We start from the raw sequence: 70,792 nt of genomic DNA on the forward strand, positions 1-70,792 counted from the left end.
AAATAAATATCAGGGACACTTCAGTACAGTATAGTGTCTGACTTATAATATATACATATTATAAAATATTATACTTCTCAGACCCCTGGTGTCCCTAGAACCCACTTTGAGAACCAGTGCTTTAAGGGTTCTTTGGAAGGTTGCGATGAAAGTATTCTTTTTGGAACTTTTCTTGAAGATGAAACCATTTATTGTGTGATTTTGTGTGCACAGAGGTGCATGAGTGCATGAGCTAAATATGTTTATTTTCTGAGAGTGTATTTAAGAACGACACCAAAATGATACCCATTAATGAAATACATTTTATTTACATTTTTAAAATATTGTTCTATTGCTCTAATTATGGTAAGTTGCCACAGTAAATTATTATTATTATATTTGTAAATCCATTAGTAACAAGGAAAACCTTCCCAATATTGTATTATAGTTGTTAAGGTGAAGCTGGAAGCATTTCACTTAAAACTCTTGGCGCACACAAAGGGATAGGTGTAACGACACGATATGTCGTTCCAGTTCTTACTGTCTGCAAACAAAGAAGAAATTTAGATATATATTATACATGGCATGACAACTGAATTAAAAATGAATCAACAAACAAAATTTATAAAGAACAGATTTGAATTTTCTACTCACAGCCATAGTTCATATGCACACAGCACTCGCCGAATAGAAAATTGGGTTCAGGTGGATTCCACTTGGTGAAAGTCAATTTGGTGCCATCAGACCAAAAAAACCTATTTGTCTGAAAGAATGAACAGTGGAAATCACAAGGTCTAATATTCTATTACAGTTTTGAGTTTCTTCATTTGACCATGCGTAAGTCAATAAATCAAGCACTACACAGTTATATGATTCCCTGCTCACATATTTGACTGAGCTCAGGAAGTGTTTTATTCTTAGCGAACCTTCTGACAGCCACTGAGGCCGATCCATGTTGGATTCTCCTGGTAATCATGAGCACGGATAAGAGCCTTAACCCGCTGATATTCTTTTTCACTATGTATTGAGACCAAGTGCGCATCGAGATCCAGACAGTGTTTCTAGAAAAAGAAAAAGAGCTGTAGCATCACTGCATGTTCAATAATGCAGTTATTATGCACAATTGTGCATACAAATGTTTCGTAAACAAGTTTTCATAAATAGTTTAAATTGTATATACTAAAACAGGAGGGTTTTCCATAACCCAGTGGTAGCAATGGTATTATTCCTAGAAATATCAGTTGTCAATTTTAAGTTCAGAAAATTACAACAAAATAATAGTAATAATAATAATAATAATAATAATAATAATAATAATAATAATAATAATAATAATAATAATAATAATAATAAAAGAATCATGCTCCAATAAATATTACTGAACTCATCTTAATAATGTGCCTAATTTTTACATAGATTATTTAAAAAATTGAGCTGAGGGAGTCCACTTTTTATGGCATTTTTATTCAAAACTACTGACATGAACTAGCACTGAATGCAGGATGTTGAAAATATAAAAATTTATATGTGAATGTGTATATAATACCCATTCCATCACTGATATGCTAATAAATAAGCCTTTCATTACATTTCTCACTCTTCTATAAAGACAAATGTGAATGCAGATGAAATTAATTGAATTGAACCTCAGCAGAAGCCCAGTCCATATAGGTGGCCTGATACTTGTAGCAACGTCTCTCGTATCTCACCCAGCCATTTGGACAGCATGTGGAACATTCTTCGGCTTCTGACTCATTGATATGGAAGAAAAAAAAAGTCAATAAATTGTTTGAAATGGAGCTGCTGAGCTGATGGTGGTTTTATTTATAATTGGATGTGACAGGTTTGGGAGATCTATTAGATAACCATTAAATACTTTACTTGTGGCAAACAACATTGACAGAGACAGTTGAATTACACTATTTTGGTTACTAGAAACCAAGCATGGAGATGTTAATCTTTTCTTCAATCTTGGAATGGCGCGTAAAGATATACTGGAGTCACTGGTGTTGTCAAAACGATATACTATTAGCCTGTGTCAGATTAATCATATTCTTAAATATGTTTTCATTCATTCCCAGCAAATAATTAACTGCAGGCACCATAATCAACATAACAACAGCACCAACATAATTTGTATCCATGAGATACCTTTATGTATTAAAGGTTGGGCAAAATATATTCATTCATGGCCTCGATATATTAATTTGTGACCACATTAAACTGACACGTGGCCTTGATATGTTAAATCATGGCCTGCATTAGGTTAGAAATTTGAAAGATTCCCACCATTGTTCACAAAGCGCCACCCCAAAGAATCTACAGTGGCCCATAGACAAGGGTGTCTATACACATTTGCTAAGGCTATTACTTAACCCATTGTTGTTGTTGTTTTTTTGTTTTTATGTCAAGGTTATTTGTACAAGGAATTTGTAAGGAATAAAAAATTGACTATTGCACCTTTTAATATCTTAAATTGTGGCATCAATAAAAATATCTGTGGTCACACCTTATTAAATGGTAAATGGCGCACTTATATAGCGCTTTTATCCAAAGCGCTTTACACTGTGTCTCATTCACCCATTCTCTCTCTCACACACCAATGGTAGCAGAGCTGCGCTGCAAGGCGCTAACTTACCATCAGGAGCAACTTGGGGTTCAGTGTCTTGCCAAAGGAAAATAAAATATTGTGTAACACACTACATCTGAACTGAGTAAATGATTATTGAAGATGATAGGACAAGGACATGGTGATATTTGGGTTCACAGATGGCATGCCAAGTTGGAAATGTTTGGACTTGTAAATGATTTAACATGTTCAAGGTTACTGCTGCGGTATATTCAGACTGCATAGATCAGGGGTGTCCAATCTTATCTGGAAAGTGCCAGTGTGGGTGCAGGTTTTCATTCCAACCAAGCAGGAGGCACACCTGATTCCACCTGTTTAATCAGTTGATCTTGGCTTCCAGTAAACTCAGGTGTGGCTCCTGCTTGGTCGGAATGAAAACCTGCACCCACACCGGCCCTTTCCGGATAAGACGTACACGTACACTTTTCCATCAAAATTACAGTATTTCCCCAAAAACAGTTTGCTATTTGTAAGAATATATAAAGAATAGATATGTTGGTCAGAATTAGACAAAAAAGTATTTGGACACTCATTAGTGGCACTGATAGATACAGTGTTTTAGGATTAAGTTTGACATCCTTTGTTCTGCAGAAGGTATTGACAAGAGGAATGGAATCAGTCAGTTTCTGTAACAGTTGTGGGGGAAGTTTCCTCCACGTTTCAACCAAAAAAACAGTTCATCCACCCTAGAACATCAACAGTTGACAAGTTCTTCTCCATTGTATCACATAGATGCTCTATAGCACTGGTCACTAACCCTCTTCCTTGAGATCTACCATCCTGCAGGTTTCATTTAAAACCAAAATCTAACACACCTGTTTTAGTTGATTAATGATTAGATGGTCAGGTGGGCACAATTATGGCTGGAGTTAAAGTCCTCATGAAGGTACAGTGAGGGAAAAAAGTATTTGATCCCCTGCTGATTTTGTACGTTTGCCCACTGACAAAGAAATGATCATTCTATAATTTTAATGGTAGATTTATTTGAACAGTGAGAGACAGAATAACAACAAAAAAAATCCAGAAAAACACATGTCAAAAATGTTATGAATTGATTTGCATTTTAATGAGGGAAATAAGTATTTGACCCCTCTGCAAAACATGACTTAGTACTTGGTGGCAAAACCCTTGTTGGCAATCACAGAGGTCAGACATTTCTTATAGTTGGGCACCAGGTTTGCACACATCTCAGGAGGGATTTTGTCCCACTCCTCTTTGCAGATCTTCTCCAAGTCATTAAGGTTTCGAGGCTGACGTTTGGCAACTCGAACCTTCAGCTCCTTCCACAGATTTTCTATGGGATTTAGGTCTGGAGACTGGCTAGGCCACTCCAGGACCTTAATGTGCTTCTTCTTGAGCCACTCCTTTGTTGCCTTGGCCGTGTGTTTTGGGTCATCGTCATGCTGGAATACCCATCCACGACCCATTTTCAATGCCCTGGCTGAGGGAAGGAGGTTCTCACCCAAAATTTGACTGTACATGGCCCTGTCCATCGTCCCTTTGATGCGGTGAAGTTGTCCTGTCCCCTTAGCAGAAAAACACCCCCAAAGCATAATGTTTCCACCTCCATGTTTGACGGTGAGGATGGTGTTCTTGGGGTCATAGGCAGCATTCCTCCTCCTCCAAACATGGCGAGTTGAGTTGATGCCAAAGAGCTCCATTTTGGTCTCATCTGACCACAACACTTTCACCCAGTTGTCCTCTGAATCATTCAGATGTTCATTGGCAAACTTCAGATAGACATGTATATGTGCTTTCTTGAGCAGGGGGACCTTGCGTGTGCTGCAGGATATCAGTCCTTCACGGCGTAGTGTGTTACCAATTGTTTTCTTGGTGACTATGGTCCCAGCTGCATTGAGATCATTGACAAGATCCTCCTGTTTAGTTCTCGGCTGATTCCTCACTGTTCTAATGATCAGTGCAACTCCACGAGGTGAGATCTCGCATGGAGCCCCAGGCCGAGGGAGATTGACAGTTCTTTTGTGCTTCTTCCATTTGCGAATAATCGCATCAACTGTTGTCACCTTCTCACCAAGCTGCTTGGCAATGGTCTTGTAGCCCATTCCAGACTTGTGTAGGTCTACAATCTTGTCCCTGACATCCTTGGAGAGCTCTTTGGTCTTGGCCATGGTGGAGAGTTTGGAATCTGATTGATTGATTGCTTCTGTGGACAGGTGTCTTTTATACAGGTAACAAGCTGAGTTTAGGAGCACTCCCTTTAACAGTGTGCTCCTAATCTCAGCTCGTCACCTGTATAAAAGACACCTGGGAGCCAGAAATCTTTCTGATTGATACTTATACCAAATACTTATTTCCCTCATTAAAATGCAAATCAATTTATAACATTTTTGACATGCGTTTTTCTGGATTTTTTTTGTTGTTATTCTGTCTCTCACTGTTCAAATAAATCTACCATTAAAATTATAGACTGATAATTTCTTTGTCAGTGGGCAAACGTACAAAATCAGCAGGGGATCAAATACTTCTTTCCCTCACTGTAGATCTCCAGGAACTGGGGTTGGTGACCACTGCTCTGTGGGTTTAGGTCAGGGCTCTGGGAAGTATTCTTTCAAAAGGTGACTGGTGTTTTGGATCATTACCCTGCTGAAATATCCACTTCTGTACTTTGAATAATTTTAAAATTGCATCCAAAATGTCTCTGTACACTTCTGAGTTCATGATGCCATTCACTAGCAACACTGCAGTAAAAACAACCTCAGCCACCTCCAGGTTTATTAGTACAATTTGTACAGTTTGGCTGGAATTTCTCTCTTGACTTTCTATACACAAACCCTCCACCATACAAGTTCAATTTGAATTAATCTGGAAATAAGACAGTTCTCCAGAACCTGCTGTCTTTCTCACCATGTTCTTTTGCAAATGTTACCTTTTTTTCTTATTCTTGAGGCTGATGAATGGTTTCCACAGCATTACTTTCCCTCTGTACCCATGCTCGTTGATCCTGTTTTTAATAGTTTGTGTTCTTATTGTTTCTGGCAATTCTCATTGACGCCTGAAGCAATCTGTTTCTCACCTGTTTTTCTTTCTTCTTCTTGATTTTATTCACAATTATCCTGTGGAATCACCACAAGGTGTAGTTCATCACATTCACCATGGATTAACTGTGACAACCAGGATAGGCTTAAGTGTCCGAATACTTTTTAGTCTAATCATGAGCAGTATACAGTGCTGCTAGAAAGTTTGTGAACCCTTTACAATTGTCTGTATTCTGCATAACCTTGACCTGATATGTGATTGGATCTAGAACTAGATAAGGAGAACCAAATTAAACAAATGATGCAAAAACATTATAGTTTCTACATTGATTTATTGAGCAAAATTATCCAACATTGAATATCTTTGTCAGAAAAAGTATGTGAACCTTTAGTTAATTTAAAGGGGTTATTGAAGTAAACTGTTTCAGTCAAGACAATGGCAATCAAGCCTGAATTTAGCAGCTCACTGTTTAGTTCAGCACCACTGTTACTCTGGCAAGATGTGGTCATGTAGCAAAAATCACTCCACAATCACTCCAAATAATATTACAGGAAGTCACAAAAAACCTCAGGGTAACATTGAAGGACCTACAGGCCACTGTTGCAATGAGTAATGTCAAAATTCATGAGTCGACCATCTCAACCGTGAAGTATGGGGGTGGCAGTATCATGGTTTGGGGCTGCTTTGCTGCCTCGGTTCCTCAAGGCTCACTGTTAACTACAAATTCTGCAAATTCTTGGAGAATGTCATGGTATCTTTCTCTGAAATGAAGCTTAACTGTATCGGGGTCATGCTGCAAGTCACATGCTGTGGAAGGACCTAAAAAGAGCAGTTTGTGCAAGGAAGCCCACCAACATCACTGAGTTGAAGCAGTTGTATAAGGAGGAATGGGCCAACATTTCTCCAACCCATTGTGCAGGACTGATCACCAGTTAACAGAAACGTTTGGTCGAAAGGTTTTTTCTATATACAGTGATTTTTATTATGGGTGTAAAATTATTGCATATCATCTTCTATTGTTTGATGTGAGGCTAAACTAGACGGAATCACAAACACTTGTGAAACACACATGTCTACTGCATTTAGGCAGCCTTTCTCACCTGATTCCATCTGGGTTAAAGGGAAGATATAAACTATGTGCTTCAGCCATGACTCCTTTAGAATCACACCAGTGAAAGACTGAAAGGCTAATGTTTAATTAGCCACGTTTAGTTTAAATGTAAAGCACAGCTTTTGTTTTGGTATACACTGCTCAATACAGTCTGAACGGATCTCACAAAAACTGTCATTGTTAAGTTTCAGTTCTTTTACTTTTATAATGTTGAATGTTTTAATCAATATCACATGGAAAACTAAGATTCATAATCAGGCGATGCTTAATCTTCCTGCAAACAAAAACTGTGTATTAAGTTTTGTGTATCATTACACTCCTATTTCCATGTGCTAGTTATTGTTTATAATTGTACAAGGTCTTCTTGAGCTGTTTACTAGTGTGAGATTTATCCCAAAAAACATTCCCAAAGAGTTAAAAATGTTCTTTTGTTGTTTGAAGTATCATGCATTATCATTCACAAATGATTTTTTAAAAAAGTTTCTGTAACTGCAGATATAAAACTAAGGAGATGTTTCCTGTGATATGGGCAACTGAAATAAACTGTGCTTGGTAAGATGACTAAGACTAACTGAAATGAGATTCATAAATGGCAACAAGTGAAGGGACGGGTGAAGTAGTGCTGTCGTTTGGTCACAGCTGTTATAAGATTATGACATAGTGGCTTAAGACCAATTACATGAAAATGTCTCTTTTCCATATAAACTTTGCTTATACTTACAATGACATTTATATAGCACTTTTCTAGATACTCAAAGGGTTTTACATTGTATGGGGGTGGGGGGTGGGGGGAATATCCTGAACTACCACTAATGTGTAGCATCCACCTGGATAATGCACCAGAACACCCACCACACACCAGCTATTAGTGGAGAGGAGAGCATGATGTAGCCAATTCAGGGATGAGGATTATTAGAAGAGCATGATAGAGAAGGGCCAATGTGGGAATTTCACCAGGACAAGGGTATACCCCTACTCTTTTACCATATGTGTCCTGGGATTTTTAATGACCACAGAGAGTCAGGAGCTCGGATGGTTCAACATCTCATCCAAAAGACAGAGCTGTTATTACAGTATAGTATCCTGATCACTACTGGGGCATTAGGTCCCACACAGACCAGAGAGTGAGCACCCCCTGCTGGCCTCACTAACACCACTTCCAGCAGCAACCCTAATTTTCCCCAGCAGGTCTCCCACCCAGGTATTGGGCAAACTCAAGCCTGCTTAGCTTCAGTGGGAAACCAGGTAATAACTGCAGGGAGATATGGCTCTGGTGCAATGGTGTAATGGTGTAATGGTGTAATGGTGCAATGGTGCAATGGTGCAATGGTGCAATGGTGCAATGGTGCAATGGTGCAATGGTGCAATGGTACAATGGTGCAGTGGTGCAATGGTGCTGTTCTTAATGGAAAGGGGCGTGGATGAGATGGCTTTTTACTGCTTATCCAAATTGATCAGTTACAGAGAATGCATATGCTGATTTTAAAATACTTAGTTTCGACTTCTTTTTGATGTCATTCATTAATTTTGTTGCATCTGCCTTTCCCCCCTGACAAACATCAATTTTACCTGTAGTTTGTTATTATTCATACCATTCTGTATAAAAACAAATGCAGAATGCACACTTTTTTCAGAACAGTTGGGAGGAATGATTCATTGCTTCAAAAAGCTAGCCCAAGATTTTCTTCTCAAGGAACAGTTAATTAGTTTTCTGTCATTTATTATTTCATTTATTGTCATTTATTTATTATTGCCATTATTTATTGTTAGCCATCTTGACATTTTTTTGGCAGACCTGTAACTAGCAGATCAGTGCATCTCATAAGCAAAGCACGTCTCAAAGTAGTTTAGACCTCAAATTTAATGCAGCCCTTTAAATCCTAAATAAATATCAGGGACACTTCAGTACAGTATCTGACTATATACATATTATTAAATATTATACTTCTCAGGCCCCTGGTGTCCCTAGAACCCATGTTGAGAACCAGTGCCTTAAGGGTTCCTTGGAAGGTTGCGATGAATGTATTCTTTTTGGAGCTTTTCCTGAAGAGGAAACCATTTATTGTGTGATCCTACGTGCAGGATCAGTGCATGAGCTAGATGTATTTATTGTTCTGAGAGTGCATTAAGAACGACACCAAAATGCTACCCATTAATGAAATTATTTTATTTTAATTTTTTTTTTGTATTTTTTTTACTGCTCTAATTATGGTAAGTTGTCAGAAAATTATATTTTGGATATCCATTTGTGACAAGGAAAGCCTTTCTGACATTGTATTATAGCTGGGAGCATTTCAGTAAATACTCTTGGCACACACAAAGGCATTGTTCGAATAACACTGCATGTCATTCCAGTTCTTAGCAGCTGCAGACAAAGAAGAAATATATATGTATATTATACAAGGCATGACAACTGAATTAAAAATGAATCACCATACCAAAGTTATAAAAGATATATTCTAAACACAGTTACATAAGGAAGCTTCTACTCACAACCCCAGTTTGTATGTGCACAGCACTCTCCACGATCAAAATTGGGTTCATTTGGACTCCAACTGGTGTAAGTCAATTTGGTGCCATCAGACCAAAAAAAGTAATGTTTCTGAAAGGATGAACAGTGGAAAGAACATCAAATTCAGAGTTTCTTCATTTGACCATGTGTAAGTCAAGAAATCAAGCACTACACAGTTATATGATTCCCTGCTCACATATTTGAATGATATCAGGGAGTGTTTGATTCATAGCGAACCTTCTGACAGGCATTGAGGCCGATCCATGTTGGATTCTCCTGGGGGTCATGATAACGGATAACGGATTTAACCAGTTGATGTTCTTTTTCGCTGTGTATTGAGACCAAGTGTGCACCGAGATCCAGACAGCGTTTCTAGAAAAAGAAACAGTTGTAGCATCACTGCATGTTCATTAATGCAAGTTATTATGCACAATTATACATATTGTAAGGAAGCCTCCTTGGTTCTTTATAAATGAGTTTTCATGAATAATTGTAATTGTATATGCTAAAACAGGAGGTTTTTTTTTATATTTTATTTTGGTGGATCATTGCCAATCCATAGCCTACCAGTAGCAATGGTATTATTCCTAGAAATAATATCAGTTGCCAATTTTAAGTTCACGAAATTACAAAAAAAAAAAAAAAAAAAAAAAAAAAAAGAATCATGCTCCATAAATAGTATTGAACACATCTTAATAATGGGCCTAATTTTTACATAGACTGTTTAAAAAATTGTGCTGAGGGAGTTCACTTTTTTATGTCATTTGTTCTAGTTATATTCAAAACTACTGACATGAACTAGCATTGAAACCAGGATATAAAAGATGTGTATTATGTGTATATAATACCCATTCCACCACTGATGTGCTAATAAATAAGCATTTCATAACATTTCTCACTCTTCTGTAAAGACAAATGTGAACACAGGTTTAATGAAATGAATTGAACCTCGGCAGAAGCCTAGTCCGTTCTGGCCTGATACAAGAAGCAACGTCTCTCATATGTCACCCAGCCATTTGGACAGCATGTGGAACATTTGCTGTCTACGCGACGTTCTTTGGATTCTGACTCATTAGCATTAAAGAAAGAAAAAAAAAAAACTTGTCAATAAATTGTTTGAAATGAAGCTACTGAGCTGATGGTGGCTATATTTTAACAAGATGTGACAAGCGTGGGAGATCTATTAGATAACCATTAAATACTTTACTTGTAGCAAGCTTAGAACAGAGAAACCAATTGAATTACACCATTTTAGTCACTGGAAACCAAACATGGAGATGTTAATCTTTTCTTCAATCTTGGAATGGAGCATAAAGACATACTGGATTTACTGGTGTTGTCAAAACGATATACTGTTAGCTTGTGTCAGATTAATCATATTCTTAAATATGTTTTCATTCATTCCCACCAAATAATTAACTGCAGGCCACATAACATAACAACAACATCAACATAATTTGTATCCATGAGATACTTTTATGTATTAAAGGTTGGCCAAAATATATTCGTTCATGGCCTTAATTTGTGGCCACACTGAATTAACTCGTGGCCTTGATGTGTTAAATCTTGGCCTGCATTAGGTTAGAAATTTGAATGAGTCCCACTCATGTTTACAAAGCTCCACCCCAAGAATCTACAGTGGCCCGTAGACTAGAGTGTCTATAAAATGACTGACATCCAAACACAAGCAGGTATTCCAGACAGGAACTTGTTTTTACAAACAGTGACTTTATACACGTTTGCTAAGGCCATTACTTAACGCATTGGGGTTTTATTTATTTATTTATTTACTTCAAGGTTATTTGTACAAGGAATTTGTAAGGAATAAAAAATTAACTATTGCACCTTTAATACGTTAACTTGTGGCCGTATTATATTAACTTGTGGCATCAGTAATAAAAAAATATGTGGTCACACCTTATTAAAAAATAACCACAATGTTACTTCACTGGCTTTGTATGTTTATAACTTCTGTAATAGGAAATATTTTTTTTTATTTTTATTTTTTTTTAAATCGGTAAAGATGGTACTAATCAGGGATTCTTAATAGCATGCTGAACTGTGCAGGTATTTTGATTACCTTTCACGAACTGATCAAAATCAGCCGCTAGAAACCAGAAAAAGACAGAGAAATGTCAATGCTGGTGGTCAGACATGACTAATCTACTGATGATTTTCAAGCTTTAATTTTAATTTTACCTGTCTCAGGATTCACCACATCAGCTAAAAATAAAATGGGTAAAGTCATCATTTTGGTAAATAACTTTTTCTACATTTCTTATACGTACAGATGACAAATTCTGATCTTCAAAGGCATTCATTTGATTAAAATCCCAGCATAGGAAACAAGTCATATTTTCACCAATAATATGATATTTTGTTAAACAAGCAAAAAGAAAAGCAAACAGCTGTATTATAACTATACTATCACCTACATTTTCTGCAGTGCCCATACTCTTACAAGTGAATCATTTTAGTTGTTTACATATCCTGATTAACAGGGAAGAATCTTACCAAAGACTGTTGCTGCTGTGGCGAGAATAAGAAGCAACATCACTTCAGTCTGACGAGCCATAGTTCTGGATTTTTCTGCACTGCAGGTAAAGCATGTTTGTTTTAATGTAATAATAAAAAAAAAGTATATGTCGCACCTCACCAAAATTCCACTTACATTTAATCAGGAGTGTCTTCTTGCTTGGTGTAACACGCTGAGGCAAGCGGCGATGCTTATATAGTGATGCTGATAGAAACGTCATGTTTCCAGAGAAAAATAACATCATTTTTTCATCATGATTACCATTTGAACTTGAATTTATGATTATTGCATATATAAAGATGATAGGACAAGGACATGGTGATATTTCGGCTGACAGATGGCATGCTGACTTGGAAATGTTTGGACTTGTACATGATTGAACACCTTCAAGGTTACATTCAGACTAATTAAAGATGAAGAATATAATATGAGGCAAAGCTACAACCATACAGTGCAACCAAAAGTATTTGGACACTTAAATATTTTGACACATACAAGTGCATGAATCTCACTGCATTAGAAAACAGCATGTCAAGTGCCAAAGATACCACATGTACACTTTTCCAGCAAAATTACAGTATTTCCCCCAAAACAGGTTGTTATTTGTAAGAATATAAAAATAATAGATATGTTGGTCAGAATTAGACAAAAAAGTAGTTGGACACTCAGTAGTGGCACAGATAGATACAGTGTTTTAGGATCCTTTGTTCTGCAGAAGGTCTTGACAATAGGAATGGAATCAATCAGTTTCTGTAACAGTTGTGGTGGAAGTTTCCTCCACGTTTCAACCAAAAAAACTTTCAGTTCATCCACCCGAGAACAGCTTGTCAACAACAATTGACAAGTTCTTCTCCGTTGCATCACATAGATGCTCTATAGCACTGGTCACTAACCCTCTTCCTTGAGATACACCTTCATGTAGGTTTCATTTAAAACTAAAATATAACACACCTGTTTTATTTGATTAATGATTAGATGGTCAGGTGGGCACAATTATGGCTGGAGCTAAAGTCCTCAAGAAGGCAGATCTCCAGGAACTGGGAACCACTGCTCTATGGGTTTAGGTCAGGGCTCTGGGAAGTATTCTTTCAAAAGGTGACTGGTGTTTTGGATCATTACCCTGCTGAAATATCCACTTCTGTAGTTTGAATAATTTCAAATTTGCATCCAAAATGTCTCTGTACACATCTGAGTTCATGATGCCATTCACTAGCAACACTGCAGTAAAAACAACCTCAGCCACCTCCAGGTTTATTAGTACAATTTGTGCCGTTTGGCTGAAATTCTTGTCCTGGCTTCCAAACAAACCCTCTACCATCAGAGCCATCCAAGTTCAGTTTGAATTAATCTGAAAATAAGACAGTTCATCAGAACCTGCTGTCTTTCTCTCCATGTTCTTTTGCAAATGTCACCTTTTTTCTTATTCTTGAGGCTGATGAATGGTTTCCACAGCATTAGTTCCCTCTGTACCCATGCTCATTGATCCTGTTTTGAATAGTTTGCGTTCTTATTGTTTCTGGCAATTCTCATTGATGTCTGAAGCAATCTGTTTCACAACTGTTTTTTTTTTTATCTTCTTTTCTTGATTTTACTCACAATTATCCTGTGGAATAACCACATGGTGTAGTTCATCACATTTACCATGGATTAACTGTGACAACAAGAACAGTCTTAAGTGTCCAAATATTTTTTGTTTAATTATAAGCGGTATATGAGTTATTTATTTTATTTTTTTTTATTTTAAACGTTTTTTTTTTTTTTTTTTTTTTTTTTGGAAAATTTTTTTCTTGAAAAAAAAGTGCTTGTGGTAACTTTCTTTAAAATAAATGGCACTTGGTTGAAATGCTGTTTTCTAATGCAGTGAAATACATACCTTTTATGAGTGTGACTTAAGTGTTTATTCTTTTGGGGGCCACTGTAGATACTTTTCTAATCTTCCTAGATGTTATTTATTTATTTATTTATTTATTTATTTATTTATTTATTTATTTATTTGTTTGTTTGTTTGAAAACTACTGTAGTCATTAGTCTGCATGACTTATTAGTCAAAAAATAAAAGTCTGTCATGCCACATTGCAATTATGGGCAGCATGTTGATGCAGTGGATAGCATTGCCAGCCTCAACGTTCCAGGGTTCCTGGGTGGATCCTGAGTTGGGGTTACTGTCAGTGAGAAGTTTCTGTGCATGTTCTCTCCATGTCCATGTGGATATTCCTGCCCCGCCTCGATCGTTTCCAGGATAGGCTCCGCATCCACCATAAATCATGGGATGAGAGACTGCACCCAAATTTACTCTTCTTATTGAACTTGTTTGACTAATTTAACAAACCGTAAAAATTCCTTTTATGATTATATCTTTATTCAAGAAACTGCAGTCTCATTAAGCCATAGCAAAGATAACATGAAGCGCTGTTTATGTTGCGTTTTATCAGATTCATCATGAAACTGTTTACTGTATTGTAATGATTAACTATTATAACGAGGGAAACCCGTGTCATCTGAGCTTACAAAGCCTATAATTCAATCAGTTATAGACCCAACTAAATGTAGCCATTCAATGAGAAACATATCATCTATCTTTAACTTCACTTTCAGATTCGCTACTGATTAATGTAAAAAAAAATATTGAACATGAATGTGAATGAAACTTTAGTGTAAAGCATCATAGAAACAGATATACAGTCCCCTCCTAAACTATTGGAACGGCAAGGACAATTCATTTTTTTATGCTATACACCAAAGATATTTAGGTTTGAGATCAAAAGATGGATATGAGCTGAGAGTTTAGGATTGCAGCTTTCGTTTCCTGGTATTTACATCTGCATGCATTAAACAACATAAGACAGAACTTTTTGAATCAGACCACACAATTTTAAGGTGAGCAAAAGTATAGGAACAGATAAGTCTTAAAGTAAATTAAAGTATATAACACTTAATATTTGGTTGCATATTCCATACTTGCAATAACTGCATCAAGCCTGTGACTCAGTGACATCATCAAACTGTTGGGTTCTTCTTTTGTGATGCTTTTCCAGGCTTTTGCTGCAGCTTCTTTCAGTTGTTTGTTTCAGAGGGTTTCTCCCTTCAGTCTCCCCTTCAGGAGGTGAAATGCTGCTCAATTGGGTCTATTGATTGACTTGGACAGTCTAAAACCTTTCACTTTTCCCCCCTGATAACGTCCTTTGTTGAGATGGTAGTGTGTTTTGGATCATTGTCTTGCTGCGTGACAAAGTTCCACCTGATTGTTTGGATGCATTTCTCTCTTATCTGGCAGACAAAGTATGTTCGTGTAAACTTCTGAATTCATTCTGCTGGTACCAACATGAGTTACATCATTCTCACTGATGTCGGAAACAATCTGTTTCTCACCTGTTTTTTTTTCTTTCTTGATTTTATTCACAATTATCCTGTGGAATCACCACAAGGTGTAGTTCATCACATTCACTATGGATTAACTGTGACAACCAGGATAGGCTTAAGTGTCCGAATACTTTTTAGCCTAATCATGAGCAGTATACAGTGCTGCTAGAAAGTTTGTGAACCCTTTACAATTTTCTGTATTCTGCATAACCTTGACTTGATATGTGATTGGACCTAGAACTAGATAAGGAGAACCAAATTAAACAAATGATGCAAAAACATTATAGTTTCTACATTGATTTATTTAGCAAAATTAACCAACATTGAATATCTTTGTCAGAAAAAGTATGTGAACCTTTAGTTAATTTAAAGGGGTTATTGAAGTCAACTGTTTCAGTCAAGTCAATGGCAATCAAGCCTAAGTTTAGCAGCTCACTGTTTAGTTCAGCACCACTGTTACTCTGTCAAGAAGTGGTCATGTAGCAAAAATCACTCCAAAATCACTCCAAATAATATTATAGGAAGTCACAAAAAGCCTCAGGGTAACATTGAAGGACCTACAGGCCACTGTTGCATATAAAACTAGGCAGATGTTTCCTGTGATATGGGCAACTGAAACAAACTGTGCTTGGTAAAATGACTAAGACTAACTGAAATGAGATTCATAGATTGCAACAAGTGAAGGGACGGGTGAAATAGTGCTGTCCGTTGGACACTGCTGTTATAAGATTATGACTTAATGGCTTATAATTAGCCAAAGCCCAATTACATGAAAATGTCTCCTTACCATATAAACTGTGCTTATAGTTACAGTTACATTTATATAGCACTTTAATAGACACTCAAAGCGTTTTACATTGGGGGGGGGCGGATCTCCTCAACCACCACTAACATGTAGCATCCACCTGGATGATGCGACGCCAGCCATAAGTCACCAGAACGCCCACCACACACCAGCGGAGAGGAGAGAGTGATGTAGACAATTCAGAGATGGGGATTATTAGGGGGCCATGATAGAGAAGGGCCAATGGGGGAATTTTACCAGGACAAGGGTATACCCCTATTCTTTTACCATAAGTGTCTTAATGACACTTATGTGTTTTAATGACCACAGAGAGTCAGGACCTTGGTTTAAGGTCTTACCCAAAAGACAATGCTGTTTTTACAGTATAGTGTCCCCATCACTATACTGGGGCATTATTCCACACACAGACCACAAGGTGAACACCCTCTGCTGGCCTCACTAATACTACTTCCAGCAGCAAGTTTTCTTAGTTTTTCCCAGCAGGTCTCCCATCCAGGTATTGGCCTAGCTCAACCCTGTTTAGTTTTAGTTGGAAAGCCAGCAATAACTGCAGGGAGATAAGGTCTGGCGTAATGGTGCTGTTCTAAATGGATAGGAATGTGGATGAGCTGGCTTTTTACTGCTTATCCAAATTGATCAGTTACCGAGAATGCATATTCTGACTTATTTTTGATGTCATTCATTAATTCTGTTGCATCTAGGCTTCCTCCCACCACCCCCACCCGACAAACAGCAATTTTATCTGTAGTTTGTTATTTTTCACATGCTTCTGTATATATATATATATATATATATATATATATATATATATATATATATATATATATATATATATATATATATATATATAAATGCAAAATGCACACTTTTTTCAGACCAGTAGGGAGTAATGCTTAATTGCTTCAGAAGGCTAGCCCAAGATTCTCTTCTCAAGGAACAGTTAATTAGTTTTCTGTCATTTATTGTTAGCCATGTTAGCATTTTTTTGCCAGACCTGTAACTAGCAGATCAGTGCATCTCATAAGCATAGCACATCTCGAAGTAGATTCGACCTCAAATTTAATGCAGCCTTTAAATGCTAAATAAATATCAGGGACACTTCAGTACAATATAGTATCTGACTATATACATATTATTAAATAGCATACTTCTCAGACCCCTGGTGTCCCTAGAACCCACTTTTTGAACCAGTGCCTTAAGGGTTCTTTGGAAGGTTGTGATGAATGTATTCTTTTTGGAGCTTTTCCTGAAGATGAAACCATTTATTGTGTGATCCTACGTGCAGGATCAGTGCATGAGCTAGATGTATTTATTTTTCTGAGAGTGTATTTAAAATGACACCAAAATGTTACCAATTAATGAAATTTTATTAGATTTTTTTTAAAGAATTTTTTTCTTGCTTTATTTATGGTAATTTGCCACAGTAATATATATATATTTTTTGTAAATCCATTAGTGACAAGGAAAATCTTTCCAATTTTGTATTATAGTTGGTAAGGTGAAGCTGGGAGCATTTCAGTTAATAATCTTGGCACACACAAAGGGATAGCTGTAATGACACGGAATGTCGTTCCAGTTCTTACTGTCTGCAGACAAAGAGGAAATATGAATATATATTATACATGGCATGACAATTGAATTAAAAATGAATCACCAAACCAAAAATATAAAGCATAGATTCCAAACACAGTTACATAAGGAAGTTTCTACTCACCACTCCAGTCAATATGCACACAGCACTCTCCACGATCAAAATTGGGTTCATTTGGATTCCACTTGGTGAAAGTCAATTTGGTGCCATCAGACCAAAAAAAGTTATTTCTCTGAAAGGATGAACAGTGAAAATCACAAGGTCTAATATTCTATTACAGTTTTGAGTTTCTTCATTTGACCATGTGTAAATCAATAAATCAAGCACTACACAGTTATATGATTCCCTGCTCACATATTTGACTGAGCTCAGGAAGTGTTTTATAGTTAGCGAACCTTCTGACAGCTAATGAGACCGATCCATGTTGGATTCTCCCGGGGGTCATGAGTACGGATAAGAGCCTTAACCCACTGATGTTCATTTTCGCTATGTATTGAGACCAAGTGCGCGTTGAGATCCAGACAGTGTTTCTAGAAAAAGAAAAAGAGCTGTAGCATCACTGCATGTTCATTAATGCAGTTATTATGCACAATTTTGCATACAAATGTTTCGTAAACAATTTTTTTTGTTTAAATTGTATATGCTAAAATAGGAGGGTTTTAAAAAAAAATTATTTTGGTGGATCATTGCCAATCCATAACCCAGTGGTAGCAATGGTATTATTCCTAGAAATATCAGTTGTCAATTTTAAGTTCAGAAAATTATAACAAAATAATAATAATTTTTTATTTTTTTTTTAAAATCATGCTCCAAAAAATATTACTGAAATATTACTGTGCCTATTTTTTCATAGATTATTTAAAAAATTGAGCTGAGGGAGTCCACTTTTTATGGCATTTTTATTCAAAACTACTGACATGAACTAGCATTGAATCCAGGATGTTGAAAATATAAAAATTTATATGTGAATGTGTATATAATTCCCATTCCATCACTGATATGCTAATAAATAAGCCTTTCATTACATTTCTCACTCTTCTAAAGACAAATGTGAATGCAGATGAAATTAACTGAATTGAACCTCAGCAGAAGCCCAGTCCATATAGGTGGCCTGATACTTGTAGCAACGTCTCTCGTATCTCACCCAGCCATTTGGACAGCATGTGGAACATTCTTCGGCTTCTGGGTCATTGCTATTGAAGAAAAACAAGTAAATACATTGTTTTAAATGGAGCTGCTGAGCTGATGGTGGTTATATTTATCATCAGATGTGACAAGCTTGGGAGATCTATTAGGTAACCTATTAAATACTTTACTTGTAGGAAGTTTAGAACAGAGAAACAAATTGAATTACACCATTTCAGTCACGGGTAACCAAGCATGGAGATATTAATCTTTTCTTCAATCTTGGAATGGAGCATAAAGACATACTGGATTTACTGGTGTTGTCAAAACGATATACTATTAGCCTGTGTCAGATTAATCATATTATTAAATATGTTTTCATTCATTCCTACCAAATAATTAACTGCAGGCACCATAATCAACATAACAACAACATCAACATAATTTGTATCCATGAGATACCTTTATGTATTAAAGGTTGGCTAAAATATATTAATTCATGTCCTTGATATATTAATTTGTGGCCACATTGAATTAACTCGTGGCCTTGATATGTTAAATCATGGCCTGCATTAGGTTAGAAATTTGAAAGATTCCCACCGATGTTCACAAAGCTCCACACCAAGAATCTACAGTGGCCCGTAAACAAGGGTGTCTATACACTTTTGCTAAGGCCATGACTTAACCCATTGTTGTTGTTGTTGTTGTTGTTGTTGTTGTTGTTGTTGTTGGTGTTTTGTTTGTTTTAACTTCAAGGTTATTAGTACAAGAAATTTGTAAGGAATGAAAAATGGACTATTGCACCTTTAATATATTAACTTGTGGCATCAATAAACCTTATTAAATGGTAAATGGCGCACTTATATAGCGCTTTTATCCAAAGCGCTTTACACTATGTCTCATTCACCCATTCACACACACACACTCACACACCAATGGTAGCAGAGCTGCCATGCAAGGCGCTAACTTGCTATCGGGACCAACTTGGGGTTCAGTGTCTTGCCCAAGGGCATTTTGGCATGTGGAGTCATGTGGGCTGGGAATTGAACAGCCAACCCTACGATTAGTGGACAACCCGCTCTACCACCTGAGGCCCAGCCTCCCGTTATTAAAAATAACCACAATGTTACTTCAGTGGCTTTGTATGTTTATAACTTCTGTAATAGGAAATAATCATTTTAAAAAATCGGTAAAGATGGTACTAATCAGGGATTCTTAATAGCATGCTAATCTGTGCAGGTATTTTGATTACCTTTCACGATCTGATCAAAATCATCCGCTAGAAACCAGAAAAAGACAGAGAAATGTCAGTGCTGGTGGTCAGACATGACTAATCTACTGATGACTTTCAAGCTTTAATTTTAATTTTACCTGTCTCAGGATTCACCACATCAGCTAAAAAGAAAATGGGTAAAGTCATCATTTTGTTAAATAATTTTCTCTACATTTCTTATACGTACAATTTACAAATTCTGATCTTCAAAAAGCATTCATTTGGCTATAATCCCAGCAAGTCATATTTTCATTAATAATATGATATTGTGTTCAACAAGCAAAAAGGAAACCAAACTGCTGTAGTGCCCATACTCCTAGACGTGTATAATTTTACTTGTTTACGTATCCTGCTGAACAGAGAAGACTCTTACCCAAAGCTTTTGGTGCTGTAGCGAGAATCAGAAGTAACATCACTTGAGTCTGACGAGCCATAGTTCTGGATTTTTATGCACTACAAGAAGAGCATGGTTTGTTTTAATGTAATAAAAATTGTGTAACACACTACATCTGAACTGAGTAAATGATTATTGAAGATGATAGGACAAGGACATGGTGATATTTGGGTTCACAGATGGCATGCCGAGTTGGAAATGTTTGGACTTGTAAATGATTTAACATGTTCAAGGTTACTGCTGCGGTATATTCAGACTGCATAGATCAGGGGTGTCCAATCTTTTCTGGAAAGGGCCGGTGTGGGTGCAGGTTTTCATTCCAACCAAGCAGGAGGCTCACCTGAATCTGTTGAAAGCCAAGATCAACTGATTAAGCAGGTGGAATCAGGTGTGGCTCCTGCTTGGTTGGAATTAAAACCTGCACTCACACCGGCCATTTGAAGATAAGATTGGACACCACTGGCAAAGATGATATATACAATATGAGGCAAACCAATAACCATACCCTGCCCCGAAAATTATCTGGACACTTAAATCTTTTTACATAGACACTTAAATATTTGGACACATACAAATGCATGAATTTGACTGCATTAGAAAACAGCATGTCAAGTGCCAACTATTTTAAAGAATGATAACACATGTACGCTTTTCAAGGAAAATTACAGTATTTAAAAGATAATAAAAAGAATATATAAAGAATAGATACATTGGTCATAATTAGACAAAAAAAGTATTTGGACACCAATAGTGGCACTGATAGATACAGTGTTTTAGGATTAAGTTTGCCATCCTTTGTTTCACAGAAGGTCTTGACAACAGGAATGGAATCAATCAGTCTTTGTAACAGTTGTGGTGGAAGTTTCCTCCACGTTTCAACCAAAAAAACCTTTCAGTTCATCCACCTGAGAACATCAACAATTGACAAGTTTTTCTCCATTGAATTTCAGTCAACAACACTGAAGATCATCTCTTAAGTCCCAGGGTTCTTTAGAAGTTAGAAAAAAACATTTAAAGATGATGTTTTAAAAGAAACGGGTGTTTCGTCCATAATGGTAAAAAAGAAAAATGGTTGTACTCCAGTGTGAAATAAATGGGTGGAGACACACTGAGTACATATCTGTTGCACAGTCTATAAGGATCCCCACCATTAAAATTCACATGAAGAGTGAAAAATGTACACACCCTCCGCGACTACATTACGTGAGGTTTAAACATTTTTATTTTGTGATGGCAGCAAGAACAAATTAAAACAAACAAATTCTCTAAAATATTTTCCATATTAAATGCATTATATTAGAAAAGATAGTACAGTCTTTGTTGATAAGTTACAAACTCATACTTTATAATAATTTGTTTAGGAGCATCTGAATCTGGCAAATAACTGATATTGCATTTAGGCATACAGTAAAAGTTAATAAACAAATTAGGAAGAAATGACTTGTACACTACTGCTGCGGATATTAAGTCAAACCGTTTTGTTCAAACTTCAGCGTGATCCATAGAGTAGCAGGAACTTATGGCACCTTATGAATGCCATGTGAAGGATTAAGCTGACTAGTCACTTACAGTTGCAAAGACATATCGTTGTGCAGGCTCTCATTCATATTTATTTACATTTACATTTATTCATTTAGCAGACGTGTTTATCCAAACTGACTTGCAAATGAGAAAATACAAGCAAAGCGATATATCGAGCAGAGAACAATACAAGTAGTGATATCATACAAGATCTGTTAATTGAATTCCAGAAGAAGCAAAGTGTGCAGAGTAGAGGTGTAAGTGCCAGAGTAAATATTATTTATTTATTTATTTATTTTAAAACATCTATTTAAGGGGTTGGTTAGGTGTTCACGGAAGAGGTGGGTCTTTAGCTGTTTTTGAAGATGGTGAGAGATTCTGCGGTCCAGATTGAGGTTGGAAGTTCATTCCACCACTGAGGAACAGTGAGTTTGAATGTTCTTGAAAGGGACCTTGAGCCACACTGAGTAGGTACTAATAAGTGTCGGTTGTTGATTGATTGCAGATTGCGTGAGGGAACGTAAGCCTTCAGAAGAGAGTTGAAGTGGGAGGGTACTGTTCCAGACAAGGTCTTGTACATGAGCATGAAGGCCTTGAATTTGATGCGGGCGGCTACAGGAAGTCAGTGGAAGGAGATGAAGAGGGGTGTGACATGGGTTCTCTTGGGTTGGTTGAAGATGAGGCATGCTGGTGCATTCTGAATCATTTGAAGGGGTTTGATGGAGCTGGCTGGGAGGCCTGAAAGCAGTGAGTTGCAGTAGTCCAGTTTTGAGATAACAAGAGCCTGGACTAGGATCTGTGTAGCCTGTTCAGTGAGGTAGGGTCTGATTTTCTTGATTTTGTACAGGATGAACCTACAGGACCGTGCAGTTGTTGAAATGTGGTCTGTAAAGGTCAAGCTGTCATCGAGAATCACCCCAAGGTTCTTGGCCTTCCTGGTTGGCTTGAGTGTGGTGGAGCCGAGCTGTACAGTGAGGTTGTGGTTGATTGAGGGACAGGCTGGGATGACGAGAAGCTCCGATTTTGCCAAGTTGAGCTTAAGGTGGTGTTCCCTCATCCAGACCGAGATGTCCAACAGGCAAGCAGAGATACGTGCAGAGACGGATTGATCGTCAGCCTGGAAGCACCAGAATTGCCCATTGGCCCCTCTTCTCCCGTGTCAACGTATAAGAAAAGGCAAAAAATACTGTAAATCTGTAAGGGATTATTAACCTGAAAGATTGGGTCATTCCGGAACTAGCAGTATTATAAAAAAAAAAAGTTTAGAAAAAGTTGCAAAGTTTGACATCTGCTCTATATTTCCAAAAAGCTCTATTTTGGTTACATCTGTCCATAGGACCCGATCCCATTTGAAGTTCCAGTAGTGTCTGGCAATCTGAAGACGCTCGAGTTTGTTTTTGGATGATAGTAGAAGCTTTTTTCTTGAAACAGCTTGAGGTGATGTAGGTGACTGGAACTTCTTAATTTTGCGCTGATCGTAGAAATAGGCACCAATGAGGTCACACAGAGAGGTTTTTAGCGTGTGTGTGTGTGTGTGTTTGTGTGTATGTGTGTGGAATGCACATGACCATACTATGTATGAATACAGCCTATGTGTAAGAACGTGTGTGTGTTTGTGTGTGTCTTATATTTAGTTGGATGTGTGTGTGTGTGTGTGTGTGTGTGTGTGTGTGTGTGTGTGTGTCAAGGTTATAATCGTAATAACGATTATAAACGAAATAACGAAAACTAGGTGTGAAAAAACATTGTCATTAACTGAAATCGAAATAAAAATGAGGCATTACAAAAAAAAAAGACTAACTAAAACTGTATTGTCTGTTTGCAAAAGTAACTAAAGTAAAATACAATTATAGAGTAAATGTCCTTAGTTTTTGTTTTTGTCAATGTCTTTCATAGATCAAATATCTTTCAGAGTTGACATTTCCGACTGGGAACCCGGAAATTACGACATTCCATGTCAAATTGAACACAGCATTGTCCATGCTCCGCACCTGGCATCATGGCGGTACTGAAAGTCGGAAGAAAGCGGCAGAGTCCTATTTGGGATTACTTTAAATATCAGTTGCAATACTCAGTTCATCCAATTCTTTCTGTGTCACTGTCTCCTGAATGTCATGTTCAGTGTGTGCCCTTTCACTATCGATGCCACTTAACATATCTGCAATTTTGTCTTTCAGTAGTAATAACTCTGACATCCCGTTGTCTTCTAGCTCTGCCACTTCCTCTCTTTCAAGGTGCTTCAGAATGTGAGTCACCAAAGAGATGCGTGATATGCGTGATTTTGCTTTAACATCTGCTCTTTGTATGCCTGATATGTTCAAAAAGTCACAGATTCCCAGCAAATTGTCTCTTTTCAGGGTGTGCAACACTCCTCCTACCTCTTCCTGTAGCTCTTCCAGGGCTGACATGTTGACAGTGCAGGGGCCTTTTCAACCAGTGGGTCTCTACTGTCCCCGATGATCCGTAACTGGCCTCAGGACCGTGTACTCGACCACCAACTTCCAGCTCTCCTTAAAACAGCAACACGTGCCTCACCGCAGCCTGCCTGGGTGTAGTATGGGGGATTTAGCTGGTGCAGAATTCAATGTACAGGCTATGGACACTGGACATCTGAGCAGCAATCCCAGCGGTGCCTCCAAAATGTTGTCCCCCTATCTATATAGAGGAGAAATAAGTCACAAGCATGATGGTTGGTGTTACTCCCACAAGAGCTTTACTCGAATGAATTGTCAAAATACAACAATACACATAACAAACAGTTGTACAAAACAGTAAACCTAAAGTGCCTTAAGACATTATTTAAATAAAAGTACACATAAAAATACGCCTTTCATGTCCACATGTTCAAATTACGGCTAGCCACAAGCTAGCGCTGTTCTGGTTTTCAGTACAAGGTGAGGACCTACACGTGCACACATGCACACACGACAAAATTTACTTATATCTACTCAAAATTATCAGAAACAAAATATATGCATGTCTCAATATGTGAGCAAGTTAACATGGATAAAACAGTGGAGTTAAACATGCACAACATACCTATATAGAGGAGAAATAAGTCACAAGCATGAAAGTTGGTGTTATTCCACGAGCGCTTTACTCGAATGGAAAAATACCACATTTCCTCCAGGTACGTGGGTGGAGATTAAAGCAATCGATCCCAGAGTGCAGGACTCAGACCATCCTAATAGATGACTGATCAGCGTTATACTTACTTGAATTATCAATGTATTAACACATTAAAATGGAACAACTGTGAAAAATAAACACTCTTTTAACTCTCTTTTTTAAAATTTGATTATTTAAATTGTTACACATAACTTTGACCTGAAATGTGATTGGATCTTAATCTGAGTCCTAAAACTAGATAAGGAGAACCAAATTAAACAAATGATGCAAAAACATTATAGTTTCTACATTGATTTATTGAGCAAAATTATCCAACATTGAATATCTTTGTCAGAAAAAGTATGTGAACCTTTAGTTAATTTAAAGGGGTTATTGAAGTCAACTGTCTCAGTCAAGACAATGGCAATCAAGCCTGAATTTAGCAGCTCACTGTTTAGTTCAGCACCACTGTTACTCTGTCAAGAAGTGGTCATGTAGCAAAAATCACTCCACAATCACTCCAAATAATATTACAGGAAGTCACAAAAAACCTCAGGGTAACATTGAAGGACCTACAGGCCACTGTTGCAATGAGTAATGTCAAAATTCATGAGTCGACCATCTCAACCGTGAAGTATGGGGGTGGCAGTAGCATGGTTTTGGGTTGCTTTGCTGCCTCGGTTCCTCAAGGCTCGCTGTTAACTATAAATTCTGCAAATTCTACAGGAGAATGTGGTGTAGATGCCATGTGTTGTGGAAGGACCTAAAAAGAGCAGTTTGTGCAAGGAAGCCCACCAACATCACTGAGTTGAAGCAGTTGTATAAGGAGGAATGGGCCAACACTTCCCCAACCCATTGTGCAGGACTGATCACCAGTTAAGAGAAACATTTGTTCAAAGGGTTTTTTCTATATACAGTGATTTTTATTACGGGTGTAAAATTATTGTATATCATATTCTATTATTTGATGTGAGACTAAATTAGACGAAATCACAAACACTTGTGAAACACACATGTCTACTGCATTTAGGCAGCCTTTCTCACCTGATTCCATCTGGGTTAAACAGAAGATATAAACTATGTGCTTCAGCCATGCCTCCTTTAGAATCACACCAGTGAAAGACTGAAAGGCTAATGTTTAATTAGCCACGTTTAGTTTAAATGTAAAGCACAGCTTTTGTTTTGGTATACACTGCTCAATACAGTCTGAACAGATCTCACAAAAACTGTCATTGTTAAGTTTCAGTTCTTTTACTTTTATAATGTTGAATGTTTTAATCAATATCACATGGAAAACTAAGATTCATATTCGGGCGATGCTTAATCTTCCTGCAAACAAAAATTGCATATTAACTTTTGTGTATCATTACACTCCTATTTCCATGTGCTAGTAATTGTTTATAATTGTACAAGGTCTTCTTGAGCTGTTTACTAGTGTGAGATTTATCCTAAAAAACATTCCCAAAAAGTTAAAAATGTTCTTTTGTTGGTTGAAGTATCATGCATTATCATTCACAAATGATTTTTTAAAAAGTTTCTGTAACTGCAGATATAAAACTAGGGAGATGTTTCCTGTGATATGGGCAACTGAAACAAACTGTGCTTGGTAAAATGACTAAGACTAACTGAAATGAGATTCATAGATGACAAGTGAAGGGACATGTGAAGTAGTACTGCAGTTTTGGACACCCCTGTTATATGATTATGACATGATGGCTTATATAGCTTAAGCCCAATTACATGAAAATGTCTCTTTACCATATAAACTGTGCTTATAGTTACAGTTATATAGCACTTTTCTAGACACAGGAGATCGGATGGATTAACATCTCATCCAAGAGACAATGTTGTTTTTACAGTGTCCCCATCACTATACTGGGGTATTAGGCCCCACACACACCACTGGGTGAGCACCCCCTGCTGGCCTCACTAATACCACTTCCCACAGCAACCTTAGTTTTCCCCAGAAAATCCCCCATCCAGGTACTGGCCAAGCTCAACTGTACTTTGCTTCAGTGGGAAACCAGGCAATAACTGCAGGGAGATGTGGCTCTGGCATAATGATACTGTTCTTAATGGATAGGGCCCTTGGAAGACCTGGCTTTTAACTGCTTCTCCAAATTGATCAGTTAATCAGAATGCATATATGCTGATTTTAAAATACTTATTTTAGACTTATTTTTGATTTCATTCATTAATTCTGTCGCATCTACTTTCCCCCCCCCCGCCCCCCCCGACAAACAGCAGTTTTATCTGTAGTTTGTTATTATTCACACCATTTTCTATAAAAACAAATGCAAAATGCACACTTTTTTCAGAACAGTTGGGAAGAATGCTTCACTGCTTCGGAAAGCTATCCCAAGATTTTCTTCTCAAGGAACAGTTAATTAGTTTTCTGTCATTTATTGTTAGCCATTTTAATATTTTTTGCCAGACCTGTAACTAGCAGATCAGTGCATCTCATAAGCAAAGCACATCTTGAAGTAGTTTAGACCTCAAATTTAAGGCAGCCCTTTAAATCCTAAATAAATATCAGGGACACTTCAGTACAGTATAGTGTCTGACTTATAATATATACATATTATAAAATATTATACTTCTCAGACCCCTGGTGTCCCTAGAACCCACTTTGAGAACCAGTGCTTTAAGGGTTCTTTGGAAGGTTGCGATGAAAGTATTCTTTTTGGAACTTTTCTTGAAGATGAAACCATTTATTGTGTGATTTTGTGTGCACAGAGGTGCATGAGTGCATGAGCTAAATGTGTTTATTTTCTGAGAGTGTATTTAAGAACGACACCAAAATGATACCCATTAATGAAATACATTTTATTTACATTTTTAAAATATTGTTCTATTGCTCTAATTATGGTAAGTTGCCACAGTAAATTATTATTATTATATTTGTAAATCCATTAGTAACAAGGAAAACCTTTCCAATATTGTATTATAGTTGGTAAGGTGAAGCTGGAAGCATTTCACTTAAAACTCTTGGCGCACACAAAGGGATAGGTGTAACGACACGATATGTCGTTCCAGTTCTTACTGTCTGCAAACAAAGAAGAAATTTAGATATATATTATACATGGCATGACAACTGAATTAAAAATTAATCAACAAACAAAATTTATAAAGAACAGATTTGAATTTTCTACTCACAGCCATAGTTCATATGCACACAGCACTCGCCGAATAGAAAATTGGGTTCATTTGGATTCCACTTGGTGAAAGTCAATTTGGTGCCATCAGACCAAAAAAACCTATTTGTCTGAAAGAATGAACAGTGGAAATCACAAGGTCTAATATTCTATTACAGTTTTGAGTTTCTTCATTTGACCATGCGAAAGTCAATAAATCAAGCACTACACAGTTATATGATTCCCTGCTCACATATTTGACTGAGCTCAGGAAGTGTTTTATTCTTAGCGAACCTTCTGACAGCCACTGAGGCCGATCCATGTTGGATTCTCCTGGTAATCATGAGCACGGATAAGAGCCTTAACCCGCTGATATTCTTTTTCACTATGTATTGAGACCAAGTGCGCATCGAGATCCAGACAGTGTTTCTAGAAAAAGAAAAAGAGCTGTAGCATCACTGCATGTTCAATAATGCAGTTATTATGCACAATTGTGCATACAAATGTTTCGTAAACAAGTTTTCATAAATAGTTTAAATTGTATATACTAAAACAGGAGGGTTTTCCATAACCCAGTGGTAGCAATGGTATTATTCCTAGAAATATCAGTTGTCAATTTTAAGTTCAGAAAATTACAACAAAATAATAGTAATAATAATAATAATAATAATAATAATAAAAGAATCATGCTCCAAAAAATATTACTGAACTCATCTTAATAATGTGCCTAATTTTTACATAGATTATTTAAAAAATTGAGCTGAGGGAGTCCACTTTTTATGGCATTTTTATTCAAAACTACTGACATGAACTAGCACTGAATGCAGGATGTTGAAAATATAAAAATTTATATGTGAATGTGTATATAATACCCATTCCATCACTGATATGCTAATAAATAAGCCTTTCATTACATTTCTCACTCTTCTATAAAGACAAATGTGAATGCAGATGAAATTAATTGAATTGAACCTCAGCAGAAGCCCAGTCCATATAGGTGGCCTGATACTTGTAGCAACGTCTCTCGTATCTCACCCAGCCATTTGGACAGCATGTGGAACATTCTTCGGCTTCTGACTCATTGATATGGAAGAAAAAAAAAGTCAATAAATTGTTTGAAATGGAGCTGCTGAGCTGATGGTGGTTTTATTTATAATTGGATGTGACAGGTTTGGGAGATCTATTAGATAACCATTAAATACTTTACTTGTGGCAAACAACAGAGACATTGACAGAGACAGTTGAATTACACTATTTTGGTTACTAGAAACCAAGCATGGAGATGTTAATCTTTTCTTCAATCTTGGAATGGCGCGTAAAGACATACTGGAGTCACTGGTGTTGTCAAAACGATATACTATTAGCCTGTGTCAGATTAATCATATTCTTAAATATGTTTTCATTCATTCCCAGCAAATAATTAACTGCAGGCACCATAATCAACATAACAACAGCATCAACATAATTTGTATCCATGAGATACCTTTATGTATTAAAGGTTGGGCAAAATATATTCATTCATGGCCTCGATATATTAATTTGTGACCACATTAAACTGACACGTGGCCTTGATATGTTAAATCATGGCCTGCATTAGGTTAGAAATTTGAAAGATTCCCACCATTGTTCACAAAGCGCCACCCCAAAGAATCTACAGTGGCCCATAGACAAGGGTGTCTATACACATTTGCTACACATTTGCTAAGGCTATTACTTAACCCATTGTTGTTGTTGTTTTTTTGTTTTTACGTCAAGGTTATTTGTACAAGGAATTTGTAAGGAATAAAAAATTGACTATTGCACCTTTTAATATCTTAAATTGTGGCATCAATAAAAATATCTGTGGTCACACCTTATTAAATGGTAAATGGCGCACTTATATAGCGCTTTTATCCAAAGCGCTTTACACTGTGTCTCATTCACCCATTCTCTCTCTCACACACCAATGGTAGCAGAGCTGCGCTGCAAGGCGCTAACTTACCATCAGGAGCAACTTGGGGTTCAGTGTCTTGCCAAAGGAAAATAAAATATTGTGTAACACACTACATCTGAACTGAGTAAATGATTATTGAAGATGATAGGACAAGGACATGGTGATATTTGGGTTCACAGATGGCATGCCAAGTTGGAAATGTTTGGACTTGTAAATGATTTAACATGTTCAAGGTTACTGCTGCGGTATATTCAGACTGCATAGATCAGGGGTGTCCAATCTTATCTGGAAAGTGCCAGTGTGGGTGCAGGTTTTCATTCCAACCAAGCAGGAGGCACACCTGATTCCACCTGTTTAATCAGTTGATCTTGGCTTCCAGTAAACTCAGGTGTGGCTCCTGCTTGGTCGGAATGAAAACGTGCACCCACACCGGCCCTTTCCGGATAAGACGTACACGTACACTTTTCCATCAAAATTACAGTATTTCCCCAAAAACAGTTTGCTATTTGTAAGAATATATAAAGAATAGATATGTTGGTCAGAATTAGACAAAAAAGTATTTGGACACTCATTAGTGGCACTGATAGATACAGTGTTTTAGGATTAAGTTTGACATCCTTTGTTCTGCAGAAGGTATTGACAAGAGGAATGGAATCAGTCAGTTTCTGTAACAGTTGTGGGGGAAGTTTCCTCCACGTTTCAACCAAAAAAACAGTTCATCCACCCTAGAACATCAACAGTTGACAAGTTCTTCTCCATTGTATCACATAGATGCTCTATAGCACTGGTCACTAACCCTCTTCCTTGAGATCTACCATCCTGCAGGTTTCATTTAAAACCAAAATCTAACACACCTGTTTTAGTTGATTAATGATTAGATGGTCAGGTGGGCACAATTATGGCTGGAGTTAAAGTCCTCATGAAGGTACAGTGAGGGAAAAAAGTATTTGATCCCCTGCTGATTTTGTACGTTTGCCCACTGACAAAGAAATGATCATTCTATAATTTTAATGGTAGATTTATTTGAACAGTGAGAGACAGAATAACAACAAGAAAATCCAGAAAAACGCATGTCAAAAATGTTATGAATTGATTTGCATTTTAATGAGGGAAATAAGTATTTGACCCCTCTGCAAAACATGACTTAGTACTTGGTGGCAAAACCCTTGTTGGCAATCACAGAGGTCAGACATTTTTTATAGTTGGGCACCAGGTTTGCACACATCTCAGGAGGGATTTTGTCCCACTCCTCTTTGCAGATCTTCTCCAAGTCATTAAGGTTTCGAGGCTGACGTTTGGCAACTTGAACCTTCAGCTCCTTCCACAGATTTTCTATGGGATTTAGGTCTGGAGACTGGCTAGGCCACTCCAGGACCTTAATGTGCTTCTTCTCGAGCCACTCCTTTGTTGCCTTGGCCGTGTGTTTTGGGTCATCGTCATGCTGGAATACCCATCCACGACCCATTTTCAATGCCCTGGCTGAGGGAAGGAGGTTCTCACCCAAAATTTGACTGTACATGGCCCTGTCCATCGTCCCTTTGATGCGGTGAAGTTGTCCTGTCCCCTTAGCAGAAAAACACCCCCAAAGCATAATGTTTCCACCTCCATGTTTGACGGTGAGGATGGTGTTCTTGGGGTCATAGGCAGCATTCCTCCTCCTCCAAACATGGCGAGTTGAGTTGATGCCAAAGAGCTCCATTTTGGTCTCATCTGACCACAACACTTTCACCCAGTTGTCCTCTGAATCATTCAGATGTTCATTGGCAAACTTCAGATAGACATGTATATGTGCTTTCTTGAGCAGGGGGACCTTGCGTGTGCTGCAGGATATCAGTCCTTCACGGCGTAGTGTGTTACCAATTGTTTTCTTGGTGACTATGGTCCCAGCTGCATTGAGATCATTGACAAGATCCTCCTGTTTAGTTCTCGGCTGATTCCTCACTGTTCTCATGATCACTGCAACTCCACGAGGTGAGATCTCGCATGGAGCCCCAGGCCGAGGGAGATTGACAGTTCTTTTGTGTTTCTTCCATTTGCGAATAATCGCACCAACTGTTGTCACCTTCTCACCAAGCTGCTTGGCAATGGTCTTGTAGCCCATTCCAGACTTGTGTAGGTCTACAATCTTGTCCCTGACATCCTTGGAGAGCTCTTTGGTCTTGGCCATGGTGGAGAGTTTGGAATCTGATTGATTGATTGCTTCTGTGGACAGGTGTCTTTTATACAGGTAACAAGCTGAGTTTAGGAGCACTCCCTTTAAGAGTGTGCTCCTAATCTCAGCTCGTCACCTGTATAAAAGACACCTGGGAGCCAGAAATCTTTCTGATTGATACTTATACCAAATACTTATTTCCCTCATTAAAATGCAAATCAATTTATAACATTTTTGACATGCGTTTTTCTGGATTTTCTTGTTGTTATTCTGTCTCTCACTGTTCAAATAAATCTACCATTAAAATTATAGACTGATCATTTCTTTGTCAGTGGGCAAACGTACAAAATCAGCAGGGGATCAAATACTTCTTTCCCTCACTGTAGATCTCCAGGAACTGGGGTTGGTGACCACTGCTCTGTGGGTTTAGGTCAGGGCTCTGGGAAGTATTCTTTCAAAAGGTGACTGGTGTTTTGGATCATTACCCTGCTGAAATATCCACTTCTGTACTTTGAATAATTTTAAAATTGCATCCAAAACGTCTCTGTACACTTCTGAGTTCATGATGCCATTCACTAGCATCACTGCAGTAAAAACAACCTCAGCCACCTCCAGGTTTATTAGTACAATTTGTACAGTTTGGCTGGAATTTCTCTCTTGACTTTCTATACACAAACCCTCCACCATACAAGTTCAATTTGAATTAATCTGGAAATAAGACAGTTCTCCAGAACCTGCTGTCTTTCTCACCATGTTCTTTTGCAAATGTTACCTTTTTTTCTTATTCTTGAGGCTGATGAATGGTTTCCACAGCATTACTTTCCATCTGTACCCATGCTCGTTGATCCTGTTTTTAATAGTTTGTGTTCTTATTGTTTCTGGCAATTCTCATTGACGCCTGAAGCAATCTGTTTCTCACCTGTTTTTTTTTCTTCTTCTTGATTTTATTCACAATTATCCTGCGGAATCACCACATGGTGTAGTTCATCACATTCACCATGGATTAACTGTGACAACCAGGATAGGCTTGACCTACAGGCCACTGTTGCAATGAGTAATGTCAAAATTCATGAGTCGACCATCTTAACCGTGAAGTATGGGGGTGGCAGTATCATGGTTTGGGGCTGCTTTGCTGCCTCGGTTCCTCAAGGCTCACTGTTAACTACAAATTCTGCAAATTCTTGGAGAATGTCATGGTATCTTTCTCTGAAATGAAGCTTAACTGTATCGGGGTCATGCTGCAAGTCACATGCTGTGGAAGGACCTAAAAAGAGCAGTTTGTGCAAGGAAGCCCACCAACATCACTGAGTTGAAGCAGTTGTATAAGGAGGAATGGGCCAACATTTCTCCAACCCATTGTGCAGGACTCATCACCAGTTAACAGAAACGTTTGGTCGAAAGGTTTTTTCTATATACAGTGATTTTTATTATGGGTGTAAAATTATTGCATATCATCTTCTATTGTTTGATGTGAGGCTAAACTAGACGGAATCACAAACACTTGTGAAACACACATGTCTACTGCATTTAGGCAGCCTTTCTCACCTGATTCCATCTGGGTTAAAGGGAAGATATAAACTATGTGCTTCAGCCATGCCTCCTTTAGAATCACACCAGTGAAAGACTAAAAGGCTAATGTTTAATTAGCCACGTTTAGTTTAAATGTAAAGCACAGCTTTTGTTTTGGTATACACTGCTCAATAGAGTCTGAACGGATCTCACAAAAACTGTCATTGTTAAGTTTCAGTTCTTTTACTTTTATAATGTTGAATGTTTTAATCAATATCACATGGAAAACTAAGATTCATAATCAGGCGATGCTTAATCTTCCTGCAAACAAAAACTGTGTATTAAGTTTTGTGTATCATTACACTCCTATTTCCATGTGCTAGTTATTGTTTATAATTGTACAAGGTCTTCTTGAGCTGTTTACTAGTGTGAGATTTATCCCAAAAAACATTCCCAAAGAGTTAAAAATGTTCTTTTGTTGTTTGAAGTATCATGCATTATCATTCACAAATGATTTTTTAAAAAGTTTCTGTAACTGCAGATATAAAACTAGGGAGATGTTTCCTGTGATATGGGCAACTGAAATAAACTGTGCTTGGTAAGATGACTAAGACTAACTGAAATGAGATTCATAAATGGCAACAAGTGAAGGGACGGGTGAAGTAGTGCTGTCGTTTGGTCACAGCTGTTATAAGATTATGACATAGTGGCTTAAGACCAATTACATGAAAATGTCTCTTTTCCATATAAACTTTGCTTATACTTACAATGACATTTATATAGCGCTTTTCTAGACACTCAAAGCGTTTTACATTGTATGGGGGTGGGGGGTGGGGGGAATATCCTGAACTACCACTAATGTGTAGCATCCACCTGCATAATGCACCAGAACACCCACCACACACCAGCTATTAGTGGAGAGGAGAGCGTGATGTAGCCAATTCAGGGATGAGGATTATTAGAAGAGCATGATAGAGAAGGGCCAATGTGGGAATTTCACCAGGACAAGGGTATACCCCTACTCTTTTACCATATGTGTCCTAGCCATTTTAATATTTTTTGCCAGACCTGTAACTAGCAGATCAGTGCATCTCATAAGCAAAGCACGTCTCGAAGTAGTTTAGACCTCAAATTTAATGCAGCCCTTTAAATTCTAAATAAATATCAGGGACACTTCAGTACAGTATCTGACTATATACATATTATTAAATATCATACTTCTCAGACCCCTAGTGTCCCTTGAACCCACTTTTTGAACCAGTGCTTTAAGGGTTCTTTGGAAGGTTGTGATGAAAGTATTCTTTTTGGAACTTTTCTTGAAGATGAAACCATTTATTGTGAGATCCTACGTGCAGGATCAGTGCATGAGCTAGATGTATTTATTTTTCTGAGAGTGTATTTAATAATGACACCAAAATGATACCCATTAATGAAATACAATTTATTTATTTATTTTTTAAAGATTTTTTTCTTGCTCTATTTATGGTAAGTTGCCACAGTAATTTTTTTGTAAATCCATTAGTGACAAGGAAAACCTTTCCAATATTGTATTATAGTTGTTAAGGTGAAGCTGGGAGCATTTCAGTAAATACTCTTGGCACATACAAAGGGATAGCTGTGATCACACGGAATGTCGTTCCAGTTCTTACTGCCTGCAGACAAAATGGAAATATAGATATATATTATACATGGCATGACAACTGAATTAAAATGAATCACCAAACCCAAAATAAATGAATAGATTCGAAACACAGTTACATAAGGAAATTTCTACCCACCACTCCAGTTCATGTGCACACAGCACTCTCTATTATTAAAATTGGGTTCATTTGGATTCCACTTGGTGTAAGTCAATTTTGTGCCATCAGACCAAAAAAAGAAATATTTCTGAAAGGATGAACAGTGGAAAAAACATCAAATTCAGAGTTTCTTCATTTGACCATGTGTAAGTCAAGAAATCAAGCACTATACAGTTATATGATTCCCTGCTCACATATTTGACTGATATCAGGGAGTGTTTGATTCTTAGCGAACCTTCTGACAGGCATTGAGGCCGATCCATGTTGGATTCTCCTGGGGGTCATGAGCACGGATAACGGATTTAACCAGTTGATATTCTCTTTCGTTCTGGATTGAGACCAAATGTGCACCGAGATCTAGACAGCGTTTCTAGAAAAAGAAGAAGAACTGTAGCATCACTGCATGTTCATTAATGAGCCTACTCAGTGTGGCTCAATGTCCTTTTCAAGAACATTCAAACTAACTGTTCCTCAGTGGTGGAATCAATTTCCAACCTCAACCACAGAATCTCTCACCATCTTCAAAAAACAGCTAAAGACCCACCTCTTCTGTGAACACCTAACCAACCCATACAAAAAAAAATAATAAATACTCTGGCACTTACACCTCTACTCTGCGCACTTTGTTTCTTCTGGAACTCAATTATGGATCTTGTATGGTAGCAGTACTTGTATTGTTCTCTGCTTGATATATCGCTTTGCTTCTATTTCCTATTGGTAAGCCGCTTTGGATAAAAGCGTCTGCTAAATGAATGAATACAAATGTAAAAGTAATGCAGTTATTATGCACAATTATACATATTGTAAGGAAGCCTCATTGGTTCTTTATAAATGAGTTTTCATGAATAATTGTAATTTTATATGCTAAAACAGGAGGCTTTTTAAAATTTTATTTTGGTTGATCATTGCCAATCCATAGCCTACCAGTAGCAATGGTATTATTCCTAGAAATAATATCAGTTGCCAATTTTAAGTTCAGAAAATTACACAAAAAAAAAACAACCAAAAAGAATCATGCTCCATGAATACTTTTGAACACATCTTAATAATGGGCTTAATTTTTACATAGACTGTTTAAAAAATTGTGCTGAGGGAGTTCACTTTTTTATGTCATTTGTTCTAGTTATATTCAAAACTACTGACATGAACTAGCATTGAAACCAGGATATAAAAGATGTGTATTATGTGTATATAATACCCATTCCACCACTGATGTGCTAATAAATAAGCATTTCATAACATTTCTCACTCTTCTATAAAGACAAATGTGAATACAGGTTTAATGAAATGAATTGAACCTCGGCAGAAGCCCAGTCCATTGCGGCCTGATACAAGAAGCAACGTCTCTCATATGTCACCCAGCCATTTGGACAGCATGTGGAACATTTGCTGTCTACGCGACGTTCTTTGGATTCTGACTCATTAGCATTAAAGAAAGAAAAAAAAAACTTGTCAATAAATTGTTTGAAATGGAGCTACTGAGCTGATGGTGGCTATATTTTAACAAGATGTGACAAGCGTGGGAGATCTATTAGATAACCATTAAATACTTTACTTGTAGCAAGCTTAGAACAGAGAAACCAATTGAATTACACCATTTTAGTCACTGGAAACCAAACATGGAGATGTTAATCTTTTCTTCAATCTTGGAATGGAGTGTAAAGACATACTGGAGTCACTGGTGTTGTCAAAACGATATACTGTTAGCTTGTGTCAGATTAATCATATTCTTAAACACATTGAATTAACTCGTGGTCTTGATATGTGAAATCTTGGCCTGCATTAGGTTAGAAATTTGAATGAGTCCCACTCATGTTTACAAAGCTCCACCCCAAGAATCTACAGTGGCCCGTAGACTAGAGTGTCTATAAAATGACTGACATCAAAAAACAAGCAGGTATTCCAGACAGGAACTTCTTTTTCCAAACAGTGACTTTATACACGTTTGCTAAGGCCATTATTTAACCCATTGGGGTTTTATTTATTTATATATTTATTTATTTATTTATTTATTTATTTACTTCAAGGTTATTTGTACATGGAATTTGTAAGGAATAAAAAATTAACTATTGCACCTTTAATACGTTAACTTGTGGTCACACCTTATTAAAAATAACCACAATGTTACCTCAGTGGCCTTGTATGTTTATAACTTCTGTAATAGGAAATATATATCTATATCTATATCTATATATATATCTATATATCTATATATCTATATATATATATATATATATATATATATATATATACATATATATATATATATATATATATATATATATATTTTAAAATCGGTAAAGATGGTACTAATCAGGGATTCTTAATAGCATGCGGATCTGTGCAGGTATTTTGATTACCTTTCACGATCTGATCAAAATCAGCCGCTAGAAACCAGAAAAAGACAGAGAAATGTCAGTGCTGGTGCTCAGACATGACTAATCTACTGATGATTTTCAAGCTTTAATTTTAATTTTACCTGTCTCAGGATTCACCACATCAGCTACAAATAAAATGGGTAAAGTCATCATTTTGGTAAATAACTTTCTCTACATTTCTTATACGTACAGATGACAAATTCTGATCTTCAAAGGCATTCATTTGATTAAAATCCCAGCATAGGAAACAAGTCATATTTTCACCAATAATATGATATTTTGTTAAACAAGCAAAAAGAAAAGCAAACAGCTGTATTATAACTATACTATCACCTACATTTTCTGCAGTGCCCATACTCCTACAAGTGAATCATTTTAGTTGTTTACATATCCTGATTAACAGGGAAGAATCTTACCAAAGACTGTTGCTGCTGTGGCGAGAATAAGAAGCAACATCACTTCAGTCTGACGAGCCATAGTTCTGGATTTTTCTGCACTGCAGGTAAAGCATGTTTGTTTTAATGTAATAAAAAAAAAAGTATATGTCGCACCTCACCAAAATTCCACTTACATTTAATCAGGAGTGTCTTCTTGCTTGGTGTAACACGCTGAGGCAAGCGGCGATGCTTATATAGTGATGCTGATAGAAACGTCATGTTTCCAAAGAATAATAACATCATTTATTCATCAGGATGACCATTTGAACTTGAATTTATGATTATTGCATATATAAAGATGATAGGACAAGGACATGGTGATATTTCGGCTGACAGATGGCATGCTGACTTGGAAATGTTTGGACTTGTACATGATTGAACACCTTCAAGGTTACATTCAGACTGATTAAAGATGAAGAATATAATATGAGGCAAAGCTACAACCATACAGTGCAACCAAAAGTATTTGGACACTTAAATATTTTGACACATACAAGTGCATGAATCTCACTGCATTAGAAAACAGCATGTCAAGTGCCAAAGCTACCACAGGTACACTTTTCCAGCAAAATAACAGTATTTCCCCCAAAACAGGTTGTTATTTGTAAGAATATAAAAAGAATAGATATGTTGGTCAGAATTAGACAAAAAAGTAGTTGGACACTCAGTAGTGGCACAGATAGATACAGTGTTTTAGGATCCTTTGTTCTGCAGAAGGTCTTGACAATAGGAATGGAATCAATCAGTTTCTGTAACAGTTGTGGTGGAAGTTTCCTCCACGTTTCAACCAAAAAAACTTTCAGTTCATCCACCCGAGAACAACTTGTCAACAACAATTGACAAGTTCTTCTCCGTTGCATCACATAGATGCTCTATAGCACTGGTCACTAACCCTCTTCCTTGAGATACACCTTCATGTAGGTTTCATTTAAAACTAAAATCTAACACACCTGTTTTATTTGATTAATGATTAGATGGTCAGGTGGGCACAATTATGGCTGGAGCTAAAGTCCTCATGAAGGCAGATCTCCAGGAACTGGGAACCACTGCTCTATGGGTTTAGGTCAGGGCTCTGGGAAGTATTCTTTCAAAAGGTGACTGGTGTTTTGGATCATTACCCTGCTGAAATATCCACTTCTGTAGTTTGGATAATTTCAAATTTGCATCCAAAATGTCTCTGTACACATCTGAGTTCATGATGCCATTCACTAGCAACACTGCAGTAAAAACAACCTCAGCCACCTCCAGGTTTATTAGTACAATTTGTGCCGTTTGGCTGAAATTCTTGTCCTGGCTTCCAAACAAACCCTCTACCATCAGACCCATCCAAGTTAAATAAGACAGTTCATCAGAACCTGCTGTCTATCTCTCCATGTTCTTTTGCATATGTCACCTTTTTTTCTTATTCTTGAGGCTGATGAATGGTTTCCACAGCATTAGTTCCCTCTGTACCCATGCTCATTGATCCTGTTTTGAATAGTTTGCGTTCTTATTGTTTCTGAAAATTCTCATTGATGTCTGAAGCAATCTGTTTCTCAACTGTTTTTTTTTTATCTTCTTTTCTTGATTTTACTCACAATTATCCTGTGGAATAACCACATGGTGTAGTTCATCACATTTACCATGGATTAACTGTGACAACAAGAACAGTCTTAAGTGTCCAAATATTTTTTGTTTAATTATAAGCGGTATATGAGTTATTTATTTATTTATTTATTTTGATTTTAAACGTTTTTTTTTTTTTTTTTTTTTTTTTTGAAATGTTTTTCTTGAAAAAAAAGTGCTTGTGGTAACTTTCTTTAAAATAAATGGCACTTGGTTGAAATGCTGTTTTCTAATGCAGTGAAATACACACCTTTTATGAGTGTGACTTAAGTGTTTATTCTTTTGGGGGCCACTGTAGATACTTTTCTAATCTTCCTAGATGTTATTTATTTATTTATTTATTTATTTATTTATTTATTTATTTATTTATTTGAAACCTACTGTAGTCATTAGTCTGCATGACTTATTAGTCAAAACATAAAAGTCTGTCATGCCACATTGCAATTATGGGCAGCATGTTGATGCAGTGGATAGCATTGCCAGCCTCAACGTTCCAGGGTTCCTGGGTGGATCCTGAGTTGGGGTTACTGTCAGTGAGAAGTTTCTGTGCATGTTCTCTCCATGTCCATGTGGATATTCCTGCCCCGCCTCGATCGTTTCCAGGATAGGCTCCGGATCCACCATAAATCATGGGATGAGAGACTGCACCCAAATTTACTCTTCTTATTGAACTTGTTTGACTAATTTAACAAACCGTAAAAATTCCTTTTATGATTATATCTTCATTCAAGAAACTGCAGTCTCATTAAGCCATAGCAAAGATAACATGAAGCGCTGTTTGTATTGCGTTTTATAAGATTCATCATGAAACTGTTTACTGTATTGTAATGATTAACTATTATAACGAGGGAAACCCATGTCATCTGAGCTTACAAAGCCTATAATTCAATCAGTTATAGACCCAACTAAATGTAGCCATTCAATGAGAAACATATCATCTATCTTTAACTTCTCTTTCAGATTCGCTACTGATTAATGTAAAAAGAAATATTGAACATGAATGTGAATGAAACTTTAGTGTAAAGCATCATAGAAACAGATATACAGTCCCCTCCTAAACTATTGGAACGGCAAGGACAATTCATTTTTTTATGCTATACACCAAAGATATTTAGGTTTGAGATCAAAAGATGGATATGAGCTGAGAGTTTAGGATTGCAGCTTTCGTTTCCTGGTATTTACATCTGCATGCGTTAAACAACATAAGACAGAACTTTTTGAATCAGACCACACAATTTTAAGGTAAGCAAAAGTATAGGAACAGATAAGTCTTAAAGTAAATTAAAGTATATAACACTTAATATTTGGTTGCATATTCCATACTTGCAATAACTGCATCAAGCCTGTGACTCAGTGACATCATCAAACTGTTGGGTTCTTCTTTTGTGATGCTTTTCCAGGCTTTTGCTGCAGCTTCTTTCAGTTGTTTGTTTCAGAGGGTTTCTCCCTTCAGTCTCCCCTTCAGGAGGTGAAATGCTGCTCAATTGGGTCTATTGATTGACTTGGACAGTCTAAAACCTTTCACTTTTCCCCCCTGATAACGTCCTTTGTTGAGATGGTAGTGTGTTTTGGATCATTGTCTTGCTGCGTGACAAAGTTCCACCTGATTGTTTGGATGCATTTCTCTCTTATCTGAATGCATATTCGGACTTATTTTTGATGTCATTCATTAATTCTGTTGCATCTAGGCTTCCTCCCACCACCCCCACCCGACAAACAGCAATTTTATCTGTAGTTTGTTATTTTTCACATGCTTCTGTATATATATATATATATATATATATATATATATATATATATATATATATATATATATATATATATATATATATATATATATATATATATATATATATAAATGCAAAATGCACACTTTTTTCAGACCAGTAGGGAGTAATGCTTAATTGCTTCAGAAGGCTAACCCAAGATTCTCTTCTCAAGGAACAGTTAATTAGTTTTCTGTCATTTATTGTTAGCCATGTTAACATTTTTTTGCCAGACCTGTAACTAGCAGATCAGTGCATCTCATAAGCATAGCACATCTCGAAGTAGATTCGACCTCAAATTTAATGCAGCCCTTTAAATCCTAAATAAATATCAGGGACACTTCAGTACAATATAGTATCTGACTATATACATATTATTAAATATCATACTTCTCAGACCCCTGGTGTCCCTAGAACCCACTTTTTGAACCAGTGCCTTAAGGGTTCTTTGGAAGGTTGTGATGAATGTATTCTTTTTGGAGCTTTTCCTGAAGATGAAACCATTTATTGTGTGATCCTACGTGCAGGATCAGTGCATGAGCTAGATGTATTTATTTTTCTGAGAGTGTATTTAAAATGACACCAAAATGTTACCAATTAATGAAAGACATTTTATTAGATTTTTTTTAAAGAATTTTTTTCTTGCTTTATTTATGGTAATTTGCCACAGTAATATATATATATATTTTGTAAATCCATTAGTGACAAGGAAAATCTTTCCAATTTTGTATTATAGTTGGTAAGGTGAAGCTGGGAGCATTTCAGTTAATAATCTTGGCACACACAAAGGGATAGCTGTAATGACACGGAATGTCGTTCCAGTTCTTACTGTCTGCAGACAAAGAGGAAATATGAATATATATTATACATGGCATGACAATTGAATTAAAAATGAATCACCAAACCAAAAATATAAAGCATAGATTCCAAACACAGTTACATAAGGAAGTTTCTACTCACCACTCCAGTCAATATGCACACAGCACTCTCCACGATCAAAATTGGGTTCATTTGGATTCCACTTGGTGAAAGTCAATTTGGTGCCATCAGACCAAAAAAAGTTATTTGTCTGAAAGGATGAACAGTGAAAATCACAAGGTCTAATATTCTATTACAGTTTTGAGTTTCTTCATTTGACCATGTGTAAATCAATAAATCAAGCACTATACTGTTATATGATTCCCTGCTCACATATTTGACTGAGCTCAGGAAGTGTTTTATAGTTAGCGAACCTTCTGACAGCTAATGAGACCGATCCATGTTGGATTCTCCCGGGGGTCATGATAAGAGCCTTAACCCACTGATGTTCATTTTCGCTGTGTATTGAGACCAAGTGTGCATCGAGATCCAGACAGTGTTTCTAGAAAAAGAAAAAGAGCTGTAGCATCACTGCATGTTCATTAATGCAGTTATTATGCACAATTTTGCATACAAATGTTTCGTAAACAATTTTTTTTTGTTTAAATTGTATATGCTAAAATAGGAGGGTTTAAAAAAAAAAAAATATTTTGGTGGATCATTGCCAATCCATAACCCAGTGGTAGCAATGGTATTATTCCTAGAAATATCAGTTGTCAATTTTAAGTTCAGAAAATTATAACAAAATAATAATAATTTTTAATTTTTTTTTAAAAATCATGCTCTAAAAAATATTACTGAAATATTACTGTGCCTATTTTTTCATAGATTATTTAAAAAATTGAGCTGAGGGAGTCCACTTTTTATGGCATTTTTATTCAAAACTACTGACATGAACTAGCATTGAATCCAGGATGTTGAAAATATAAAAATTTATATGTGAATGTGTATATAATTCCCATTCCATCACTGATATGCTAATAAATAAGCCTTTCATTACATTTCTCACTCTTCTAAAGACAAATGTGAATGCAGATGAAATTAACTGAATTGAACCTCAGCAGAAGCCCAGTCCATATAGGTGGCCTGATACTTGTGGCAACGTCTCTCGTATCTCACCCAGCCATTTGGACAGCATGTGGAACATTCTTCGGCTTCTGGGTCATTGCTATTGAAGAAAAACAAGTCAATACATTGTTTTAAATGGAGCTGCTGAGCTGATGGTGGTTATATTTATCATCAGATGTGACAAGCTTGGGAGATCTATTAGGTAACCTATTAAATACTTTACTTGTAGGAAGTTTAGAACAGAGAAACAAATTGAATTACACCATTTCAGTCACGGGTAACCAAGCATGGAGATGTTAATCTTTTCTTCAATCTTGGAATGGAGCATAAAGACATACTGGATTTACTGGTGTTGTCAAAACGATATACTATTAGCCTGTGTCAGATTAATCATATTCTTAAATATGTTTTCATTCATTCCTACCAAATAATTAACTGCAGGCACCATAATCAACATAACAACAACATCAACATAATTTGTATCCATGAGATACCTTTATGTATTAAAGGTTGGCTAAAATATATTAATTCATGTCCTTGATATATTAATTTGTGTCCACATTGAATTAACTCGTGGCCTTGATATGTTAAATCATGGCCTGCATTAGGTTAGAAATTTGAAAGATTCCCACCGATGTTCACAAAGCTCCACACCAAGAATCTACAGTGGCCCGTAGACAAGGGTGTCTATACACTTTTGCTAAGGCCATGACTTAACCCATTGTTGTTGTTGTTGTTGTTGTTGTTGGTGTTTTGTTTGTTTTAACTTCAAGGTTATTAGTACAAGAAATTTGTAAGGAATGAAAAATGGACTATTGCACCTTTAATATATTAACTTGTGGCATCAATAAACCTTATTAAATGGTAAATGGCGCACTTATATAGCGCTTTTATCCAAAGCGCTTTACACTATGTCTCATTCACCCATTCACACACACACACTCACACACCAATGGTAGCAGAGCTGCCATGCAAGGCGCTAACTTGCTATCGGGACCAACTTGGGGTTCAGTGTCTTGCCCAAGGGCATTTTGGCATGTGGAGTCATGTGGGCTGGGAATTGAACAGCCAACCCTACGATTAGTGGACAACCCGCTCTACCACCTGAGGCCCAGCCTCCCGTTATTAAAAATAACCACAATGTTACTTCAGTGGCTTTGTATGTTTATAACTTCTGTAATAGGAAATAATCATTTTAAAAAATCGGTAAAGATGGTACTAATCAGGGATTCTTAATAGCATGCTAATCTGTGCAGGTATTTTGATTACCTTTCACGATCTGATCAAAATCATCCGCTAGAAACCAGAAAAAGACAGAGAAATGTCAGTGCTGGTGCTCAGACATGACTAATCTACTGATGACTTTCAAGCTTTAATTTTAATTTTACCTGTCTCAGGATTCACCACATCAGCTAAAAAGAAAATGGGTAAAGTCATCATTTTGTTAAATAATTTTCTCTACATTTCTTATACGTACAATTTACAAATTCTGATCTTCAAAAAGCATTCATTTGGCTATAATCCCAGCAAGTCATATTTTCATTAATAATATGATATTGTGTTCAACAAGCAAAAAGGAAACCAAACTGCTGTAGTGCCCATACTCCTAGACGTGTATAATTTTACTTGTTTACGTATCCTGCTGAACAGAGAAGACTCTTACCCAAAGCTTTTGGTGCTGTAGCGAGAATCAGAAGTAACATCACTTGAGTCTGACGAGCCATAGTTCTGGATTTTTATGCACTACAAGAAGAGCATGGTTTGTTTTAATGTAATAAAAATTGTGTAACACACTACATCTGAACTGAGTAAATGATTATTGAAGATGATAGGACAAGGACATGGTGATATTTGGGTTCACAGATGGCATGCCGAGTTGGAAATGTTTGGACTTGTAAATGATTTAACATGTTCAAGGTTACTGCTGCGGTATATTCAGACTGCATAGATCAGGGGTGTCCAATCTTTTCTGGAAAGGGCCGGTGTGGGTGCAGGTTTTCATTCCAACCAAGCAGGAGGCTCACCTGAATCTGTTGAAAGCCAAGATCAACTGATTAAGCAGGTGGAATCAGGTGTGGCTCCTGCTTGGTTGGAATTAAAACCTGCACTCACACCGGCCATTTGAAGATAAGATTGGACACCACTGGCAAAGATGATATATACAATATGAGGCAAACCAATAACCATACCCTGCCCCGAAAATTATCTGGACACTTAAATCTTTTTACATAGACACTTAAATATTTGGACACATACAAATGCATGAATTTGACTGCATTAGAAAACAGCATGTCAAGTGCCAACTATTTTAAAGAATGATAACACATGTACACTTTTCAAGGAAAATTACAGTATTTAAAAGATAATAAAAAGAATATATAAAGAATAGATACATTGGTCATAATTAGACAAAAAAAGTATTTGGACACCAATAGTGGCACTGATAGATACAGTGTTTTAGGATTAAGTTTGCCATCCTTTGTTTCACAGAAGATCTTGACAACAGGAATGGAATCAATCAGTCTTTGTGGCACTTGTGGTTGTGGTGGAAGTTTCCTCCACGTTTCAACCAAAAAAACCTTTCAGTTCATCCACCCGAGAACATCAACAATTGACAAGTTTTTCTCCATTGAATTTCAGTCAACAACACTGAAGATCATCTCTTAAGTCCCAGGGTTCTTTAGAAGTTAGAAAAAAACATTTAAAGATGATGTTTTAAAAGAAACGGTTGTTTCGTCCATAATGGTAAAAAAGAAAAATGGTTGTACTCCAGTGTGAAATAAATGGGTGGAGACACACTGAGTACATATCTGTTGCACAGTCTATAAGGATCCCCACCATTAAAATTCACATGAAGAGTGAAAAATGTACACACCCTCCGCGACTACATTACGTGAGGTTTAAACATTTTTATTTTGTGATGGCAGCAAGAAAAAATTAAAACAAACAAATTCTCTAAAATATTTTCCATATTAAATGCATTATATTAGAAAAGATAGTACAGTCTTTGTTGATAAGTTACAAACTCATGCTTTATAATAATTTGTTTAGGAGCATCTGAATCTGGCAAATAACTGATATTGCATTTAGGCATACAGTAAAAGTTAATAAACAAATTAGGAAGAAATGACTTGTACACTACTGCTGCGGATATTAAGTCAAACCATTTTGTTCAAACTTCAGCGTGATCCATAGAGTAGCAGGAACTTATGGCACCTTATGAATGCCATGTGAAGGATTAAGCTGACTAGTCACTTACAGTTGCAAAGACATATCGTTGTGCAGGCTCTCATTCATATTTATTTACATTTACATTTATTCATTTAGCAGACGTGTTTATCCAAACTGACTTGCAAATGAGAAAATACAAGCAAAGCGATATATCGAGCAGAGAACAATACAAGTAGTGATATCATACAAGATCTGTTAATTGAATTCCAGAAGAAGCAAAGTGTGCAGAGTAGAGGTGTAAGTGCCAGAGTAAATATTATTTATTTATTTATTTATTTTAAAACATCTATTTAAGGGGTTGGTTAGGTGTTCACGGAAGAGGTGGGTCTTTAGCTGTTTTTGAAGATGGTGAGAGATTCTGCGGTCCAGATTGAGGTTGGAAGTTCATTCCACCACTGAGGAACAGTGAGTTTGAATGTTCTTGAAAGGGACCTTGAGCCACACTGAGTAGGTACTAATAAGTGTCGGTTGTTGATTGATTGCAGATTGCGTGAGGGAACGTAAGCCTTCAGAAGAGAGTTGAAGTGGGAGGGTACTGTTCCAGACAAGGTCTTGTACATGAGCATGAAGGCCTTGAATTTGATGCGGGCGGCTACAGGAAGTCAGTGGAAGGAGATGAAGAGGGGTGTGACATGGGTTCTCTTGGGTTGGTTGAAGATGAGGCATGCTGGTGCATTCTGAATCATTTGAAGGGGTTTGATGGAGCTGGCTGGGAGGCCTGAAAGCAGTGAGTTGCAGTAGTCCAGTTTTGAGATAACAAGAGCCTGGACTAGGATCTGTGTAGCCTGTTCAGTGAGGTAGGGTCTGATTTTCTTGATTTTGTACAGGATGAACCTACAGGACCGTGCAGTTGTTGAAATGTGGTCTGTAAAGGTCAAGCTGTCATCGAGAATCACCCCAAGGTTCTTGGCCTTCCTGGTTGGCTTGAGTGTGGTGGAGCCGAGCTGTACAGTGAGGTTGTGGTTGATTGAGGGACAGGCTGGGATGACGAGAAGCTCCGATTTTGCCAAGTTGAGCTTAAGGTGGTGTTCCCTCATCCAGACCGAGATGTCCAACAGGCAAGCAGAGATACGTGCAGAGACGGATTGATCGTCAGCCTGGAAGCACCAGAATTGCCCATTGGCCCCTCTTCTCCCGTGTCAACGTATAAGAAAAGGCAAAAAATACTGTAAATCTGTAAGGGATTATTAACCTGAAAGATTGGGTCATTCCGGAACTAGCAGTATTATAAAAAAAAAAAGTTTAGAAAAAGTTGCAAAGTTTGACATCTGCTCTATATTTCCAAAAAGCTCTATTTTGGTTACATCTGTCCATAGGACCCGATCCCATTTGAAGTTCCAGTAGTGTCTGGCAATCTGAAGACGCTGAAGACGAGTTTGTTTTTGGATGATAGTAGAAGCTTTTTTCTTGAAACAGCTTGAGGTGATGTAGGTGACTGGAACTTCTTAATTTTGCGCTGATCGTAGAAATAGGCACCAATGAGGTCACACAGAGAGGTTTTTAGCGTGTGTGTGTGTGTGTGTTTGTGTGTATGTGTGTGGAATGCACATGACCATACTATGTATGAATACAGCCTATGTGTAAGAACGTGTGTGTGTTTGTGTGTGTCTTATATTTAGTTGGATGTGTGTGTGTGTGTGTGTGTGTGTGTGTGTGTGTGTGTGTGTGTCAAGGTTATAATCGTAATAACGATTATAAACGAAATAACGAAAACTAGGTGTGAAAAAACATTGTCATTAACTGAAATCGAAATAAAAATGAGGCATTACAAAAAAAAAAGACTAACTAAAACTGTATTGTCTGTTTGCAAAAGTAACTAAAGTAAAATACAATTATAGAGTAAATGTCCTTAGTTTTTGTTTTTGTCAATGTCTTTCATAGATCAAATATCTTTCAGAGTTGACATTTCCGACTGGGAACCCGGAAATTACGACATTCCATGTCAAATTGAACACAGCATTGTCCATGCTCCGCACCTGGCATCATGGCGGTACTGAAAGTCGGAAGAAAGCGGCAGAGTCCTATTTGGGATTACTTTAAATATCAGTTGCAATACTCAGTTCATCCAATTCTTTCTGTGTCACTGTCTCCTGAATGTCATGTTCAGTGTGTGCCCTTTCACTATCGATGCCACTTAACATATCTGCAATTTTGTCTTTCAGTAGTAATAACTCTGACATCCCGTTGTCTTCTAGCTCTGCCACTTCCTCTCTTTCAAGGTGCTTCAGAATGTGAGTCACCAAAGAGATGCGTGATATGCGTGATTTTGCTTTAACATCTGCTCTTTGTATGCCTGATATGTTCAAAAAGTCACAGATTCCCAGCAAATTGTCTCTTTTCAGGGTGTGCAACACTCCTCCTACCTCTTCCTGTAGCTCTTCCAGGGCTGACATGTTGACAGTGCAGGGGCCTTTTCAACCAGTGGGTCTCTACTGTCCCCGATGATCCGTAACTGGCCTCAGGACCGTGTACTCGACCACCAACTTCCAGCTCTCCTTAAAACAGCAACACGTGCCTCACCGCAGCCTGCCTGGGTATAGTATGGGGGATTTAGCTGGTGCAGAATTCAATGTACAGGCTATGGACACTGGACATCTGAGCAGCAATCCCAGCGGTGCCTCCAAAATGTTGTCCCCCTATCTATATAGAGGAGAAATAAGTCACAAGCATGATGGTTGGTGTTACTCCCACAAGAGCTTTACTCGAATGAATTGTCAAAAATACAACAATACACATAACAAACAGTTGTACAAAACAGTAAACCTAAAGTGCCTTAAGACATTATTTAAATAAAAGTACACATAAAAATACGCCTTTCATGTCCACATGTTCAAATTACGGCTAGCCACAAGCTAGCGCTGTTCTGGTTTTCAGTACAAGGTGAGGACCTACACGTGCACACATGCACACACGACAAAATTTACTTATATCTACTCAAAATTATCAGAAACAAAATATATGCATGTCTCAATATGTGAGCAAGTTAACATGGATAAAACAGTGGAGTTAAACATGCACAACATACCTATATAGAGGAGAAATAAGTCACAAGCATGAAAGTTGGTGTTATTCCACGAGCGCTTTACTCGAATGGAAAAATACCACATTTCCTCCAGGTACGTGGGTGGAGATTAAAGCAATCGATCCCAGAGTGCAGGACTCAGACCATCCTAATAGATGACTGATCAGCGTTATACTTACTTGAATTATCAATGTATTAACACATTAAAATGGAACAACTGTGAAAAATAAACACTCTTTTAACTCTCTTTTTTAAAATTTGATTATTTAAATTGTTACACATAACTTTGACCTGAAATGTGATTGGATCTTAATCTGAGTCCTAAAACTAGATAAGGAGAACCAAATTAAACAAATGATGCAAAAACATTATAGTTTCTACATTGATTTATTGAGCAAAATTATCCAACATTGAATATCTTTGTCAGAAAAAGTATGTGAACCTTTAGTTAATTTAAAGGGGTTATTGAAGTCAACTGTCTCAGTCAAGACAATGGCAATCAAGCCTGAATTTAGCAGCTCACTGTTTAGTTCAGCACCACTGTTACTCTGTCAAGAAGTGGTCATGTAGCAAAAATCACTCCAAAATCACTCCAAATAATATTACAGGAAGTCACAAAAAACCTCAGGGTAACATTGAAGGAGCTACAGGCCACTGTTGCAATGAGTAATGTCAAAATTCATGAGTCGACCATCTCAACCGTGAAGTATGGGGGTGGCAGTAGCATGGTTTTGGGTTGCTTTGCTGCCTCGGTTCCTCAAGGCTCGCTGTTAACTATAAATTCTGCAAATTCTACAGGAGAATGTGGTGTAGATGCCATGTGTTGTGGAAGGACCTAAAAAGAGCAGTTTGTGCAAGGAAGCCCACCAACATCACTGAGTTGAAGCAGTTGTATAAGGAGGAATGGGCCAACACTTCCCCAACCCATTGTGCAGGACTGATCACCAGTTAAGAGAAACATTTGTTCAAAGGGTTTTTTCTATATACAGTGATTTTTATTACGGGTGTAAAATTATTGTATATCATATTCTATTATTTGATGTGAGACTAAATTAGACGAAATCACAAACACTTGTGAAACACACATGTCTACTGCATTTAGGCAGCCTTTCTCACCTGATTCCATCTGGGTTAAAGGGAAGATATAAACTATGTGCTTCAGCCATGCCTCCTTTAGAATCACACCAGTGAAAGACTGAAAGGCTAATGTTTAATTAGCCACGTTTAGTTTAAATGTAAAGCACAGCTTTTGTTTTGGTATACACTGCTCAATAGAGTCTGAACAGATCTCACAAAAACTGTCATTGTTAAGTTTCAGTTCTTTTACTTTTATAATGTTGAATGTTTTAATCAATATCACATGGAAAACTAATATTCGGGCGATGCTTAATCTTCCTGCAAACAAAAATTGCATATTAACTTTTGTGTATCATTATACTCCTATTTCCATGTGCTAGTAATTGTTTATAATTGTACAAGGTCTTCTTGAGCTGTTTACTAGTGTGAGATTTATCCCAAAAAACATTCCCAAAGAGTTACAAATGTTCTTTTGTTGTTTGAAGTATCATGCATTATCATTCACAAATGATTTTTTAAAAAGTTTCTGTAACTGCAGATATAAAACTAGGGAGATGTTTCCTGTGATGTGGACAACTGAAACAAACTGTGCTTGGTAAGATGACTAAGACTAACTGAAATGAGATTCATAGATGACAAGTGAAGGGACATGTGAAGTAGTACTGCAGTTTTGGACACCCCTGTTATATGATTATGACATGATGGCTTATATAGCTTAAGCCCAATTACATGAAAATGTCTCTTTACCATATAAACTGTGCTTATAGTTACAGTTATATAGCACTTTTCTAGACACAGGAGATCGGATGGATTAACATCTCATCCAAGAGACAATGTTGTTTTTACAGTGTCCCCATCACTATACTGGGGCATTAGGCCCCACACACACCACTGGGTGAGCACCCCCTGCTGGCCTCACTAATACCACTTCCCACAGCAACCTTAGTTTTCCCCAGAAAATCCCACATCCAGGTACTGGCCAAGCTCAACTGTACTTTGCTTCAGTGGGAAACCAGGCAATAACTGCAGGGAGATGTGGCTCTGGCATAATGATACTGTTCTTAATGGATAGGGCCCTTGGAAGACCTGGCTTTTAACTGCTTCTCCAAATTGATCAGTTAATCAGAATGCATATATGCTGATTTTAAAATACTTATTTTAGACTTATTTTTGATCCCCCCCCCCCCCCCCCCCCCCAGACAAACAGCAGTTTTATCTGTAGTTTGTTATTATTCACACCATTTTCTATAGAAACAAATGCAAAATGCACACTTTTTTCAGAACAGTTGGGAAGAATGCTTCACTGCTTCGGAAAGCTATCCCAAGATTTTCTTCTCAAGGAACAGTTAATTAGTTTTCTGTCATTTATTGTTAGCCATTTTAATATTTTTTGCCAGACCTGTAACTAGCAGATCAGTGCATCTCATAAGCAAAGCACATCTTGAAGTAGTTTAGACCTCAAATTTAAGGCAGCCCTTTAAATCCTAAATAAATATCAGGGACACTTCAGTACAGTATAGTGTCTGACTTATAATATATACATATTATAAAATATTATACTTCTCAGACCCCTGGTGTCCCTAGAACCCACTTTGAGAACCAGTGCTTTAAGGGTTCTTTGGAAGGTTGCGATGAAAGTATTCTTTTTGGAACTTTTCTTGAAGATGAAACCATTTATTGTGTGATTTTGTGTGCACAGAGGTGCATGAGTGCATGAGCTAAATGTGTTTATTTTCTGAGAGTGTATTTAAGAACGACACCAAAATGATACCCATTAATGAAATACATTTTATTTACATTTTTAAAATATTGTTCTATTGCTCTAATTATGGTAAGTTGCCACAGTAAATTATTATTATTATATTTGTAAATCCATTAGTAACAAGGAAAACCTTCCCAATATTGTATTATAGTTGGTAAGGTGAAGCTGGAAGCATTTCACTTAAAACTCTTGGCGCACACAAAGGGATAGGTGTAACGACACGATATGTCGTTCCAGTTCTTACTGTCTGCAAACAAAGAAGAAATTTAGATATATATTATACATGGCATGACAACTGAATTAAAAATGAATCAACAAACAAAATTTATAAAGAACAGATTTGAATTTTCTACTCACAGCCATAGTTCATATGCACACAGCACTCGCCGAATAGAAAATTGGGTTCAGGTGGATTCCACTTGGTGAAAGTCAATTTGGTGCCATCAGACCAAAAAAACCTATTTGTCTGAAAGAATGAACAGTGGAAATCACAAGGTCTAATATTCTATTACAGTTTTGAGTTTCTTCATTTGACCATGCGTAAGTCAATAAATCAAGCACTACACAGTTATATGATTCCCTGCTCACATATTTGACTGAGCTCAGGAAGTGTTTTATTCTTAGCGAACCTTCTGACAGCCACTGAGGCCGATCCATGTTGGATTCTCCTGGTAATCATGAGCACGGATAAGAGCCTTAACCCGCTGATATTCTTTTTCACTATGTATTGAGACCAAGTGCGCATCGAGATCCAGACAGTGTTTCTAGAAAAAGAAAAAGAGCTGTAGCATCACTGCATGTTCAATAATGCAGTTATTATGCACAATTGTGCATACAAATGTTTCGTAAACAAGTTTTCATAAATAGTTTAAATTGTATATACTAAAACAGGAGGGTTTTCCATAACCCAGTGGTAGCAATGGTATTATTCCTAGAAATATCAGTTGTCAATTTTAAGTTCAGAAAATTACAACAAAATAATAGTAATAATAATAATAATAATAATAATAATAATAATAATAATAATAATAATAATAATAATAATAAAAGAATCATGCTCCAAAAAATATTACTGAACTCATCTTAATAATGTGCCTAATTTTTACATAGATTATTTAAAAAATTGAGCTGAGGGAGTCCACTTTTTATGGCATTTTTATTCAAAACTACTGACATGAACTAGCACTGAATGCAGGATGTTGAAAATATAAAAATTTATATGTGAATGTGTATATAATACCCATTCCATCACTGATATGCTAATAAATAAGCCTTTCATTACATTTCTCACTCTTCTATAAAGACAAATGTGAATGCAGATGAAATTAATTGAATTGAACCTCAGCAGAAGCCCAGTCCATATAGGTGGCCTGATACTTGTAGCAACGTCTCTCGTATCTCACCCAGCCATTTGGACAGCATGTAGAACATTCTTCGGCTTCTGACTCATTGATATGGAAGAAAAAAAAAGTCAATAAATTGTTTGAAATGGAGCTGCTGAGCTGATGGTGGTTTTATTTATAATTGGATGTGACAGGTTTGGGAGATCTATTAGATAACCATTAAATACTTTACTTGTGGCAAACAACATTGACAGAGACAGTTGAATTACACTATTTTGGTTACTAGAAACCAAGCATGGAGATGTTAATCTTTTCTTCAATCTTGGAATGGCGCGTAAAGATATACTGGAGTCACTGGTGTTGTCAAAACGATATACTATTAGCCTGTGTCAGATTAATCATATTCTTAAATATGTTTTCATTCATTCCCAGCAAATAATTAACTGCAGGCACCATAATCAACATAACAACAGCATCAACATAATTTGTATCCATGAGATACCTTTATGTATTAAAGGTTGGGCAAAATATATTCATTCATGGCCTCGATATATTAATTTGTGACCACATTAAACTGACACGTGGCCTTGATATGTTAAATCATGGCCTGCATTAGGTTAGAAATTTGAAAGATTCCCACCATTGTTCACAAAGCGCCACCCCAAAGAATCTACAGTGGCCCATAGACAAGGGTGTCTATACACATTTGCTACACATTTGCTAAGGCTATTACTTAACCCATTGTTGTTGTTGTTTTTTTGTTTTTACGTCAAGGTTATTTGTACAAGGAATTTGTAAGGAATAAAAAATTGACTATTGCACCTTTTAATATCTTAAATTGTGGCATCAATAAAAATATCTGTGGTCACACCTTATTAAATGGTAAATGGCGCACTTATATAGCGCTTTTATCCAAAGCGCTTTACACTGTGTCTCATTCACCCATTCTCTCTCTCACACACCAATGGTAGCAGAGCTGCGCTGCAAGGCGCTAACTTACCATCAGGAGCAACTTGGGGTTCAGTGTCTTGCCAAAGGAAAATAAAATATTGTGTAACACACTACATCTGAACTGAGTAAATGATTATTGAAGATGATAGGACAAGGACATGGTGATATTTGGGTTCACAGATGGCATGCCAAGTTGGAAATGTTTGGACTTGTAAATGATTTAACATGTTCAAGGTTACTGCTGCGGTATATTCAGACTGCATAGATCAGGGGTGTCCAATCTTATCTGGAAAGTGCCAGTGTGGGTGCAGGTTTTCATTCCAACCAAGCAGGAGGCACACCTGATTCCACCTGTTTAATCAGTTGATCTTGGCTTCCAGTAAACTCAGGTGTGGCTCCTGCTTGGTCGGAATGAAAACCTGCACCCACACCGGCCCTTTCCGGATAAGACGTACACGTACACTTTTCCATCAAAATTACAGTATTTCCCCAAAAACAGTTTGCTATTTGTAAGAATATATAAAGAATAGATATGTTGGTCAGAATTAGACAAAAAAGTATTTGGACACTCATTAGTGGCACTGATAGATACAGTGTTTTAGGATTAAGTTTGACATCCTTTGTTCTGCAGAAGGTATTGACAAGAGGAATGGAATCAGTCAGTTTCTGTAACAGTTGTGGGGGAAGTTTCCTCCACGTTTCAACCAAAAAAACAGTTCATCCACCCTAGAACATCAACAGTTGACAAGTTCTTCTCCATTGTATCACATAGATGCTCTATAGCACTGGTCACTAACCCTCTTCCTTGAGATCTACCATCCTGCAGGTTTCATTTAAAACCAAAATCTAACACACCTGTTTTAGTTGATTAATGATTAGATGGTCAGGTGGGCACAATTATGGCTGGAGTTAAAGTCCTCATGGAGGTACAGTGAGGGAAAAAAGTATTTGATCCCCTGCTGATTTTGTACGTTTGCCCACTGACAAAGAAATGATCATTCTATAATTTTAATGGTAGATTTATTTGAACAGTGAGAGACAGAATAACAACAAAAAAAATCCAGAAAAACACGTCAAAAATGTTATGAATTGATTTGCATTTTAATGAGGGAAATAAGCATTTGACCCCTCTGCAAAACATGACTTAGTACTTGGTGGCAAAACCCTTGTTGGCAATCACAGAGGTCAGACATTTCTTATAGTTGGGCACCAGGTTTGCACACATCTCAGGAGGGATTTTGTCCCACTCCTCTTTGCAGATCTTCTCCAAGTCATTAAGGTTTCGAGGCTGACGTTTGGCAACTCGAACCTTCAGCTCCTTCCACAGATTTTCTATGGGATTTAGGTCTGGAGACTGGCTAGGCCACTCCAGGACCTTAATGTGCTTCTTCTCGAGCCACTCCTTTGTTGCCTTGGCCGTGTGTTTTGGGTCATTGTCATGCTGGAATACCCATCCACGACCCATTTTCAATGCCCTGGCTGAGGGAAGGAGGTTCTCACCCAAAATTTGACTGTACATGGCCCTGTCCATCGTCCCTTTGATGCGGTGAAGTTGTCCTGTCCCCTTAGCAGAAAAACACCCCCAAAGCATAATGTTTCCACCTCCATGTTTGACGGTGAGGATGGTGTTCTTGGGGTCATAGGCAGCATTCCTCCTCCTCCAAACATGGCGAGTTGAATTGATGCCAAAGAGCTCCATTTTGGTCTCATCTGACCACAAAACTTTCACCCAGTTGTCCTCTGAATCATTCAGATGTTCATTGGCAAACTTCAGACGGGCATGTATATGTGCTTTCTTGAGCAGGGGGACCTTGCGTGTGCTGCAGGATATCAGTCCTTCACGGCGTAGTGTGTTACCAATTGTTTTCTTGGTGACTATGGTCCCAGCTGCATTGAGATCATTGACAAGATCCTCCTGTTTAGTTCTCGGCTGATTCCTCACTGTTCTAATGATCAGTGCAACTCCATGAGGTGAGATGTCGCATGGAGCCCCAGGCCGAGGGAGATTGACAGTTCTTTTGTGCTTCTTCCATTTGCGAATAATCGCATCAACTGTTGTCACTTTCTCACCAAGCTGCTTGGCAATGGTCTTGTAGCCCATTCCAGACTTGTGTAGGTCTACAATCTTGTCCCTGACATCCTTGGAGAGCTCTTTGGTCTTGGCCATGGTGGAGAGTTTGGAATCTGATTGATTGATTGCTTCTGTGGACAGGTGTCTTTTATACAGGTAACAAGCTGAGTTTAGGAGCCCTCCCTTTAACAGTGTGCTCCTAATCTCAGCTCGTCACCTGTATAAAAGACACCTGGGAGCCAGAAATCTTTCGGATTGATACTTATACCAAATACTTATTTCCCTCATTAAAATGCAAATCAATTTATAACATTTTTGACATGCATTTTTCTGGATTTTTTTGTTGTTATTCTGTCTCTCACTGTTCAAATAAATCTACCATTAAAATTATAGACTGATCATTTCTTTGTCAGTGGGCAAACGTACAAAATCAGCAGGGGATCAAATACTTCTTTCCCTCACTGTAGATCTCCAGGAACTGGGGTTGGTGACCACTGCTCTGTGGGTTTAGGTCAGGGCTCTGGGAAGTATTCTTTCAAAAGTTGACTGGTGTTTTGGATCATTACCCTGCTGAAATATCCACTTCTGTACTTTGAATAATTTTAAAATTGCATCCAAAATGTCTCTGTACACTTCTGAGTTCGTGATGCCATTCACTAGCATCACTGCAGTAAAAACAACCTCAGCCACCTCCAGGTTTATTAGTACAATTTGTACAGTTTGGCTGGAATTTCTCTCTTGACTTTCTATACACAAACCCTCCACCATACAAGTTCAATTTGAATTAATCTGGAAATAAGACAGTTCTCCAGAACCTGCTGTCTTTCTCACCATGTTCTTTTGCAAATGTTACCTTTTTTTCTTATTCTTGAGGCTGATGAATGGTTTCCACAGCATTACTTTCCCTCTGTACCCATGCTTGTTGATTCTGTTTTTAATAGTTTGTGTTCTTATTGTTTCTGGCAATTCTCATTGATGCCTGAAGCAATCTGTTTCTCACCTGTTTTTTTTTCTTCTTCTTGATTTTATTCACAATTATCCTGCGGAATCACCACATGGTGTAGTTCATCACATTCACCATGGATTAACTGTGACAACCAGGATAGGCTTGACCTACAGGCCACTGTTGCAATGAGTAATGTCAAAATTCATGAGTCGACCATCTTAACCGTGAAGTATGGGGGTGGCAGTATCATGGTTTGGGGCTGCTTTGCTGCCTCGGTTCCTCAAGGCTCACTGTTAACTACAAATTCTGCAAATTCTTGGAGAATGTCATGGTATCTTTCTCTGAAATGAAGCTTAACTGTATCGGGGTCATGCTGCAAGTCACATGCTGTGGAAGGACCTAAAAAGAGCAGTTTGTGCAAGGAAGCCCACCAACATCACTGAGTTGAAGCAGTTGTATAAGGAGGAATGGGCCAACATTTCTCCAACCCATTGTGCAGGACTGATCACCAGTTAACAGAAACGTTTGGTCGAAAGGTTTTTTCTATATACAGTGATTTTTATTATGGGTGTAAAATTATTGCATATCATCTTCTATTGTTTGATGTGAGGCTAAACTAGACGGAATCACAAACACTTGTGAAACACACATGTCTACTGCATTTAGGCAGCCTTTCTCACCTGATTCCATCTGGGTTAAAGGGAAGATATAAACTATGTGCTTCAGCCATGCCTCCTTTAGAATCACACCAGTGAAAGACTGAAAGGCTAATGTTTAATTAGCCACGTTTAGTTTAAATGTAAAGCACAGCTTTTGTTTTGGTATACACTGCTCAATAGAGTCTGAACGGATCTCACAAAAACTGTCATTGTTAAGTTTCAGTTCTTTTACTTTTATAATGTTGAATGTTTTAATCAATATCACATGGAAAACTAAGATTCATAATCAGGCGATGCTTAATCTTCCTGCAAACAAAAACTGTGTATTAAGTTTTGTGTATCATTACACTCCTATTTCCATGTGCTAGTTATTGTTTATAATTGTACAAGGTCTTCTTGAGCTGTTTACTAGTGTGAGATTTATCCCAAAAAACATTCCCAAAGAGTTAAAAATGTTCTTTTGTTGTTTGAAGTATCATGCATTATCATTCACAAATGATTTTTTAAAAAGTTTCTGTAACTGCAGATATAAAACTAGGGAGATGTTTCCTGTGATATGGGCAACTGAAATAAACTGTGCTTGGTAAGATGACTAAGACTAACTGAAATGAGATTCATAAATGGCAACAAGTGAAGGGACGGGTGAAGTAGTGCTGTCGTTTGGTCACAGCTGTTATAAGATTATGACATAGTGGCTTAAGACCAATTACATGAAAATGTCTCTTTTCCATATAAACTTTGCTTATACTTACAATGACATTTATATAGCACTTTTCTAGACACTCAAAGCGTTTTACATTGTATGGGGGTGGGGGGTGGGGGGAATATCCTGAACTACCACTAATGTGTAGCATCCACCTGCATAATGCACCAGAACACCCACCACACACCAGCTATTAGTGGAGAGGAGAGCGTGATGTAGCCAATTCAGGGATGAGGATTATTAGAAGAGCATGATAGAGAAGGGCCAATGTGGGAATTTCACCAGGACAAGGGTATACCCCTACTCTTTTACCATATGTGTCCTAGCCATTTTAATATTTTTTGCCAGACCTGTAACTAGCAGATCAGTGCATCTCAAAAGCAAAGCACGTCTCGAAGTAGTTTAGACCTCAAATTTAATGCAGCCCTTTAAATTCTAAATAAATATCAGGGACACTTCAGTACAGTATCTGACTATATACATATTATTAAATATCATACTTCTCAGACCCCTAGTGTCCCTTGAACCCACTTTTTGAACCAGTGCTTTAAGGGTTCTTTGGAAGGTTGTGATGAAAGTATTCTTTTTGGAACTTTTCTTGAAGATGAAACCATTTATTGTGTGATCCTACGTGCAGGATCAGTGCATGAGCTAGATGTATTTATTTTCCTGAGAGTGTATTTAATAATGACACCAAAATGATACCCATTAATGAAATACAATTTATTTATTTATTTTTTAAAGATTTTTTTCTTGCTCTATTTATGGTAAGTTGCCACAGTAATTTTTTTGTAAATCCATTAGTGACAAGGAAAACCTTTCCAATATTGTATTATAGTTGTTAAGGTGAAGCTGGGAGCATTTCAGTAAATACTCTTGGCACATACAAAGGGATAGCTGTGATCACACGGAATGTCGTTCCAGTTCTTACTGCCTGCAGACAAAATGGAAATATAGATATATATTATACATGGCATGACAACTGAATTAAAATGAATCACCAAACCCAAAATAAATGAATAGATTCGAAACACAGTTACATAAGGAAATTTCTACCCACCACTCCAGTTCATGTGCACACAGCACTCTCTATTATTAAAATTGGGTTCATTTGGATTCCACTTGGTGTAAGTCAATTTTGTGCCATCAGACCAAAAAAAGAAATATTTCTGAAAGGATGAACAGTGGAAAAAACATCAAATTCAGAGTTTCTTCATTTGACCATGTGTAAGTCAAGAAATCAAGCACTACACAGTTATATGATTCCCTGCTCACATATTTGACTGATATCAGGGAGTGTTTGATTCTTAGCGAACCTTCTGACAGGCATTGAGGCCGATCCATGTTGGATTCTCCCAGGGGTCATGAGCACGGATAACGGATTTAACCAGTTGATATTCTCTTTCGTTCTGGATTGAGACCAAATGTGCACCGAGATCTAGACAGCGTTTCTAGAAAAAGAAGAAGAACTGTAGCATCACTGCATGTTCATTAATGAGCCTACTCAGTGTGGCTCAATGTCCTTTTCAAGAACATTCAAACTAACTGTTCCTCAGTGGTGGAATCAATTTCCAACCTCAACCACAGAATCTCTCACCATCTTCAAAAAACAGCTAAAGACCCACCTCTTCTGTGAACACCTAACCAACCCATACAAAAAAAAATAATAAATACTCTGGCACTTACACCTCTACTCTGCGCACTTTGTTTCTTCTGGAACTCAATTATGGATCTTGTATGGTAGCAGTACTTGTATTGTTCTCTGCTTGATATATCGCTTTGCTTCTATTTCCTATTGGTAAGCCGCTTTGGATAAAAGCGTCTGCTAAATGAATGAATACAAATGTAAAAGTAATGCAGTTATTATGCACAGTTATGCATATTGTAAGGACGCCTCATTGGTTCTTTATAAATGAGTTTTCATGAATAATTGTAATTTTATATGCTAAAACAGGAGGCTTTTTAAAATTTTATTTTGGTTGATCATTGCCAATCCATAGCCTACCAGTAGCAATGGTATTATTCCTAGAAATAATATCAGTTGCCAATTTTAAGTTCAGAAAATTACACAAAAAAAAAAACAACCAAAAAGAATCATGCTCCATGAATACTTTTGAACACATCTTAATAATGGGCCTAATTTTTACATAGACTGTTTAAAAAATTGTGCTGAGGGAGTTCACTTTTTTATGTCATTTGTTCTAGTTATATTCAAAACTACTGACATGAACTAGCATTGAAACCAGGATATAAAAGATGTGTATTATGTGTATATAATACCCATTCCACCACTGATGTGCTAATAAATAAGCATTTCATAACATTTCTCACTCTTCTGTAAAGACAAATGTGAACACAGGTTTAATGAAATGAATTGAACCTCGGCAGAAGCCCAGTCCGTTCTGGCCTGATACAAGAAGCAACGTCTCTCATATGTCACCCAGCCATTTGGACAGCATGTGGAACATTTGCTGTCTACGCGACGTTCTTTGGATTCTGACTCATTAGCATTAAAGAAAGAAAAAAAAAACTTGTCAATAAATTGTTTGAAATGGAGCTACTGAGCTGATGGTGGCTATATTTTAACAAGATGTGACAAGCGTGGGAGATCTATTAGATAACCATTAAATACTTTACTTGTAGCAAGCTTAGAACAGAGAAACCAATTGAATTACACCATTTTAGTCACTGGAAACCAAACATGGAGATGTTAATCTTTTCTTCAATCTTGGAATGGAGTGTAAAGACATACTGGAGTCACTGGTGTTGTCAAAACAATATACTGTTAGCTTGTGTCAGATTAATCATATTCTTAAACACATTGAATTAACTCGTGGTCTTGATATGTGAAATCTTGGCCTGCATTAGGTTAGAAATTTGAATGAGTCCCACTCATGTTTACAAAGCTCCACCCCAAGAATCTACAGTGGCCCGTAGACTAGAGTGTCTATAAAATGACTGACATCCAAACACAAGCAGGTATTCCAGACAGGAACTTCTTTTTCCAAACAGTGACTTTATACACGTTTGCTAAGGCCATTATTTAACCCATTGGGGTTTTATTTATTTATTTATTTATTTATTTATTTATTTATTTATTTATTTATTTATTTACTTCAAGGTTATTTGTACATGGAATTTGTAAGGAATAAAAAATTAACTATTGCACCTTTAATACGTTAACTTGTGGTCACACCTTATTAAAAATAACCACAATGTTACCTCAGTGGCCTTGTATGTTTATAACTTCTGTAATAGGAAATATATATCTATATCTATATCTATATCTATATCTATATCTATATATCTATATATCTATATCTATATATATATATATATATATATATATATATATATATATATATATATATATATATTAAAATCGGTAAAGATGGTACTAATCAGGGATTCTTAATAGCATGCGGATCTGTGCAGGTATTTTGATTACCTTTCACGATCTGATCAAAATCAGCCGCTAGAAACCAGAAAAAGACAGAGAAATGTCAGTGCTGGTGCTCAGACATGACTAATCTACTGATGATTTTCAAGCTTTAATTTTAATTTTACCTGTCTCAGGATTCACCACATCAGCTACAAATAAAATGGGTAAAGTCATCATTTTGGTAAATAACTTTCTCTACATTTCTTATACGTACAGATGACAAATTCTGATCTTCAAAGGCATTCATTTGATTAAAATCCCAGCATAGGAAACAAGTCATATTTTCACCAATAATATGATATTTTGTTAAACAAGCAAAAAGAAAAGCAAACAGCTGTATTATAACTATACTATCACCTACATTTTCTGCAGTGCCCATACTCCTACAAGTGAATCATTTTAGTTGTTTACATATCCTGATTAACAGGGAAGAATCTTACCAAAGACTGTTGCTGCTGTGGCGAGAATAAGAAGCAACATCACTTCAGTCTGATGAGCCATAGTTCTGGATTTTTCTGCACTGCAGGTAAAGCATGTTTGTTTTAATGTAATAATAAAAAAAATGTATATGTCGCACCTCACCAAAATTCCACTTACATTTAATCAGGAGTGTCTTCTTGCTTGGTGTAACACGCTGAGGCAAGCGGCGATGCTTATATAATGATGCTGATAGAAACGTCATGTTTCCAAAGAATAATAACATCATTTATTCATCAGGATGACCATTTGAACTTGAATTTATGATTATTGCATATATAAAGATGATAGGACAAGGACATGGTGATATTTCGGCTGACAGATGGCATGCTGACTTGGAAATGTTTGGACTTGTACATGATTGAACACCTTCAAGGTTACATTCAGACTGATTAAAGATGAAGAATATAATATGAGGCAAAGCTACAACCATACAGTGCAACCAAAAGTATTTGGACACTTAAATATTTTGACACATACAAGTGCATGAATCTCACTGCATTAGAAAACAGCATGTCAAGTGCCAAAGATACCACATGTACACTTTTTCAGCAAAATTACAGTATTTCCCCCAAAACAGGTTGTTATTTGTAAGAATATAAAAAGAATAGATATGTTGGTCAGAATTAGACAAAAAAGTAGTTGGACACTCAGTAGTGGCACAGATAGATACAGTGTTTTAGGATCCTTTGTTTCACAGAAGGTCTTGACAATAGGAATGGAATCAATCAGTTTCTGTAACAGTTGTGGTGGAAGTTTCCTCCACGTTTCAACCAAAAAAACTTTCAGTTCATCCACCCGAGAACAGCTTGTCAACAACAATTGACAAGTTCTTCTCCGTTGCATCACATAGATGCTCTATAGCACTGGTCACTAACCCTCTTCCTTGAGATACACCTTCATGTAGGTTTCATTTAAAACTAAAATCTAACACACCTGTTTTATTTGATTAATGATTAGATGGTCAGGTGGGCACAATTATGGCTGGAGCTAAAGTCCTCATGAAGGCAGATCTCCAGGAACTGGGAACCACTGCTCTATGGGTTTAGGTCAGGGCTCTGGGAAGTATTCTTTCAAAAGGTGACTGGTGTTTTGGATCATTACCCTGCTAAAATATCCACTTCTGTAGTTTGAATAATTTCAAATTTGCATCCAAAATGTCTCTGTACACATCTGAGTTCATGATGCCATTCACTAGCAACACTGCAGTAAAAACAACCTCAGCCACCTCCAGGTTTATTAGTACAATTTGTGCCGTTTGGCTGAAATTCTTGTCCTGGCTTCCAAACAAACCCTCTACCATCAGACCCATCCAAGTTAAATAAGACAGTTCATCAGAACCTGCTGTCTTTCTCTCCATGTTCTTTTGCATATGTCACCTTTTTTTCTTATTCTTGAGGCTGATGAATGGTTTCCACAGCATTAGTTCCCTCTGTACCCATGCTCATTGATCCTGTTTTGAATAGTTTGCGTTCTTATTGTTTCTGGCAATTCTCATTGATGTCTGAAGCAATCTGTTTCACAACTGTTTTTTTTTTTTATCTTCTTTTCTTGATTTTACTCACAATTATCCTGTGGAATAACCACATGGTGTAGTTCATCACATTTACCATGGATTAACTGTGACAACAAGAACAGTCTTAAGTGTCCAAATATTTTTTGTTTAATTATAAGCAGTAGAGTAGTTATTATTATTATTATTATTAGTTTGAATTTTAAACTTTTTTTTTTTTTTTTTTTTTTTTGAAATGTTTTTCTTGAAAAAAAAGTGCTTGTGGTAACTTTCTTTAAAATAAATGGCACTTGGTTGAAATGCTGTTTTCTAATGCAGTGAAATACACACCTTTTATGAGTGTGACTTAAGTGTTTATTCTTTTGGGGGCCACTGTAGATACTTTTCTAATCTTCCTAGATGTTATTTATTATTTATTTATTTATTTATTTATTTGAAACCTACTGTAGTCATTAGTCTGCATGACTTATTAGTCAAAAAATAAAAGTCTGTCATGCCACATTGCAATTATGGGCAGCATGTTGATGCAGTGGATAGCATTGCCAGCCTCAACGTTCCAGGGTTCCTGGGTGGATCCTGAGTTGGGGTTACTGTCAGTGAGAAGTTTCTGTGCATGTTCTCTCCATGTCCATGTGGATATTCCTGCCCCGCCTCGATCGTTTCCAGGATAGGCTCCGGATCCACCATAAATCATGGGATGAGAGACTGCACCCAAATTTACTCTTCTTATTGAACTTGTTTGACTAATTTAACAAACCGTAAAAATTCCTTTTATGATTATATCTTTATTCAAGAAACTGCCGTCTCATTAAACCATAGCAAAGATAACATGAAGCGCTGTTTGTATTGCGTTTTATAAGATTCATCATGAAACTGTTTACTGTATTGTAATGATTAACTATTATAACGAGGGAAACCCGTGTCATCTGAGCTTACAAAGCCTATAATTCAATCAGTTATAGACCCAACTAAATGTAGCCATTCAATGAGATAAACATAACATCTATCATTAACTTCACTTTCAGATTCGCTACTGCTTAATGTAAAAAAAAATATTGAACATGAATATGAATGAAACTTTAGTGTAAAGCATCATAGAAACAGATATACAGTCCCCTCCTAAACTATTGGAACGGCAAGGACAATTCATTTTTTTATGCTATACACCAAAGATATTTAGGTTTGAGATCAAAAGATGGATATGAGCTGAGAGTTTAGGATTGCAGCTTTCGTTTCCTGGTATTTACATCTGCATGCATTAAACAACATAAGACAGAACTTTTTGAATCAGACCACACAATTTTAAGGTGAGCAAAAGTATAGGAACAGATAAGTCTTAAAGTAAATTAAAGTATATAACACTTAATATTTGGTTGCATATTCCATACTTGCAATAACTGCATCAAGCCTGTGACTCAGTGACATCATCAAACTGTTGGGTTCTTCTTTTGTGATGCTTTTCCAGGCTTTTGCTGCAGCTTCTTTCAGTTGTTTGTTTCAGAGGGTTTCTCCCTTCAGTCTCCCCTTCAGGAGGTGAAATGCTGCTCAATTGGGTCTATTGATTGACTTGGACAGTCTAAAACCTTTCACTTTTTCCCCCTGATAACGTCCTTTGTTGAGATGGTAGTGTGTTTTGGATCATTGTCTTGCTGCGTGACAAAGTTCCATCTGATTGTTTGGATGCATTTCTCACTTATCTGGCAGACAAAGTATGTTCGTGTAAACTTCTGAATTCATTCTGCTGGTACCAACATGAGTTACATCATTCTCACTGATGTCGGAAACAATCTGTTTCTCACCTGTTTTTTTTTCTCTCTTGATTTTATTCACAATTATCCTGTGGAATCACCACATGGTGTAGTTCATCACATTCATTATGGATTAACTGTGACAACCAGGATAGGCTTAAGTGTCCGAATACTTTTTAGTCTAATCATGAGCAGTATACAGTGCTGCTAGAAAGTTTGTGAACCCTTTACAATTGTCTGTATTCTGCATAACATTGACCTGATATGTGATTGGACCTAGAACTAGATAAGGAGAACCAAATTAAACAAATGATGCAAAAACATTATAGTTTCTACATTGATTCATTTAGCAAAATTATCCAACATTGAATATCTTTGTCAGAAAAAGTATGTGAACTTTTAGTTAATTTAAAGGGGTTATTGAAGTCAACTGTTTCAGTCAAGACAATGGCAATCAAGCCTAAGTTTAGCAGCTCACTGTTTAGTTCAGCACCACTGTTACTCTGGCAAGAAGTGGTCATGCTGCAAAAATCACTCCAAAATCACTCCAAATAATATTACAGGAAGTCAGAAAAAGCCTCAGGGTAACATTGAAGGACCTACAGGCCACTGTTGCAATGAGTAATGTCAAAATTCATGAGTCGACCATCTCAACTGTGAAGTATGGGGGTGGCAGTAGCATGGTTTAGGGCTGCTTTGCTGCCTCGGTTCCTCAAGGCTCACTGTTAACTACAAATTCTGCAAATTCTGCAAATTCTAGCAGAATGTCGTGGTATCTGTCTGTGAAATGAAGCTTAACTGTATCGGGGTCATGCTGCAAGTCACATGCTGTGGAAGGACCTAAAAAGAGCAGCTTGTGCAACGAAGCCCACCAACATCACTGAGTTGAAGCAGTTGTATAAGGAGGAATGGGCCAACACTTCCCCAACCCATTGTGCAGGACTCATCACCAGTTAACAGAAACGTTTGGTCGAAAGGTTTTTTCTATATACAGTGATTTTTATTATGGGTGTAAAATGATTGCATATCATCTTCTATTGTTTGATGTGAGGCTAAACTAGACAAAATCACAAACACTTGTGAAACACACACGTCTACTGCATTTAGGCAGCCTTTCTCACCTGATTCCATCTGGGTTAAAGGGAAGATATAAACTATGTGCTTCAGCCATGCCTCCTTTAGAATCACATCAGTGAAAGACTGAAAGGCTAATGTTTAATTAGCCACGTTTAGTTTAAATGTAAAGCACAGCTTTTGTTTTGGTATACACTGCTCAATAGAGTCTGAACGGATCTCACAAAAACTGTCATTGTTATGTTTCAGTTCTTTTACTTTTATAATGTTGAATGTTTTAATCAATATCACATGGAAAACTAAGATTCATAATCAGGCGATGCTTAATCTTCCTGCAAACAAAAACTGTGTATTAAGTTTTGTGTATCATTACACTCCTATTTCCATGTGCTAGTTATTGTTTATAATTGTACAAGGTCTTCTTGAGCTGTTTACTAGTGTGAGATTTATCCCAAAAAACATTCCCAAAGAGTTAAAAATGTTCTTTTGTTGTTTGAAGTATCATGCATTATCATTCACAAATGATTTTTTAAAAAAGTTTCTGTAACTGCAGATTTAAAACTAGGGAGATGTTTCCTGTGATATGGGCAACTGAAATAAACTGTGCTTGGTAAGATGACTAAGACTAACTGAAATGAGATTCATGAATGGCAACAAGTGAAGGGACGGGTGAAGTAGTGCTGTCGTTTGGTCACAGCTGTTATACGATTATGACATAGTGGCTTAAGACCAATTACATGAAAATGTCTCTTTTCCATATAAACTTTGCTTATAGTTACAGTTACATTTATATAGCGCTTTTCTAGACACTCAAAGCGTTTTACATTGTATGGGGGTGGTGGGGATCTCCTCAACCACCACTAATGTGTAGCATCCACCTGGATAATGCACCAGAACACCCACCACACACCAGCTATTAGTGGAGAGGAGAGAGTGATGTAGCCAATTCAGGGATGAGGAATATTAGAAGAGCATGATAGAGAAGGGCCAATGTGGGAATTTCGCCAGGACAAGGGTATACCCCTACTCTTTTACCATATGTGTCCTGGGATTTTTAATGACTACAGAGACTCAGGAGCTTGGATGGTTTAACATCTCATCCAAAAAACAGTGCTGTTATTACAGTATAGTATCCTGATCACTACTGGGGCATTAGGTCCCACACAGACCAGAGAGTGAGCACCCCCTGCTGGCCTCACTAACACCACTTCCAGCAGAAACCCTAGTTTTCCCCAGCAGGTCTCCCACCCAGGTATTGGGCAAGCTCAAGCCTGCTTAGCTTCAGTGGGAAACCAGGCAATAACTGCAGGAAGATGTGGCTCTGGTATAATGGTGCTGTTCTTAATGGAAAGGGGCGTGGATGAGATGGCTTTTTACTGCTTATCCAAATTGATCAGTTACAGAGAATGCATATGCTGATTTGAAAATACTTAGTTTCGACTTCTTTTTGATGTCACTCATTAATTCTGTTGCATCTGCCTTTCCCCCCTGACAAACAGCAATTTTACCTGTAGTTTGTTATTATTCACACCATTCTGTATAAAAACAAATGCAGAATGCACACTTTTTTTCAGAACAGTTGGGAGGAATGATTCATTGCTTCAAAAAGCTAGCCCAAGATTTTCTTCTCAAGGAACAGTTAATTAGTTTTCTGTCATTTATTGTTTCATTTATTGTCATTTATTTATTATTGCCATTATCTATTGTTAGCCATGTTAACATTTTTTTGCCAGACCTGTAACTAGCAGATCAGTGCATCTCATAAGCATAGCACATCTCGAAGTAGATTCGACCTCAAATTTAATGCAGCCCTTTAAATCCTAAATAAATATCAGGGACACTTCAGTACAGTATCTGACTATATACATATTATTAAATATTATACTTCTCAGGCCCCTGGTGTCCCTTGAACCCACTTTTTGAACCAGTGCTTTAAGGGTTCTTTGGAAGGTTGTGATGAAAGTATTCTTTTTGGAACTTTTCTTGAAGATGAAACCATTTATTGTGAGATCCTACGTGCAGGATCAGTGCATGAGCTAGATGTATTTATTTTCCTGAGAGTGTATTTAATAATGACACCAAAATGATACCCATTAATGAAACACAATTTATTTATTTATTTTTTAAAGATTTTTTTCTTGCTCTATTTATGGTAAGTTGCCACAGTAATTTTTTTGTAAATCCATTAGTGACAAGGAAAACCTTTCCAATATTGTATTATAGTTGTTAAGGTGAAGCTGGGAGCATTTCAGTAAATACTCTTGGCACATACAAAGGGATAGCTGTGATCACACGGAATGTCGTTCCAGTTCTTACTGTCTGCAGACAAAAAGGAAATATAGATATATATTATACATGGCATGACAACTGAATTAAAATGAATCACCAAACCAAAAATAAATGAATAGATTCGAAACACAGTTACATAAGGAAATTTCTACCCACCACTCCAGTTCATGTGCACACAGCACTCTCTATTATTAAAATTGGGTTCATTTGGATTCCACTTGGTGTAAGTCAATTTTGTGCCATCAGACCAAAAAAAGAAATATTTCTGAAAGGATGAACAGTGGAAAAAACATCAAATTCAGAGTTTCTTCATTTGACCATGTGTAAGTCAAGAAATCAAGCACTACACAGTTATATGATTCCCTGCTCACATATTTGACTGATATCAGGGAGTGTTTGATTCTTAGCGAACCTTCTGACAGGCATTGAGGCCGATCCATGTTGGATTCTCCCAGGGGTCATGAGCACGGATAACGGATTTAACCAGTTGATATTCTCTTTCGTTGTGGATTGAGACCAAATGTGCACCGAGATCTAGACAGCGTTTCTAGAAAAAGAAACAGTTGTAGCATCACTGCATGTTCATTAATGCAATTTATTATGCACAATTATACATATTGTAAGGAAGCCTCCTTGGTTCTTTATAAATGAGTTTTCATGAATAATTGTAATTGTATATGCTAAAACAGGAGGGTTTTTTTTATATTTTATTTTGGTGGATCATTGCCAATCCATAGCCTACCAGTAGCAATGGTATTATTCCTAGAAATAATATCAGTTGCCAATTTTAAGTTCAGAAAATTACAAAAAAAAAAAAAAAAGAAAAAAAAAAAAAAGAATCATGCTCCATAAATAGTATTGAACACATCTTAATAATGGGCTTAATTTTTACATAGACTGTTTA

General features: G+C 37.0%; 7 protein-coding genes and 2 pseudogenes across 11 annotated transcripts in view; all 9 read right to left on the bottom strand.

Moving 5' to 3' along the window:
• Positions 1-288: 288 nt before the first annotated feature.
• On the bottom strand, positions 289-2,678 carry LOC108262378 (lactose-binding lectin l-2). Its single transcript, XM_053681587.1, has 5 exons — positions 2,618-2,678; positions 1,626-1,726; positions 906-1,040; positions 634-742; positions 289-523 (listed from the first exon to the last, which is right to left on the bottom strand). Exons 2-5 carry the CDS (start codon positions 1,644-1,646, stop codon positions 453-455), a joined length of 336 nt encoding a protein of 111 aa, XP_053537562.1. The 5' UTR covers positions 1,647-1,726; positions 2,618-2,678; the 3' UTR covers positions 289-452.
• Positions 2,679-8,889: 6,211 nt separating this feature from the next.
• LOC128633045 (lactose-binding lectin l-2-like) lies at positions 8,890-11,988 on the bottom strand (annotated as a pseudogene).
• Positions 11,989-17,293: 5,305 nt separating this feature from the next.
• LOC128633046 (lactose-binding lectin l-2-like) lies at positions 17,294-20,449 on the bottom strand. Of its 2 annotated transcripts, XM_053681588.1 has the most exons (7): positions 20,292-20,444; positions 20,017-20,040; positions 19,898-19,924; positions 18,602-18,702; positions 17,916-18,050; positions 17,644-17,752; positions 17,294-17,515 (listed from the first exon to the last, which is right to left on the bottom strand). In XM_053681588.1, the coding sequence occupies exons 1-7, from the start codon at positions 20,350-20,352 to the stop codon at positions 17,445-17,447; spliced, it is 528 nt and encodes a 175-aa protein (XP_053537563.1). In that variant the 5' UTR covers positions 20,353-20,444; the 3' UTR covers positions 17,294-17,444. The 2 variants fall into 2 exon arrangements, with proteins under 2 accessions (XP_053537563.1, XP_053537564.1); XM_053681589.1 differs by lacking the exons at positions 19,898-19,924; positions 20,017-20,040 and having other exon boundaries at positions 20,292-20,449.
• Positions 20,450-27,752: 7,303 nt separating this feature from the next.
• Positions 27,753-30,117, bottom strand: LOC128633047 (lactose-binding lectin l-2-like). The gene is made up of 5 exons (XM_053681591.1): positions 30,057-30,117; positions 29,048-29,148; positions 28,370-28,504; positions 28,098-28,206; positions 27,753-27,987 (listed from the first exon to the last, which is right to left on the bottom strand). The coding sequence occupies exons 2-5, from the start codon at positions 29,066-29,068 to the stop codon at positions 27,917-27,919; spliced, it is 336 nt and encodes a 111-aa protein (XP_053537566.1). The 5' UTR covers positions 29,069-29,148; positions 30,057-30,117; the 3' UTR covers positions 27,753-27,916.
• A 4,978-nt stretch (positions 30,118-35,095) lies between these two features.
• ajl2 (lactose-binding lectin l-2) lies at positions 35,096-38,509 on the bottom strand. Of its 2 annotated transcripts, NM_001200927.1 has the most exon segments (8): positions 35,096-35,321; positions 35,448-35,556; positions 35,704-35,838; positions 36,767-36,882; positions 37,829-37,855; positions 37,948-37,971; positions 38,263-38,342; positions 38,418-38,446. In NM_001200927.1, coding segments are annotated over 7 exon segments (543 nt in total). In that variant the 5' UTR covers positions 38,324-38,342; positions 38,418-38,446; the 3' UTR covers positions 35,096-35,250.
• A 3,742-nt stretch (positions 38,510-42,251) lies between these two features.
• LOC128633048 (lactose-binding lectin l-2-like) lies at positions 42,252-45,416 on the bottom strand (annotated as a pseudogene).
• A 7,264-nt stretch (positions 45,417-52,680) lies between these two features.
• On the bottom strand, positions 52,681-55,057 carry LOC128628781 (lactose-binding lectin l-2). Its single transcript, XM_053681558.1, has 5 exons — positions 55,016-55,057; positions 54,013-54,113; positions 53,302-53,436; positions 53,030-53,138; positions 52,681-52,919 (listed from the first exon to the last, which is right to left on the bottom strand). The coding sequence occupies exons 2-5, from the start codon at positions 54,031-54,033 to the stop codon at positions 52,849-52,851; spliced, it is 336 nt and encodes a 111-aa protein (XP_053537533.1). The 5' UTR covers positions 54,034-54,113; positions 55,016-55,057; the 3' UTR covers positions 52,681-52,848.
• Positions 55,058-60,059: 5,002 nt separating this feature from the next.
• On the bottom strand, positions 60,060-63,456 carry LOC128633038 (lactose-binding lectin l-2). The gene is made up of 8 exons (XM_053681559.1): positions 63,385-63,456; positions 63,228-63,307; positions 62,913-62,936; positions 62,794-62,820; positions 61,726-61,841; positions 60,662-60,796; positions 60,406-60,514; positions 60,060-60,279 (listed from the first exon to the last, which is right to left on the bottom strand). The coding sequence occupies exons 2-8, from the start codon at positions 63,286-63,288 to the stop codon at positions 60,209-60,211; spliced, it is 543 nt and encodes a 180-aa protein (XP_053537534.1). The 5' UTR covers positions 63,289-63,307; positions 63,385-63,456; the 3' UTR covers positions 60,060-60,208.
• A 6,236-nt stretch (positions 63,457-69,692) lies between these two features.
• LOC128628616 (lactose-binding lectin l-2) overlaps positions 69,693-70,792 on the bottom strand; it is a 7,787-nt gene continuing 6,687 nt past the window's right edge. For all 3 annotated transcript variants that reach the window (XM_017470979.3, XM_053681596.1, XM_053681597.1), the window contains 3 exons: positions 70,301-70,435; positions 70,045-70,153; positions 69,693-69,918 (listed from right to left, as the gene is read on the bottom strand). In XM_017470979.3, coding sequence (XP_017326468.1) covers positions 69,848-69,918; positions 70,045-70,153; positions 70,301-70,435 — 315 coding nt within the window. In that variant the 3' untranslated portion in view covers positions 69,693-69,847. The remainder of the gene's footprint in view (positions 69,919-70,044; positions 70,154-70,300; positions 70,436-70,792) is intronic.

This window comes from Ictalurus punctatus, chromosome 7 (assembly GCF_001660625.3).
Source record: "Ictalurus punctatus breed USDA103 chromosome 7, Coco_2.0, whole genome shotgun sequence".
NCBI lineage: Eukaryota > Metazoa > Chordata > Actinopteri > Siluriformes > Ictaluridae > Ictalurus > Ictalurus punctatus.

What these genes read in the sequence shown, in the direction of transcription:
- LOC128628781 (XM_053681558.1), bottom strand. Translation starts at nt 54,033, where the DNA reads ATGGACTGGGCTTCTGCTGAG. An exon ending in TGGACTGGGCTTCTGCTGAG is followed by an intron (nt 53,437 to 54,012) that starts GTTCAATTCAAT and finishes TTCTTTTTCTAG; the next exon opens with AAACACTGTCTGGATCTCGA. An exon ending in GCCTCAGTGGCTGTCAGAAG is followed by an intron (nt 53,139 to 53,301) that starts GTTCGCTAAGAA and finishes TCATTCTTTCAG; the next exon opens with ACAAATAGGTTTTTTTGGTC.
- LOC128633046 (XM_053681588.1), bottom strand. Translation starts at nt 20,352, where the DNA reads ATGGCTCGTCAGACTCAAGTGATGTTACTTCTGATTCTCGCTACAGCA. An exon ending in TGGACTGGGCTTCTGCTGAG is followed by an intron (nt 18,051 to 18,601) that starts GTTCAATTCAGT and finishes TTCTTTTTCTAG; the next exon opens with AAACACTGTCTGGATCTCAA. An exon ending in GTCTCATTAGCTGTCAGAAG is followed by an intron (nt 17,753 to 17,915) that starts GTTCGCTAACTA and finishes TCATCCTTTCAG; the next exon opens with AGAAATAACTTTTTTTGGTC.
- ajl2 (XM_053681126.1), bottom strand. Translation starts at nt 38,323, where the DNA reads ATGGCTCGTCAGACTGAAGTGATGTTGCTTCTTATTCTCGCCACAGCA. An exon ending in TTTTGATCAGATCGTGAAAG is followed by an intron (nt 36,883 to 37,828) that starts GTAATCAAAATA and finishes CTAATGAGTCAG; the next exon opens with AATCCAAAGAACGTCGCGTA. An exon ending in GCCTCAATGCCTGTCAGAAG is followed by an intron (nt 35,557 to 35,703) that starts GTTCGCTAAGAA and finishes TCATCCTTTCAG; the next exon opens with AAATATTTCTTTTTTTGGTC.
- LOC128633047 (XM_053681591.1), bottom strand. Translation starts at nt 29,068, where the DNA reads ATGGACTGGGCTTCTGCTGAG. An exon ending in TGGACTGGGCTTCTGCTGAG is followed by an intron (nt 28,505 to 29,047) that starts GTTCAATTCAAT and finishes TTCTTTTTCTAG; the next exon opens with AAACACTGTCTGGATCTCGA. An exon ending in GCCTCAGTGGCTGTCAGAAG is followed by an intron (nt 28,207 to 28,369) that starts GTTCGCTAAGAA and finishes TCATTCTTTCAG; the next exon opens with ACAAATAGGTTTTTTTGGTC.
- LOC108262378 (XM_053681587.1), bottom strand. Translation starts at nt 1,646, where the DNA reads ATGGACTGGGCTTCTGCTGAG. An exon ending in TGGACTGGGCTTCTGCTGAG is followed by an intron (nt 1,041 to 1,625) that starts GTTCAATTCAAT and finishes TTCTTTTTCTAG; the next exon opens with AAACACTGTCTGGATCTCGA. An exon ending in TGTGCATATGAACTATGGCT is followed by an intron (nt 524 to 633) that starts GTGAGTAGAAAA and finishes CTTTGTTTGCAG; the next exon opens with ACAGTAAGAACTGGAACGAC.
- LOC128633038 (XM_053681559.1), bottom strand. Translation starts at nt 63,288, where the DNA reads ATGGCTCATCAGACTGAAGTGATGTTGCTTCTTATTCTCGCCACAGCA. An exon ending in TTTTGATCAGATCGTGAAAG is followed by an intron (nt 61,842 to 62,793) that starts GTAATCAAAATA and finishes CTAATGAGTCAG; the next exon opens with AATCCAAAGAACGTCGCGTA. An exon ending in GCCTCAATGCCTGTCAGAAG is followed by an intron (nt 60,515 to 60,661) that starts GTTCGCTAAGAA and finishes TCATCCTTTCAG; the next exon opens with AAATATTTCTTTTTTTGGTC.